The sequence below is a fragment of the Phytophthora infestans genome, genomic scaffold (genome assembly GCF_000142945.1).
Source record: "Phytophthora infestans T30-4 supercont1.11 genomic scaffold, whole genome shotgun sequence".
Taxonomy (NCBI): domain Eukaryota; phylum Oomycota; class Peronosporomycetes; order Peronosporales; family Peronosporaceae; genus Phytophthora; species Phytophthora infestans.
The window spans coordinates 925213-997301 of record NW_003303748.1 but is presented as its reverse complement, the minus strand read 5'-3'; the positions used below and the strand labels follow the sequence as shown (position 1 = coordinate 997301).

The following is a 72089-nucleotide window of genomic DNA, read 5'->3' as shown; positions in this document are numbered from 1 at the left end:
GGAGCGGAATTCTGCTTGGTAACGACGGCTCGCTCAGGTGATGGCCTCGCCTTCGAGTACCACCTGACCAACATATTTGACGATTAATACCCTTGTGGAATTCGCTGAGGCGACGCAACACCTAGCTCAACTCTCGGTTCGACTAGATCCGGTGGGAAGCGTGGCTCGAAGCGGTTGCCGCAAGTGAACCCAAGTAGGCAGTTGTTTTCGCCGCAAATTATGGCCGTATTTGCACTGATGCATCCAGTACATAAGTTCCTACGCTGGATATACTGCACACCTCGCAGTGGCATTTCTCGATGACGTTCTCCTGCGAGACAACTGGGAAGGAGTGCGCCGCTGAAAAGTCGCTTAAGTTTTGGTAGACGATATCCGCCGACCACTCGTGCGAAAGGATAAAGCTATTGCTATTCCCGATTGCTGGAAGCTATTTGCGCATTGTGGCTGATGATGCGGTCGCGTCACTTGGAAAAGCCTAAACCAGGCAAGGTGCACGGCTCTGCTGGTCGTGTCGGAGTCACGCTAGTGGTGATGCATTGGTACTGGAGCGTGGCGCTTCAGCATTAGTTTCGAGGCAAGTGAGTTTAGGCTAAATAATGAGTAACTGTGAGGGAGTGTGAACGCGCGGTGGTTTTCAACCAGTATGCATTTCGTAATGTAGGCTGTGCTTGCCCGCCTCACAGAAGTTGTTACTTTGGACGTCGTATTGCGCTGCGTAAAATGACGGCAGAGCCGTCGCGTAAACTGTACGTGCGGATCTCGAGGAGTATACATTTTTGGAAATTCACAGGCGCTGCAATCCCTGGTAAAATAAGTGCTCGATGAGATGGAGGAAGCCCTCGACGAACAGTGTAATGGTCCACTCCCCAATTACACAAGTAGGTAAATTCTTTTACAAAGGTAGGTAGGTAGAAAAGGACGCAGTTAGCGCGTGCTGCATTGTCGCTCTCTGACTGGATAAAAAATAAAACAAATAAGCCAGTCAGGAGTCGATCTGCATATGAGTGGTTCTCAGAGGTCTAGGTTTCCCGCCCTGTTTAAAAATAAAATCAGAATCTATTATATTAAGAGTTAAGTCTATCTTGCTTGTGAGCTCCCTCATCGCTACGGGTACGCTAGTGGCGGTAGAAACATAGCCCGTTACACCTGGTAGCACTATGTAGTCCTTCCGACGACCAAGACCAAGATGCAGCACGGCTTGACTTCCGGTTCAACCGGAACAACCATGGAGCACGACAACTCCCCCACCTTACCCGCGCTGAGTGAGAGGCTCTCCACCGCGGTGTCCGGACAAGTTATCGTGGTGTCGATGCTCAGCGCAGCGTCCCCAAAACAGCAACGTCAAGCCACTCAATGATTCATGATACAAGAGCTCACTGAAGCCAAGCAGCGAGGACAGAATCCCTCACGCTCCAGGAACGACGCCGTCAAGATGGAAGCCTCGACGCACTCAGACACCAGTCCAGACTGACTGCCGCTGAATCGGTAGTTTGGGGAAATAGACATCGCCATCGCCATCGCCTCGAGATTGATCGAGGCGCCGTCGGAAAAGGTGAATTTGTTCTATCCCCCGGCTGTCCGGGAAGCCAAAGAGTAGGCCCTCGGCAAGTTTGTCGTAGATCCACAGGCGTTTCTCACTCTGGAGGCTCTCTAGAGTGACCTACGTCTGGCTGTCGAGCCCCCACAGGATGAATCCCGTGTTCGAGCCCAAATCTTTGCTCTCAAACAGGGTAAGATGTCTATGCGGGACTATGTTCAGAAGACTCGACACTTCTCCTCGTGTATTACCACGAGCCTCATCGACATAAATTCTAGCTCTGTTAATAGCGCTTGTGAGTCCCGTTTTCTTTGCGATATCAGCCATCAAAATCCGATTTTCATTCTAAGTACGATCAGCTGCTGCACCCACGCCATAATTACAAACAAATTAGTACGAAGGTGCTCAATTCAATTTTACAGGTAGCTTGTTCAAAAATAGGATTTTCTTACGGAAACGCAACTCAAAGATCGCACCCGTACTGTAACGGGGTTGCACGCAAGTGGCTACACATGGCCACTTGGTTACGAAAGAGGTTTTCCACATTGGTGTGAGATACACTAATGGATACATTTGGCAGACTATCGGTCTGCTTGCAAACAAGGCAAAGTCAATAACTTTAACCAATTAGAATAATAGGATTCTGCCAACCATTCGCTGATAATTCCTTTCATTTTGAAAATTTGATTAGGAGGTTAAGAGAACAAACAAACAAATAAACTGTTCTCATGGTTACCAGAAATCGGCTTTGCTTTCCTATTTAAGTGAATCGATACTTTCGGACGAAAGTTTAGTTAATTTAAGTGAAACGCACCTTACGCTTGCGCTAACGTGTAAGCCGAAGTAGTGGGCTTAACCCTTCCGTCACTAAGACTTGATAAGGAAGCATGTGGTTTTTTCCACATGCTTGATAATCAAGCATGTGGGGATCGTCATAGAATGGGCGTTTAGTCCGTTTAGTCCCCGGTGTACAGGGCTTGGGGTCCTAACTGTAAAGAGAAAGTTCCGTGGAGATACGCTGTCGTAAAGACGGTGCTTCAAACGAGAAGACTCTGAGCCATCCATTCATTGAAACGCGGGACCAAGATGCCTCCCCGCCGCGTCACGCGCGCTGAAGCGGAGGCGTTCCTGCGTCGTCTTGACGGGAAGGAAGGCGCAGAACGCGCCCAGCTGCTTGAAGAGCACCGTGCGTATGTCGACGGTACGCGTGACCGCGATGCTGACTTTGGCGACGACGTTGCGGGTGAACCGCTTGTTTCAGCTCCTACGTCAGCAACGACAGGAAGACGGCCTAGGATGACAGTGGCTTCACGCAAGCCTCCTGCTCCAGCTACGTACCAGAAGAAGGGCGCACTAGTGGGGTACTACAATTTGCTGGCAAGAGCGCCGCGATTGAAAGGGAAGGCGCCTGTCGCAGCATTGTATGCAGAAGAGCTTGCTGCCGATGCTGCTTCTGCTGATGAGGATGGGAGTGACAACGGAGATGAAGAATACGTGGAAACGGGAAAAGACCAAGTAAATGACGACGCTGAGTTTGACATGGCGACAGCGGCAGAGATAACAACACCGAAGAAGGCGGCGAAGAAGAAAAGACCGGCAAAGGCGACTGGCACGACCAAAGCAAAAGGTAAGCGTAAGCGCGCAGCATCGAAGAGCTCAAGAGCTGACAAATCTGCGCGGACAACAAGTTTACACGTCGCTGCTGATGACGAAGACGACAGGTGAGGAGATTATGCGTTTTGCGTACGATGTGTTTCTCACAGAACGTTAACATGATATTTAAAGATTAACTCAGAGATTTAGTTTCAAGATGATATTCTATTATTTTTTCCCGCTTAAGTACATTTCTAGGAAACTCTTTTAATTAGGGCGTGGTCGCGGCAGCCTCCATCTGTAGGTGGAGGCTGAATAGTTCCTCCAGTTGAGGTCGCGTCGTTCTCCACCTCCATCTGGAGTATCTTACCTTTCAAATCATCAGCAGTCAATCAGGTTAGACCTATTCTCAACGCCGTCTACGCAATACGCAGTCATTTCCCCACCTGAGCCCCAAAGACACTTTAATAGAAAAGTCATGAGGCGTCGCCCTTCCGGGCTGTATCAGCGGCGATCAGTACAGACAAGTGAATCTGGATCTTCGCGAACTAGTCAACCGCGAGATCCGTCAATGGAAACAGGAGTCTCACAACCTACGCCCGAAGGCGTCAGCGAAGAGGCGTTTGCGTGGACAACACGTGCAGCTGTTGCTCTTCTTAGAGCTCGTTTCGTCAATGGCGTATCGGTTCGGTGGTGCAAAGAGCTCCGCTCAGCTAAGAGCAGCCTGGATCATGGTTGCAGCTGAAGTTTCTCGTCTTGGTGGCATAGGGGTGAGCCCGACACAGTGTAGATCGAAGGTGGAGTGTATTTGTCAAATTATTTATGTGCTTGGCTTGTGCTAACTTGCTGTTGCTTTTTAAATATGCGTAGATTAAACATATGTAGAAACAGTATACAGAATATCGCGTTGATCAACGTGACACCGGCAACAGGACTGAGATTCCCCTTCCCAGCTACGGGACAATGTGTGAGGTGTGGGGAAATATGACAGGCATGCAAAGTGAAGCTTTCTATTCAAGTGATACACGTCTACGACAACAGCCGGTGCCTGATAATACTGCGGAAAATGCTGCAGACAACACTGGCGATACGGAGGGAGGAAGCAGCTCGTCAGGGCAAGATGAAGCGGGTATAGGGCGACAGAGAGCAGGTAGTGCCACATCGTCAAGCGATCGTGGTCAAGGCTGGCAAGCTATTCGCCCATCAAAGCGTCACAAAACTGTGACACTGGCGGAAGGCATGCTAGCCGTACATGACGGCATGCTGGAAATTGCAGAAGCCTTTACAGCTTCAAAAGCACCTGCTCCACCAGCCACTACGAACACTAACAATGAGATTTTGCGGTCGCTGCATACATTGACGGAAAGGGTTCAAGCGCAAACAAACATACTCACTCAATTAGTCCACATGGTCACTGCAGCAAACACCGATACCAGAAACCAGCAACACCCGAGCCTGAACAATAAAACTTCAACGCAGCAAAGTTAAGATTTCATTAACAAATAATGCCAGCAATTCCGTTGCGCTTTTCCTTTCCAATTTTGCGAAGTATGGTGGCGTCTGCAGTGTAGCGCTCGTCCACCACCACCATTTCATTTTCAGAGGTCTCAACAAATGATGTTATCTGTGTGTCATCGTTCAATTCCAGCATCAAATTGTGAAGGTCAATCGTCGCCATAACCACGTGCATCATTTTAATCAGTGTCTTCTCATCCATCACAGTTTGCTATACACGAAAACGGCCCTTCCAGAGTCCAAACGTGCACTCTACTGCCATGCGAGTGCTCGAGTGAAGAAAATTGTACCGACGTTGCTGCGAATTCAACTCCCCACCTTCTTCCCGCTCTGCAAACGGTACCATAAGATATGGCAGCAATGCGTAGCCAGAGTCACCGATGAAATGAGTGCCAGCAGGGATAACTGAACAAGCATTGCGTCCAATTAAACTATGCTTCCAGCATTTACTATCAGACCTGGAACCAGGACGAATCTCCACACTCATGAATTTGTTGCTGGCTGATACTATAGCTTGAATATTTATAGCAGGATAGACTTTTCGACAGTAAAATCCTTAATAGTCCTCCGGCCGATCTATTTGGAGCAACGATCCGTCGCCTGCCCCAACTACACCAGGATACCCACGACGCACCATGAAATCCTTCTGAACTGCATCCCAACCATCTAGATCACGAGAAAATGACACGACCTCTTTCGAAACTAAATACAAAACGCGAGCAACTTCGTCCACGATGTCAATCACGTAGCTTTTGCTCATTCCCATTCCTGTTGCAATTTCGCGGTAGCCACCAGACGACGCGAAAAAGTAGAAAGCTGCTGCAATTTTTATCTCGTACGAGTGCTGCTTGACCACAGCGTTTGCGAACAAAATACCACGTAGCTTTAACAGCTTTGCAATAGCAAGAAACGACACCTTGGAGCACCGAAGATGCTGTGGAAACCACCCCTCACAAGTAGAGTCACAGAGCAACCTCTCGAAATGTAACACAGTCACAGTTCGTCGCTGTAGTACCTCATCCCCGTGCCGACTGCATGCGACCAGAGCGACTACGTTGGCAATGAGTGCTGCGAAAAGGAGAAGCACGTCCTCTCTGTCCATTGTTCTCTATTAACTCGATGTTTATCCAGCCTCCTCCGCCTTTGGAAGGTGGAGGAAAATAATGACATAATCCTCCTGTTGTGGTATCGAGAGGTAATTTCACCAGTCAATTAGAAAACTTTAAATTTCTCCTGTCGAGGCATTCTCCGGATGAAGAACTGACGCGACCACGCCCTTAGGTTCTAAAACAGTAGTAGTGATGGCAGGCCTTAATACTGACGAGTACTTGCTCTAGTATTTCACTGATACAAAGTCCATCGAGATGGAGAACTATAAACGGTTGCAGTTGTTTAAAGTTGATAGAGCGAAATCAATTGTTCTCTGCCGATAGCCTCGTCCTAATCACGCGTTTCACAAACCTGTAGCCTGTGACGCTATATAAATGCGCTCAGCAGTGCCAACACACAACACCAACCTTGCCTCTCACAATTGTCCCGGACTCAATTCCACCTCTTATTAGTAATACTTCAGCTAGTCGAACTTTAACGACATATGATTGGTGGATTTAAACCGATTTCGCAATCTTTAAAATATATAATTTCGTATTAGCTAATATTAACTTGATATTTAATAATATAATTTTGTCTAAGAAGAAAATACTAGATGGTATTATCACTAAATTAACCTCGCTATTTGTGGAGCTACCATTAGCCCCGGTTAAAAAGCATTATTTTGTCCCAGAAGAAAATTTTAGGTAATATTTTTAAATTAACTGATCTACCAGGTGATATTATCACAATATTAACTTCCCGATTTTGGAGTTACCATTAACCCCTGATGGTGGCCTCCCTCGAAGAGCTGACGGTAGCGGGTATCATGGCTGGAATTATCGCTGGCCTAGGGCTTTGAACTGGAGAAGACTCTTCCATCAGTTTGCTCGCTGCTTACAGGGAGACAAGGTCCACGAGCAGTGGGCCTCGAAGCAAAATCCAGCATTAACCCCCCCCCCCCCGAGCGCGAAGGGGCTTGAAGCCCACCGTTTGCCGAAACACTGTACACGATAAGTTTAATCTTCATGATTGACTCCAATAGTATATGCAATACGAAAATTAACATGTATCAGCCAAAGTCAGGCTATACCTTGACCCTTACATATCGTGAAGTCGGTAACGTGTATTAACCTGAAAAGCGTGTATTGTTGATACACGTTTTTAAAGAAAAGTGTATGGGCGGTGCAAAGACGACGCAATATCATCAAACAAGAAAATAGGCTGTCCATGCAAATGTGGAATTTTAGAGACTGGTGTCATATGGTAATCAAGCGCCTAATTACATACCCAAAGCAAGTTAAAAAGAGCGCTGGATGATGTGCAAGTGTGCAACTCTGTCTCTCTGCGTGCCCCTTTGTGATGCTGATCAGCTCCGTCATTACTTCCGGACTCACTCAACTCCTGTGACGCGCCCAGCGCTGTCGACAGCTTGCCGGGCTGATTTTCGTGCGCGTATGCTGTCTCTTTCCTTCGCAGCGGGCCTAGGAATCAAGGTGCCGAGCTTACAGTGCTTGCGCAAAATGTCAAAGCACGTGGCTGCCTTGCCCTGACTTATGTGCTTGATTTTATTGCAGAGAAACACCCGTGCAGCATCAGCGCTCTTTGACGCAGTCCTCAGCTTGCGTTCTGCGCAGTAGAATGAGGTCTCCCCTCCGCGCGCCTCATCAGCACATTTTAGAACTAAGCAAACTTTGCAGGCGCGCTGCCTGAGTTTCCTAGTAGCCTCAGAGTTGCCTTTCCCCCATTCATCCGTCTATACAGGCACATGCTTAATGGCAGTCCGGCGAGTTTTAGTTGGTGTTGGCTGCATGGCACGGTGCAGCAGCGTTTCCTTCCAGTCATCGGGTTTAAGCTGAATTAGCTCCAGGTGAAGCCGCTTCAGAAATTGCACGTGTGACATCTTGGGCTTTCCGTCTGCAGCACGGCGGCAGTTATACAGAATGAATGCGTTGATGATGGCGAGGTCTATCAGCCCCAGAAACAACGTTTTGTAGTATTTCTTGTATCGGCAAGTCATTTGAAGAGAGTTTCTAATATCAACATTGTACGTTACCACTCTGGCCCACTTAAGAATCGACAGTTTGATTTATCCTCATTGTAATGTGGTCCACATTTGACTTTTTAATTGGACAAAATATTGGTATATATCATGTGATTGGCCACAAGTTTCGGGTTTTCCATGTGGCATCGAAATTAGCCCAAAAAACCTCTATACGCGGATCAGTCTAATGCAGCCGCAAAGTACGCTAGACATATATCACGTATATGAACATGTAGGAAACTGTCTCCGAAATAAATGGATACCCTTTTCTATTAATATCGTAAAAAAATGATGGTACTGCGCTAAAAAAACTGATGCTACCCAAAATTGTCGACGCAAATTGAAGCTTTGCATTCACAATTTCAGCTGTTATTGACAGACAATTATATCACGCGAAACAGGAAAATCTCAGGATTATTTTGAGGTATGGCAGCTCCCAAACAAAAAATCTGGAGAATATTATGGCTTGAAACCCAAACTGTCGATTCTTAAGTGGGCCAGAGTGGTACACATTAGCCCATTTGAATAAAGTTGTACATACACAAAAGTAGAACTTACGTCTGCAAACGTAGCTGGTCATATATACATCTACTCCTCCCATTTACGTCTGGTAATCCTTCACCACCCTTGGTGCCATCACCTCTGTTGCTCAGCTGTTTGCGGATCACGTCGAACAATCCGGTCTTGTTGCCCTCTACCTCCAGTCGCAAGAATGTGCACGCCCTGGTTGTCGTACCAGGGTACCGCTTTCATAGCTGGAACATGAAGTGAGTCTGCCACCTGAAATGTTCCTTTCACGATGTCCTTGGGTCGCTTATTCGACACTCGCCGTCCGTTTTTTATTTTTGGAGGCCAAATAGCTTCACACAGGCCTTGACGGTTCATCATGATTGTCCCGATAGTGTAAATGCTCATAGCCAAAAGCTGCATTGCAAGAACGACCGTCGTATAGAATCGGTCTGTAACGACCAGCCGGAATAAAGCAGGTCCCGTAGTTCCAAACACGTGACGAAGATTTCGCACCACAGCTGCAGGTCCAGCTTTTTTCTTTGAGATCTGTTCCTTCGCCTTGCATCTGACGCTTTCCACAGTAGACCGCAAAGCTGTATTGGACAAATTATGAATCGGAAGAATAGTATTAGACACGATAAGACAGCTTTGGAACAGCAACAAAAAGAGCGTGCCCAATGGCACGCTCACACTTACCGGATACAGTAGAACAGCAAAGCATAAACAGCTTTGCTCCCCACTTGTGTGGTTTGTATTTCATAAAGACTCTCATTCGATTGAAAGTTGACCTCAATGAAAGCATCGCTTTATCGAAGGTCATAACTGGAGGAGGTATATAGTTGGCTTGAAATGTCTCCTGCAAGATGTCCACGATAGGACGTAGCTTCCACGCGCGATCGGTCTGCGCCCGTGTGTTATCGCTATCACTAAAGTGAATATTTCGGAAAATGTGTGCAAATCGATCACACTTGCGGTATGCGCTGAAGCAGCCACGAGGGATTGCTCCTTCATCTGTGGTCTTCCAGTGGTGCTCGAAGTTCTCCTTCTTTGGCGCAACAGTACTTGCAATAAGGCAGCCGATGGACACACAAATTTCTCGGCCGGATAGGTTAGGTGTGCGCTCGAGTGCCGCTTTTATTTGCTCGTGGGTTTAAACCTGGAAGTCTATGTGTTTCCGACTGCGACTTTGCTGCTTTACATGCTGTGAAGCCACTCTCTTGTCGAGTTTAGCCTAAAAATAGTCTTCACTAGCATTAGCAATCGTCTCCCACATATCCGGCAGTGCAAGTCGAAAAAATACACCAGCAGGCGTTTCAGCAGCATTGAGTGCACCAGGAGTAGGTCCGTAGCTCCCGTCGTAGATTCCAGGATAGTCCTCAGACATCCAGTTAGTAGGGCGCGCCTCTTACCGTTCGTCCATGTACGAATAGGGGGTCACGTTGCTTGGATCGGTCCAGCTGTTAACCCCCCCCCCCAAAGCGAGCGGATTTCGTTGCGCCTATTTACCGAAACCCCATACACGTTATGGATAGTGGGTTACAATAGTAAGACCCAGCTATATTTTATCGTGTATTTAACAGAGTCGGTACAGCGCCCCACCCCTAGGGTCTTCATTTCTCGATATCGTGTATCAGGTATACTAACATGTCTGCACTGTACGCGATAACGCTGATATCGTGTCCTGAGTGAGCAAAGACAACACAACATTTGTACAAAAACACATCTAGCGGGGAGTGACGGGTCATATTTTTGTCGATATTTAGAGAAGGATTCCACATGGCGATCTGCACAAAAAAAATATATTCAAAATAAGTTATATTTGAAGCCGGAACATGTGCTCTGACGACGATCTCACTAGATGCCGTCATCGTTGGTGTGTGGTTGCCATCCCGAACGACCCTGAGAGGAAACACTTTCGATTTCAGCTCTAGACTGCGACTCCGAGTCGCTGGCATCAGAGCCACCGTCACTTGCAGCGCGTGCGGGCTTCCGGGCTCGAATTTTGCGCTTGCGTCCTGATTGAGGGATCATAGTCCCATTTTTCCAGTGTTTATGCCAGATATCCCAGTAAGAAGTAGGTTCGCCTTTGCTGCAATGCTTCACCTTGTTGCAGAGGAATACGCGTGCGGCTAACTCGTGTCTTGATGTTGTTTTCAGCTTACATTCAGCACAGTAGAATGTCGTTTTACCTCCTCGAGACGTGGCAGCGCCTTTTAGCACCGAACAAACCTTGCACGCACGCTGCCTACGCTTTCTCGTCTTATCGGAGTTTCCTTTGCGCCACTCGTCGGCCTGTACAGGCATGTGCGCCGCTCGAGCTTGTCGTGCCCGCGTTGGCGTCGCGTGATGCCCGCGGTGGCGAAGAAGCTGCACCCAATCTTCCGGTAGCAACAGACAGAGCTGTAGATGAAGCGTCTTCAGAAAAGTCACGTGGGAAACCCTTGGCTTCCCGGTTGCCGCGCGATGGTAATTGTGCACGATGAAAGCATGGATGATAGCCATGTCTATCAGTCCCAGAAAAACAGATTTGTAGTACTTCTTGTAGCGCCGAGCCAATTGCAGTGAATACCTAATAATACGTACAATACATGTTAAAACGATGACTTCAACGTGTATATACAGAATATGAATACTTGCCGTTGTAGACGTAACTGGTCGTGAACGTCGACTCCGCCCATGAAAGTCTGATAGTCTTTAACGATCCGTGGACACATCAACTCTGTCTGATCTCCAGCTACTGGATTCCTACGTACGATACGGTCTGGTACTGCACTTCCTCCAGCAGCAAGCAGATACACCGCTTGATTATCCCACCAACGGACGGCCTTGATCGATGGCACCTTTTGGAGGGTGGCTACGTCATACGTTCCTTTGACGATCTGTGCTGGTCGCTTCTTTGATTCCTTCCTGCCGTTTTTAGTCTTCTTTGGTAGAATTGCTTTGCACAGCCCCTTTCTGTTCGTCATTATTGTGCCCAAACTGTAGAAGTGCATGGTCAGCAGCTGCATAGCCAGCACGACAGAGGTGTAAAACCTGTCGGTGACTATGAGACGTCGCTCAGTTGGTCCGTTGACGCCAAAGACTTGACGTAAGTTCCGTACGACTGCGGCAGGTCCCGATTTTTCATCACTGGGTGTGCTACTGTCTTGCATTTGTTGCTTTCCACAATAGACTTCAAACCTGTAATATACACAATAGTTCAAAAGGTTTTAGCATGCCGAAGACACGATAAGGTAACTTTGAAACAAAAAAACAAAAGAGCGTGCCTTCGGGCACGCTCTTTTCCTTACCTGATGCGGTATGCAGACTTGGAACAGCACAGCATAAAAAGCTTTGTGCCCCAGCGATGGGGCTTGTCCTTCATGAAGATTCTCATCTTGTTGAACGGAGACGTGCACGGAAGCATCGCTTCGTCAAACGCCATTATTGGAGGTGGGATGAAACTGGCCTGAAATGTTTCTTGCAGCACGTCAATCACCGGGCGGAGTTTCCAAGCTCGATCGGTATGCGCTCTTGCGTCAGCATTGCTGCTAAAGTGGAGATTCCGCGAGATATGATAGAAGCGATCTCTAGTCATAAATTCGTTAAAATAGCCACGAGGAATAGCACCTTCATCTGTAGTCTTCCAATGGTTATCAAACCTCTCTTTGTTGGGAGCTATGGTTCTTGCAATAAGTAATCCAAGAAAAATAGCAATTTCTCGTCCTGAAATGTCCTTCGTGTTCAGCAGCTTAGTCTTTATGATATCCGGAGGTGAGACATGGAAATCAGGCCTTTTCAGCTTCCTATCTAGCTGCTTGGCGTGTAGACTCTCCACTCGCGCGTCCAGGTTCTCCATAAAGTAGTCGTTACTAGCACCCGCAATTCTTTCTAGTAAGTACGGCGGGACGAACTGAAAAAATGCACCAATTGGGGTCTCGGCAGCGCTCAACGCTGCAGCAGTTGGTTCATGTTCACCGCGAAATAGATCCGGATAGTCAATATTTGTCCAATCATCGCGACGCATGTCGTAGGGTTCATCCATGTATGGGTAAGGCGTCTGATTGTGTACTGGAGACCACCCGTTCTCCTTCATGTCGGCTAAAACATCAGCCTTGAGGTTGCCACGTGCAATCTCGTGAACACCACCTACTGCTTCAAGTAGAGACGCATCAAATGGAAGCTCAGGTGGGACGACATCTTCATCTTCAATGCTGGGATCAGGCTCAGCGAGCTCCAGCTCTTCATCATCGTCGTACACCGAGAATCCTTCCCCCTCCTCGTCCGAATCAAGACTTGCAAAGACATACTTGTCATCGCCGGGCGTTACAATGTTAGGATCGTCTGTTAAAAATAAACATGATAGTTGTTATTATCATGTATGTGTATCATGTATACAAAGGAATTGTATATCGTGTACATACACGTTTGAACCTACCAGATAAAGACGAACAGGAAAACGCAGCGTTCGATGCCGCGTCCACGCGATCGCCGTCTGCGGACTGTTGCACATTTGTGGGGCTTTGCGGAGAGTCGTTAGAGTCATCTGACTCATCAGAAGACCCAAACAGTTCATACAGATTGCGCCTTGAAGTGGTTGGCACAACTGGAAAAATACAACGTTGAAAAGAGTTAGCTACAACACCTTCGAATTGTATGGATGGTACAGTAAACGTACCGGGTGTGTCTGGACTTGACGAAAATAAAGCATCGATATCGTCGTCAGCTTCATGCGGCGAAGTAGTAATTAGCGGTGCACTGGAGTGAGATTGCATTGGAGAGCTGGGGTGCGTCTGTTGTCGTACTGGGGTGGTTGAGAGTGGCTCTTCACGCACTGTACTAACTGCATAATACACGATAGTGTTAGACAGGTACGGTGTAATGTACAGGCGTTGTAAAATATACCTGTTGGAGGTGTTGTAGCGTCATCAGGTGGAGTGGCTCCATCGTCTTGCCTCGAGGATGCGTGTGTGGCGTCGTCGGTCTGTCGTTCATCTTCCTTTTGCCTCGCAAGCTCATCTATAAACGCGTCAACGGTTAGGCTCAAGTTTTCAATACATCATTAGAATAAACAACTAAACAAGGTCTAGTCGATCCAAATACGACATCAGCTCCTTCTCCCCTACAAAGAAGTCTATTCCGCGGACGTCTGTCTTGCTTTTACCGGGCTTCAGATAGGTGTGGTCATTTGAGAGGCCTGTAGGAGGCTTGGAAGACCAGCCTTCTTGCCGTAGTTCCTTCCACCGCGCCCGAAATCCCGACATCTGACTGGGAGCGGGAGTTTTCTGAAATGAGCGCCAAAATGAGTGGCGTTGAAAATCCCTGCAGTTTCTTATATTGATTTGGCGTGAGCCACATATCGCTGAGTTTCCTCTAAATTTTTATTTTATGAAAAATTGTGCAATGCACCGCCTGCGCACACCGCACCAGGAAGGATGGGGATCAGGCTTCACATACCTATCCCTCTTTGGCTTAGCGTTTGTATGACCGTATACAAAAACAAGGTGAAAAACTAGCAGATCATTTATGCACCATTTATCGTGTATTATACAGGATAAGCCCTCCCTACGAAACGTGTATAATACAGGCCGTCGCTTTGGGGGGGTTAAACTTCATATGACTTAGTAACGTACTGCATACATTGCCCCGCCAAATATCAGCCACCCCGCCAGCTGCATAAAGCAGCTCCGGGTCAAAAAGCAAGTCTGAGTGATTTTAGCACTGTCGGCAGCAGCTACAGATGGTCCCATATCCTCATCATCACTGGGTACCGATGCACCTTCACTTTCATCGTCCGAATCGAGACGCATGTAGTCGTTTTGGTTCTCACTGGCTATTAAAATGTTTGGGTCTGTTATAAAGTGTACAATACACAATAACATCAGTAACGTGTATCTATATCGTGTATGTACATCATATCCTCAGAATATATATCTGGGAGATCCTCCTTGGTTACCGCGTTCGTCACAACGTCAACATGTTCGCACTGCTCGCTACCCTCACTGGCCAAAACCATATCCTCGCTACACGAACTATCAGCAACTTGAAAATTAACGTCGAGGTTTCTGCGCAACTGTGATGTTGTCTAGGGCTCAGAAGCAACTGTTGTACCAGTTTGAGGTAGAGGCGATGCGCTGGAAGACAGGCTCGAGGCAGGAGCTTCATCTTCCACCACGTGTGGTGACGTCGGTATGAGGGGTGTTTGAGTTGCTGAGCTTTCGGATCGAGATAGTATCGTGGGCTCAGGACGAGCTGTATAACACATTATAGCGTTAGGTTCGTAACATGTATAGGTCATCTTAATCGAACAATACCTTCTGACTCTCGCTCGCCTTCGTTAGCTCTTGTCGCCGCCAGGTGCAGGCGTGTTTTTCCGTTGTGCAGATGCATCTGCTACATCTTTCGCATTAGCCTCATCACTAGTCGCTTGGGTTGAGAGCGTCAAGCTCCCTTGAGTACGTCTTGTATTCCTTAGCTTTCCTGCGCTGTATATCCGCTAATTATACTTTGAAGGCGTCAGAAAGATAATAAAAACTACACATTCTCCAATCCTTTGAGCCTACCGAGATCCAGTCTATCCAAATATTGCATCAGTGCTTCTGCACCCACGAAGAAGTCAACGTTCGCCACGTCCGTCTTCGTCTTGCCTGGCTTGAAGTACGTGTGGTCGTTTAGAAGGCCACTGGGCCTCTTTGACTGCCAGCCGAGCTTTTCAGCTCCCGCCAGCGTGCTTGGAACGCCATTTGCTAGGTCTGCATCTTTGCCGGTGGTTTCTGAAATGTTAGAGAAATCAGTGGTATCTAAACGAGCCTCCAATACACGATGATGATGAGTCCTGCATCTATCATTTACCTTTATCTTCTAATTTTCTGGAAATACTGAAAACAACATTATCACAGCTGTGTTCAGATAGGTGGGAAAGATGGGGATAAATGCCTAGCCCTTAGTGACTTCAGGTTTGTATAGCGCCTTACGAAAATGATATCAAATATATTTAACGTGTCTAACACAGCTTAAGCAAAAATGTAGAAACGTGTCTAATACAGGCTCTCGCGCTGGGGGGGGGGTAAATCTCTGCTAAACTGGCACCAAAAATTAACATGCAAGCTTTCCTATGGCATTCACAACCAAATCGACGAATGCAAAGTGGCGAAAAGGTCAATTCACAATTATAAAGTCATACCTAATCGAGAACTCTACCAAACTCAATGTTCCTTATACTTGTATGTATTTATACTAGTACCGTACTAATACGTCCACATACGTGTACCGTGTATTAATAATGATTTTGTCATAACACTGTAGCGAGTGATTCCCGCAGCTTGCCCTTTTTCTATTATTCTAAACTCTTTGACTTGGAGTTTGGAAGAGGGGGGGGGGGGGAGGCTGGCACCCCTTATCCAGACTTTTTTCTTAAACTTGAGAAGTGGGATCCTCAATTTGCTGCGGGGATCGCTCCATTTTTTCAGAGCTGAGGAAAAGTGTATTGTGATTGTCTGATTGAGGGATATTGCTGATTGCAATTATTGATTGGATCAATTTCACAATCTACAATCTTATTGCGAATATTGCCGCTATACACCCACAGACCATTCAGAACCATTAAATATTGATTCCACCAATATAATTGTCTCAAGCGAACCCACAGGGAAAACGCGATGGTTCGCGCGCTCTTCGCACCAAAACCATGGTTCTGGGCGCTTCCTCTGTTTACCAGCCTCCTCACTCTTCAATTTGCCTCCTGCTATTCCACTACCTATCTCCATCCACCTCTCAATCGTCGCTTAAACAAGAAAAACGCCGATATTGTACGCGTGCTGTTCAAGAACACAACTACCACTGATCGGACTTGCTGTATATGCGATCTAGTCGTCAAGCAACCCAAACAAGCTGGCTACAAAAACCTCATCTCGCACTTTTAGGCCCACCACAGTGGGTATGAAGATGCAGTGGCTGAGTGTATTAGGAAAGCATGTGCTCCTATGAGCAGCATGTTCGTTCAAAAGGACGCTGCTGATACGTACGGCTGGGCCAAGCTCGTTGCGCTCAATAACACTTTGTTTGCGCGTATCGACGACCCTGTGATACATGCTGCCGTACGCTACAAAGCAATGGACCGCAAGACCCTACTGAACCGAATGATTTCGGTTGTTGGCAAGCGGGACGTCAAGATAATGCACGAGCTATCAGGTAAAAAGTTTGCTCTTCTCTTTGATGGTTTCACGGATGCTGCTGAGCACGCTATTGCCATTTTCGCCGCCGCGAAAAATGGCATATGATTCCTGGCATTCTCTCCTTTTCTAGATGAGGCGTCGATGACTGCAGCTGAGCACATTGAATTCTTAGACATAGTTCTCGATCACTAATACCTGGACATCGCTAATTTGGTCGCCATCGTAGCGGCTAACATGGAAACCAACAAAGCGATTTCCCGTCGAATTTCTGCTCCATTGGCTGGATGTGCGGCCCACCGCTTCACATTTGCTCTTGGAAATTTGTTAGTGCCGCAGATGCCTCTCATTAAGAATGTTAGCGCTTTCATGAAGAAGATGAAGACAGTGAAGAGGGTGGATAAGCTGAAACTACATGGATGTTATTACAAACCTATTTCCTTGCACGAGCTTCGATGGGGCGGCTGCTACCGCATGTTGAAGCGCTTTGAGGACCTGCAGCCGTACAGCACCTGGTCATGGATGACTGTACGGCCCAAGACGACGCCAGCGACGACTTCACTACCTATTCAAATACCGAAAATCTCCAGCGTATTCCACTTGTTGACCTCATAACCTCACCACGTGACCAGCGAAACATCTTCGCGTTACTCAACGAAAAGACTACTTTAACGTGATAACATACCGGCTTCAACGTCAGGATATGACAGTTACTACCGTTCGCGGCATCTCTGATGTTGTTTTGGGTGACCATGATTACATGGATTACTAGTTGGCAGCTGGTGGAGAAGTGGTTGAGTGTCCAGACTTTGAAGCAGGGTTGGCCAAAATTCAATGCGGAGCCATAAAAACGCTGCTTGTAACGGAGAGACATGCAGCTGCTCGTTTACTGCACTCACCGACCGGGCAATCTAACCAACGGCGAGATACTGTACCAGCGTCACGCTCAAAGCGTAAGAGAACGGCTGAGGCGCTTGGCCAAGCCATCGCTAAGAAGGCACGAAATTGCGGGACAAAAGAGTCCGAGTACACCGAAACTAACTGGATTCCGGCGACATCCGTGGTGGCGGAGCGATTTTTCTCGATGGTCAAAAGCTCCATAGGCTACCTACGAAAAAGTATGAGTGCGTCAACTTTGAAAACGGTAATGTTTCTAAAGTCAAACTGGGACCTGGTTACACTTGGATCCGTATACGCTGCAATTGAAAGCGCCAAGAATACAGAGCGGGGCAACCACGTAGATGACAGTGACGTAATGTAATGGATGCACCAATCTATTGACAATCATCCCACTTGAGATTGTAAATATTGCAATAATTGATAGTGCTGCATTGGGGAGGACAATAAAAAATCATTTATATTTCCGCAGCTCTGCGCCTCGTCCCGGACTTTAGCGCGCAAGGAGGCACTGGAAACCTGCATCAAATATATACTTGTTATCTTTCCGAGCTCAAATGGGTTCAACAGGGTTAAGGAGCACTCGGACGAGATTTCGTTTAATAATGGCCGTATTCTAAATGCTAAGTGCGCGGAGTGCTCCATCGAGGAGAGTTTGCGCTACTTTTTCAACAGCCTATCAATTACAATGGAGGATCTGAAACTCATTGACAAGCCTGCGCAGATGTGGAAGAGCGACGAGAGCAGTATAACCGCACAAGGGTCCTGAATTGAACGTGTACTGTGTTCCAAGGGCATACCAGCGAATGGTCAGCGCTCATCTGATCGCGAGGAAGTATGCTATCAATCCTGATGGAGGGCTCATACCATCTCTGTACATCTTCGCGGGTGCCCACAGGAAAACGAGATAGATGAAGGATGCCCCTATGGGCTCGAAGTGCCAGGTTACTGAGTCCTCCAACATAACCAGGTATGTGTTTCGACAGTGGCTTAAGTGGTTCGTGGATTTACTGCTCACCGCTCGACCTTGACTCCTCGTCCTCGACGGACACTCTGCACATCTAAAACTGGATTTGGTGGAGTATGGTGAGAATCACGGTGTTCATATCTTCGTTCTTCCAGCCCACATCTCACACTTCTTGCAGCCACTCGACATCGGAGTGTTCCAAGCCTGGAACACATTGCACAACAATGGCGTGGCTCAGTACTCGTCACGGCTCAGATCAAGCTGGCAACGTTCGTAGTGATGTACTGGAGATATGGGCCTTTTCACCATCCAAATGCGTAGTTAAGTCATCATTTTTATTGTGGCTTGTGCAAATATGAATATTATATTAGCCCCTTAGGCGATCCACTACATGTCTGATGCAGATATAGTTTGCTTGGGAGCCTCCAAATAGAGAGTATTTCTAGTACTGTACGGGGTGGCAAATATGACCAGGCCCAATTTTTAGGATTATGACCTTGATACTAATCTAGCGAACGACGTTACCGCAACACAACGGCGACAAGACGACAGCTCTTACGGCAACACATCTGCCCCTTTTGACACAAGGAACAACATAAAAAATGTGTCAAAGCAACACAGCTCGGTAAACTATTATCCGGGGTCTGATAGATTACCGTTATTGTCAAAGTTACCACTCCGCTCATTCACAAAATTTACATTATAAGTGCTCATTCATCATTTGAAAAAAAAAGACTCGCAGTGACCAAGCCAACTTGGGCTCCATGAACGATTCAGCTAGCACCGACCGGACGCATTCAACTGGCGACGAGGTCCCCCGACGCAATCCCCGCCACAAGGAGCGGATGTGCAAGGAGCTGCTACGGTCTCGACTGCAGCAATTGAGCTACTGAGGGAGAAGCTCGAGCGACTTTCCAAGTTTTCGCTAAAGCTGATGGATCTCCATGAGGAGATTGCTGTTATACTCGCACGCGAAAAGCAAGATACAATGCGTCTAGCAGCGCAACCGGGGCTTCTGCTCACGACGTCGGATACGTTGTATCGTATGCTATGGCGCTCGAGGAGTGCTGCAGTATTTTGCTGGATCAGGCTTTGTAAACGAATTACAAAAGCGATAAAGGAGGCATAAGGAGGTTTACGTAGCAAAGTTAAGACGACAAACGAATGCATATTATATTTTAAACGCTGAAACCAGCTCCTGACCGGTCGCTTCTACCGCTTTCGCTCGCTTATTTGATTTCGTAGTCACCTCTGGTTGCATCAAAATTATCCACATGATACGCAGTCGCATGATGGCGACATCGTCTTGTGTGACGGTTGCGTTAGCAAAAGCGGTGCTATCCTTGAGTACTGCATATGTTTGGGCGATACACAACACCCCGCATGAAGATACATCTGGCTGTGTTGGCGCATTAAGCCACACGCCATTTTCGACGACAGGAAAATCAGTAGCTTGCATGGTCTCATGATGCCAGTTCCGTAAAAATTTAGTCATTGTGTCCTGGAAATTGTCTTCCATTGTTGCTAGAAATTCCGTCCCACACAAGGGTTCGTAATAGTACGGTGTGATGCTGGGTGTTTCCTGCTGATAGGCCATTCTAACAATGATGACGCCCCAGTGATTTCCGTTTAGGTGAGCTGGCAACACTACGTAATGGAATGACGATATTCGTGTCTTCGGAGGGCTGGGGCATCCCATCGTCGGAGCGAACGAACTCAGTGCATAGCAGCCACCAAGCGCACCGCAGATACAGCGAATAGTAAAGTCAATCACGAGGTCGTTTAACATTCGAGTCCGGGCCAGGCTTCCCACCATATTGTCCACCCTGATAGAGCACGCAGCACTCGTAAGCCTAAATTCCGAGTTAAGGCAAGATCCGCGCAGAATATTTGCCGCTTCGTTCGCCAAATCTGTGTGTTTCTCGCCCGCTTCGGAAGGGAATAATACTTCCGAATCAGTCTCTTCGTCAAACAACAATGACGTATCGAGCATCGTTTCCCACTTAGTTGATAGAAGCCATTCCACATCTGCGTACCATGCAGTGCATTTTGCACAAATGTTGTAGAACTCTTTCATTCGGTACACAGCCCCGCTAGACATACAATCCAAAGGGTGCAACACAAGAAACAACACAAAACGTGAGCAACACAAGAAACAACACAAAACGTGAGCAACACAAGAAACAACACAAAAATGTTAGCAACACAAGAAACAACACAACCTGATGAACAGCATTGCGAAGTACGAACCTGGTGAACTTCGGAGTTCCACCCGAGAAGAAAGCTACGATCTCCTTAGTCGTTCCTTCCGAGTGCTCCGAGTCGGAAATATTGGCGAAATATTTGAGTTTGGATCGCTTGTTCTTCTCTTCTTGTATAACTGCACTCAGCTTTGTCACCAGGTGCTTGGGCACAGCGAAGTTGTAGTCGAACTGTTCTGTTCGCACGTAGGCTCGTTGACTGCGCGCAGCCCGTGCGCCGATGAAGTCGTCCGTCATGGCAGTAGGGTAAGTTGCCAGAATTGATCGGACGTACTCGACGTCATTTGTATTGTTTGCCCACTCGAGTACTCGCGAAAGTACAGGTGCGCTTTCGTCTGGAAGTGTAATAGCTGCTAGTCGTTGCGGCTTCGCCACCGCTTTTATCCGCACCTGTTTCACCTTCTTTCGTTGATTGTGCCGGGGCTTAGCTTTGGGTAGCTGAAGTACTTCAATCTTGTCGTTTTTTCGCGCAGGTGGTTTTGAAACAGCCTTTGCCTTTGTTTGTACAATTTCCTTTGTCAGTAGCATTTTTTGCTTAGGCGGCGTAGACCCCGACTCAGACGAATCCAGTTTTGTCTCCCACGTTTGCGTCAAAGTTAGGAGCTTGGTGTTGCAGCTTGTGCTGGTTGATTTACGGCTTGTGGTGCTTGTTTTGGAATCCGACTTCACGAAATGTTGTCGCTCGTGGTCATGGGGGGGCTGTACATTGCCTCCCGCAACTAGTAGACCGTGTTCAGCTTGCTCCATGTCACGAATCATTGCCATTGTGTCGATGAGATCAGCTGGATCAATGTCAGATCCTGTATCACTCGCGTTAGCATCACCAAGAGCCGCGGTATCGTCCGTGCTATCGTCGGGCATCGTTGTCGCATCTGACGTGTATGTTGGTAGCTTTTGCATGCCATTGCTAACTATCTCTTTCCACGATTGCAGTGCTGGGTAGAATGCAGGACTGATTAATCCGGCAAGGTACTCAATTACTGGCTCGAACGCAGCTTTTGCATAGCAGTACTTCTCTTCCGATGATAACACCACCACATTTGCCTGTTCACGTCGCCTCAGCTTAACATATACAACCCGCAGCTTTTTAGTCCGAGATCGCAGTCCACTTCGCTCAACCCCACGCGGCGGTGGTACTTCCGGGTTCACACCTTGTGTTGCCGAAAAATCGTCTTGTGTTGCTTTCCATACTTCTTGTGTTGTTTGGGTTTCTTGCTCTGTTTCGTAAACTTCACTGACGTCGGATGGCTGCGTAGCGCCGTCGTGGGAGATGCATTGACCCACATCTTTCATCGCTGCCTGCACTGTCTGGAGCATGCATACACCATCTGCAAATTCTTGATCCATATTCGCCATCGCCAGCATATCCCAGCGCTTAGGTATAGTTGATACTGGCAGACTTTCAAATTGATGAACATTTGCAGCGATGTACATCAAATGTTGACATGGTAGATTGTAGCTGCAGTAGAACAGACACGAACATGACCACTGAAAGTCGTTGCATTGATGTGTATGCTCCCCCGTTCGCACTTCCCACTCACCAACATCAGAACCACGCTTAATGCATGTTGTCGCAGCACTGAATACCATAAAGTAGTCCCATTGCGTGCGTACGCTAGCCAGCATTGTGTCGCTCAGGTGCTTTGACACTAGAGAGAGAAATCCGGGAACGCCATCGGGCTGTCGCGACCTTGACGTATGCTTGTGCATAGCGGTAATGAGATGGCTTGTTATGGTAGCCTGGTGAGATAGTAGATCACTCACTGTTAAGTCAAGTCGGGGGCGCTTCCCCAGCAGAAGTTTTAGCTGGTTCCAGTTTGACTCGATCCTGTTCGTCGTCGTGTTACCGGCCGTGAATGATTTGCCCCTGACGTGGTCTGCCCACATTCCAACACAAGATTCCCAATTCGCCTCGAAATATTTCTGCAGCGCTGGGCATTCTAGCTTACAAATTTGTCTGAACGTGGATACTTCTGAGTCGAACGCCGTGTATGGTTTTACTGTTTTCAGCTACACAACCGGCAACATATTGCTAGCAACACAACAAACAACACAAGCTAGCAACACAACAATCAGCACAGCACAAACACGCACCAGTATATGAGTTTCGCGAATACCGATTCCAACGTTTCCCTCTCTGTCACCTTCAAATTATACTCTTTCCGCTTACAAACCTTGCGCCAGTACGTTAGCGCATGAAACTGACAAAGTAAAACATCAGCGCCAGGAAATGCCTGCTTCAGCACTCGCCACTCAATAGAGTCCTTATCGATGACGACGGTCTGGATTGATTGTCAGGACGGATTCTTGCGTTTGAAAAACTCAACAATGAGCTCCATCGTGACAGCTTTTTGGTCGAGGGCTAGAAAATCAATTACAGGCATTCCTCTGCCTGTAGCAGCTGTAACTACAAGACTCCCTGTAGCATATACACGAGTATGATATCAGACCTCACTTCAAGGATAATATAATTATCGACGTTACCCAGATGATATCCCAACTTATTGGTCCCATGTGTCCAGTCCATGACTAGCGTGTCACCCCACTGTGCGAAACATTTTTTCTGAATGCACGTTTGCATCGCAATCACACAAGTGATATCCATTTGGTCCTGAACTAATAGAACGTCATTGCCGGCATTCCCGTCAGCAAAATAATCGAGAATAGTTTTAGTGCGCTCGAGGGTTGTCGTACCCAGTACTTGACGGAGCAGATTTCTCGTTTGTTGTGGTGCTAAAACCATATCTGGATATCATCAACCAAAAAAGGAGAGTGATTATAAATTAAGTTAGCAAAACTGAATAAAAAAATAGATACTGCTACAGCCAAATTCACCAGCGACACCCACCAAGCTGATTCGAAAGATATCGGTTGATATCAGAAGTGCTCGTTTTCATTTCTGTCAGAAGCCCAAGCTCCCTGCGCACCTGGGGTGTGACCGACAACGACTTGGCCCCGCGATAGGAATCGTAGATATTCTTGCTTGTCTTGTGATTGTGGGTGGAGATCTAAGCAAATAATAGTTGTTAAGAAACGTCAAAGAAAATACATCATAATCGTCATACCTCCGAGTCCGGATCCACAGTCACCTTCCATTTAGCAGCTCCTTTTTCGACAACGTTGACAGTTCTCGCCAAGAAACTTGCCATGCATCCCGTGTATCGCAAGTCAAAATCACGCCGTCCATCACCACGAGCCGACTGTGTTGCGCCATTAGTGCACCACATTCAATTAAAACTGTGGGAAAACCGCTCGGGAATGATCGTTGCCCTAGGGCGACTTGATTAAGCAACACAACAAGCAACACACACAAATAAAATAGCAAACAACATAGCAAAAATCAACAATGTTAGCAACAGCGCATGCTGTTCATGTGCCAACAAAATACGGACCTGTTGCACTTGGCACGGGTTTTAGAGCTTCGAACGCGATAGTGCAGATAATTTTCAGCCTCGTAACAGCTCTTGAAAAGTCTCCCAACTGTCAAACGTCCTCACTGGAAGTGGTGGCTTGACGTTTTCGACTGCCTGATGTGCCTTCATCATCTTTTCACGACTGTCGTACGTTTTTGTCCGGCGTCGCACAATTTTGCTCTTCGCCGACGCCGTGAAATGAGCCCCAGTTGATCCCAGGCTCTCTGTGCCAGGTTTTGGTCGCTTTGGTGAGGGATCTTCGCTTTCGTTCATCTCAAAGGCACCATGGCAGGATTTGCGGCGGTGCGGCACGGACAGCTGCTTCCGTTTGCGACTTTCTTCGATGGCATTGGTTTGGGCGGCATCAACAAATGCGCGTGCATAGTCTTTAGTTTTGTAACCATTGAAAGCAACATTCAAAGCAACATAGTAAGCAACACAAGTAATGTATCAGCAACAAAAGAAATCGACCAGGATATATACCTGTATCGGCCAACGCGTTGTTATCACCCGGCTCCGCGGCGGTGGCTTTGGCGTCTGCAGCCACGGCCTTCTCGCGCGCAGCGTCATCCTTCTCGCTCGCCGCAACACTGGTGGCGTCGTCGTTCTCACCGGCAACCACATCCTTCTCGCCCGCCGCAAAACTGGTGGCGTCGTCGTTCTCACCGGCATCCACATCCTTCTCGCCCGTAGCCACGTCCTTCTCGCCCGCCGCAACGCTCTTCTCCCCGGAAGCGCTGTCGTTCTCGCCCGCCACAGCGCCCGTATCCTTCCCACCCGGTAACGTATCGACCTTGCGCGCATCATCGCAGGCTTTGTTCTCCAGGCCCTCCATGTCTGCATCCTCATTTGCGATATCCTCAACCGTAACCAGAGGGTCATCGACGTAGTCTTCGTCGCTACTGGAATCATGTATAAATCCGCGTCCAGCAAGTAAGTAGTCGACATGCGGTCTTGCTCGTAGACAGCGCCCTATACATGATAGAACACAACGTTGTAGATTAGGACAACGTGCTGCAGGCTGCCTGTCACTATGTCCCCCGTGTCTTACCTGTGCTCTGCGCTTCTCGGCGCACTTGCTGCTTCGGCATCTTGCTTTTCCCCCCTTCTCGGAAATGAAAGGTCTGTACAACTCGTTTATTGAATCTCGTACTTAATAGACACTGTAAAATTTACATTTCCGCTTTTGAGATTTTTAGCGTAATATAACTTGCTACCCAGCAACACAAAACGCCATTGTGTTGTTCTAAAAGAGAAATCGTCATGTTGCAGTAATGTTGCGGTACCGACTCCGCTAATCTAGCTCAGGGTTGCTATTTTAAAATAGCCATAGATTGTTCTAGGGGGGGGGTTAACCAGGCCTTTGGTGACAAAAAGGCCGGCATTCCTGTAAATACAGAAATCCCCCTGAATAATCGTAGGAGGTCGTCTGATTATTTTGCATAGAAAATTCACAGCAATCTCGTGATTAGTCAAATGTACCCAGTCCATGTGATCGGATATAAAGGGGTATATGAAGTACAAGCTACGCTTATTCGGGGGACTTCTGTAAATAAATAGAGAGGAAAGCTTAAACCAGGAGTAATCGACTGTTTACGGTTTTCAAGTTTACCAACTACATGTATTCATCGAGCCATCGACCTTACCCCGATGCACTGCGTCCAAGTCTGAGACGCTACTGTCGGCAGTGTTATCGCCTCATCGCGAGGAAAGATGATAATATTCAGTAAACGAAGCCTACAGAGTAATTGACGTGGACAACCCGATGTGCCAGCCTTGCTGCTGTGAAAATTCATCGGCGGAAAGTGACGCAAAGCAATTTAATCTCGTGCGCTTAAGAGTTGAGGTGCAGTTCTCTTCCTAGCATTTCTTAGTATTGCTATTAAGCACACTGTATTTGCACTACACAGAATAACAACAAACTACTGCGCTGTGATGAAAATGAATAGTAATAATCTTCACCAAGCCAACATGCTTTACCTTTTAAAAGCTTGGTTCTGTTTTCTTTTTTGTAGCGACATGCAGATTGCCTCTAAATAGTAATTTCCACTCAAAACTTATAGAATAACGATTTTACTATTACCTTCAGGCACACCTTTATCGCAAGTTACACCGTTTAAAGATAATATCCTCTAATGAATCATCTTATTTTCCATCCGACTGCTCTTTGGACGACAGTTGAATACGTGTAGGTCCAGGCTTACGTTCGACCTTTATGACCTCCTTCTCACGAGCTTACTTTCGAATTGTGCAGCGTAGCGTGGGCACTAAAGCAAAGTTGATCCGCTGAATTTGCCTTCGCCATGATTAAGCGCTACGCCAACCCGTTCCAGCCGCTGGAATTAAATACTACGGCGGCCGATGAGCTCGAACGATAGGCGCGCATGTTCGTACAGGATCACATCAGTCTGTACGAGCAGTTCCTGAATGAGGAGAACAGCCGCGTGGACCCGCAGCACTGGAAGTTCATAAGCGAACAGGACGGTTGTCGTGCGTACAGCGAACGACGAGGAAATGTCGATGACGGCTCCGGTTCCAGTGGGGACGACGTGCCCCTACACGTGGATACGCCGCGATCCGAACTCCCTACGATCCTGGTAACGGGTATTGTACTAGGAGATCAAGAAGACGCCATCTATGGGTACATCTGTTCGACTCTGGACCAGATGCGCATCAAGACGTCGTACGTCAATAACCAGCTTATCGGAGCCCATGTATTGGCGACGATCGTGCCGCCCACACCGGAAGATCCGTTCCGTGCAGTGACCATCAAGTGGATGGAAAAAGGTCAACGATTACATGTCCGCGCAGTAGTTAAGAACAGAGATTTCGTGTACATGGAAGCCACCGGCGTCGATTATCTACGCAACGGCGAACGCGTAGGATACCAGCTCCTCCACTCTGTCCAGTTCCTCGACACTCCGCCATTGGATGGATACATTCGCGGTAATATGTCCATGTGTGCGTGTTATCGTCAGAAAGACCCGTATTCTACAAAAGTGTTCATCAAGGGATATCTTAACCCTGCAGGGGGACTCATGCGCTCTATCGTCCTACACTCGGCCGCTACAGCTTTACTGTCTGTGTCTAAGAATGTATACTGCGCGCAAATGAAGAAACTCGTATGTGCGATCAGAAATCGCCGACTCAAAGTCGACGAGAGATCCGCTGCTGTCATCGCGACGGCTTCCGACAGATGCGTAACATGCAAGGAGCCTCCCAAGCCAACGCTCAACTTATTGGCCGGGAAAAGGCAAAGGCGGACGTGTAAGATCTGCTTCCGGTACGTGTGTAAGTCGTGTCGTGAGACGCGCAAGCTCTGCTTCATCCTGCCAGATCATCGACTGGCGGAGCAAGACGTGCACTTCTGCAAGCCGTGTCTGAGCGATGCGCTGGTAACTAAGGCAAGAGGGATTGCACGGGACGAGGTGATATCACGTAGCGAACTATACGAATGGAGCAATACGTACGGCAGCTCTTCTGGCAATGAAACCGTGCCGCTAGACGAACATTAGGCCACCGAATGCGTGTGTTGTTTAATGATATACCGGTAAACATAAGTGTGTGCATGTACCCATTCTGAAGCTGTTAACACGCAGCTACAAAACAGCGCTGCTAGCCAGGGAACCCGAAAATGCAATACTTAGATTAATACATCGATGTGAGCTGAGAAAATTAATAATTCAATTATTTGCAAAACTTCGCAAGTCACGATTGTAGTTCAGAAACATTATCATCTCGAGCCTGGCTGGAGACATTCGCTTCCGTAGATCAGACAGCACCAGCTTAGCGTGAGAGAAGAAGCGCTCACACTCGTTAGACGTTGGCGGGATGTACGCGACGTCGACGTAGTGCGCAATTGTGTTTCTTGAACGCCGCTCTCACAATAGAACGCTCTTCGGCGGCTCTTGAAGACGACCGTTCGAGATCAGGCGACCTAAATTCAGCGCAGGCTAATTTTTCCGCGACGTTCAGCGCGTCCCCACGCTGTAACTTGACTAGACCTTCCTCAAAATTGGGGTTGTTCCCGTTGTTGACAGGCATAAATTAATAATTAAATTAAAAAATTCGGATTAATTTTTACGCATATTATTTTTTCGGGTTCCCTGCTGCTAGCACTTTTACGGTCCGGTCTGACTGCGTGTCAACACCGGTTCCATCGCCTTTGCTGTTCATCGCGACTTTCAAGCACCGCGGTACACGAACCACTAGTTGTAATACGAGTATGCCCTGATGCGCCAATATAATTCGCTCAGGTCCTACAGACTGTAGTACATGTACAGTAGGTCTACAAGGCACTGGAAACTGCCCAAGAAACCAGGATATTTCCCAGCATCTGCCCTAGATTAATTAATTCGGGAATCGCTGTCGCCTCGCCGAAGAGATGTGATGATCAAGACCGTGGAATCGTCATGGCCAACACGGCGATCCAGCCGGCTTCTCTGCCCTGCATTCACTAGAGGCGTGTCTCCGATTGGTGCCTACGCTCTATTGCAAGTAGGTAAGCCTCTTAACGCAACATTGAATTGCGCTTTCGTAACCATTTAATAAGCCTTTTGTTAAACTGAAAAAGTTACCGTCCATCTTTAATGGGTCCTTTGAAATAAAAGTTTTAACCGACACTTGCATGTGCTTCGCTTTGGCTTCAACCTGATAAACACATCCATGGAAAGCGTAGCCATCTGTCCGGCAAATGGCTTCGGCAGACTGCCGGGTTTGATTTGAAGGGGAAAGCCTCGAATAATCAAGTAAATGAAGCCAAGTGGGAATCGCAACGGTTCCCAAGTAGCTTTCATGCAACCTTTACCTAAAGCGCGACACGACAGCACACGCGTGAAGCTCGACCTCTCGATCCAATGGCGGTGCATGTATGTGTATAAACACATGTACATGTACTGTATGGTCGGGCATTGGAGGTGGCCTCTATCGACCATGGCATTCCATGTTGGCAAAATCCTTTTCCCAGAGCATCGTGATGTTGCTCACCTTTCCCGCGATTGCCCAGTGGCTTCATCAATCTTGATCAAGCCTTGATCACAGTGAAGTTCACCTGCACCGGAAGATCGACCAGCCAAAACGCTGGTACCGGTAGGAGCGGGAATTCTAGGCGGCGATGGGAATGGCGCCATTCGCATATGTCGCTGCACGCGCGCAAAACTCGCACAAATGTTCACGCAGATGTGGCTTTTCCAGTGCACCGGAACCTCGCACTTCAACCGTTCCTGAAGTTGCCTTGGAGGTGAAGAGTTCAGAACAGTGTGGCATTGTTGCGAACGTATTAAAACTGCGAGCTAAGAAACGTGAATTATTAATAGAGAGCTGTCGAAGCTCTTCGTGGCGTTATTTCTGCTTAAAAATAGGTATGGCGTTTCTTGATTAATGGACGTTCTCCACGTAAGGGCAAGGGTGCTGTTTTTAGAAACGGCTATTTAGATCTGGGCAACGCACTGGAACGATCAAGGGTTCGCCGTAAACGCCAAGGCAACGCTGGGCGCGGAGAGCGTCGCGTGCGTCATGCCCAGTGTCTCATGTACACACGACGCGGCGAAAGCCTTTGCCTCGTCTCGTTAGTTGAGCGCTGTCGACCAGTGCATACCGGTACAGGTCTTTCAGCACTACATGTATCCCATGCAAAACCCCCGATCCAGATGATCTGGGTTTTCCTCTAATCAACGGCCAAGTTCAAGTTAAGCCCCCTGCAGTTTTAACTTTCGAAACTTCAAGCACCGGAAGCGTTGGCTCCGGGATCTCCAACGGCACGCGCTTGGTCCAAGTCATTCTGCAATTTCCTTTGTCGTGCAACAACTACAGAACCACAGTATCACAATGGTATTCAACCGATTGTCGGCTTTCGCTGACAAAATGTGGAATTCGATCGCCACTGTGCCGTCCGATGGCGATTACAACGCCGTCAGCACACCCACTGGGCGCAGCACCCCACCACCAACGGAGACCGGTTTCGCTCTGTCGGTAATCCTCTTCGAGGTGGTGTGTTTGATCTTCTTCGCCCTAAAATTCGAAATGCCCAGCCCCAAACACAACGACGCCGACACGGTCAGCACGATGAATTACTACCCCATGTACATGGACGTTCACGTCATGATCTACATTGGTTTCGGCTTCCTCATGACCTTCCTTCGCAAGTACAGTATGAGTGCTGTGTCTCTCAACTTTGTTGTCGCCGTCTTGTCCCTCCAATGGGGTGTCATCGTCGTGACGATGGCCCACCAGATCGGTGGCGACCACTACACGACCAAGCTACTGGACATCCCCACGATGATTAACGGCGACTTTGCCGCTGCTGCCGTGTTGATCAGCTTTGGAGCCGTTCTCGGTAAGACCACGCCCACCCAGCTGGTTTGGATGACGTTCCTTGAAATTATCTTCTACGGCTTAAACGAGTACCTCTTACTTGAGGAGCTAAAGATCACGGATGCCGGTGGTTCTATGGTTATCCACACGTTCGGGGCCTTCTTCGGTCTTGCCGTCACCATCATGCTTGGCGTCCCGTCCGAGCACGAACAGGTGCACAACAAGTCTCGCTACCACTCGGACGTGTTTGCGATGATCGGAACGCTCTTCCTGTGGATGTACTGGCCTTCTTTCAACTCGGCTCTTGTAGGAAGCGATGGTTTTCAACAGGAGCGTGCGGTTATGAACACGGTGCTTAGTATCGCGGCGTCTTGCGCCTCTGCGTTCGTAGCAACAAAGATGATGAGCCACACGAAGAAGTTCGACATGGTCCACATCCAGAACGCCACGCTGGCTGGTGGTGTCGCTATGGGCACGAGTTGCAACCTCGCTATTAGCCCTGCGGCCTCTATTACCGTAGGTCTCGTAGTTGGTCTGGCGTCTACCATGGGCTACTGCTACGTGACGCCCCGTCTGGAGAATATCGTCCGTATGTCCGACACGTGCGGTATCCTTAACTTGCACGGTATGCCCGGCGTTGTCGGCGGCTTCGCTGGCGCTATCGTCACGTTCTCTGCTTCTGATGACTTCTACGGCGACAGTCTGACCAGCGTGTACGCGGCACGTGAGTACCGCTCTGCCAATGAGCAGGGTTGGTACCAACTTCTTGCTATCGTGTGTTCAGCCGGCATCGCCGCCGTCTCCGGCGTGTTTGTCGGCTACTTCCTCAAGTCGAAGCTGTTCCGCCAGCAAAAACTCAAATACGACGATGAGGAGTACTTCTACGTGCCCGAGGAATGCCACGCATAAGTGGATAGTTGAGGCACGATTCTAGTTACAATATCCATGTTCTTCACCCATCGAAAGTCTTATCAAATTGCATCGATTGACCTTAGTCAGTATACATGTATTTCTGTTCATGTACTACTACAGTACTGTTCCAGTGTACAGCTGGGTCCGTACTAGTACATGTACCTATAATATGGTATTATTGGGGCAAACCCCCCCTATAATGAAACGAATTAGTAAGACAACTACTCTTTTTACAGGAGTATTTACGAAGTATTAGTAAAGGGTTAGGGTAGACATTTATAATCAAACCGCCTAGGGACCATTTTTGGCGAAAAATACTTGTGTATAAGAACCCTTGAAAGGGAGTGACGGGGAAGAAAAATAGAAAAGCGCGGTAGTGACCTCTTTTGTAGTATTAACAGTCACTAAAAAGAGGAGTCATTTTTATGCTCTGTATGAAGAGTCGCTTTGTATCAGGCGCCAAAGGATTGCGCTAAGTTTTAGGAATGTTTTATGCTCACGGCCTTACGGCGCGTACCCATGCGAACCGTTACGCTGGTAACGATTAACGTCGAGGGGCAGTCCTATTTAGTCATAAAGGGCATCAAAACTGATATATTGGAAGGGATACAGAGCCGTAAGAACTCTGTAAAAAGTCATGGCTACACGTTCAGAATGCACTGTGTTTCTGTACTGAAATAGGATAGAGGCGTGGGAGCGTGGTTCTAAGCAGCGATTCGTGTTCGCTCTGCGCTATCGAAGCCGCTAAGGTTGCTCTGGAGGTCGCCCGCGAGTCTCAAAACGATCGCCTTCGCACGGACATGGGTCGAGAAGCGAGGATGGGAGAATGGAGGCGGTGCTGAGCGGCCAGAGATCGTTAGCGCGTGGACTTGACCCCCGTATTTTCCAGCTGCTGTTGGAAGATGAAGTCGATCTGGACGCTACACGTACAAGCAATGGCGGTTCTGCTCTCCATGTTGCGCTTCGGCGACGCAATCAAACTGCAGCGGTTCTTTTCGTTCGTGCTGGCCTAAGTTTAACAGCAGTCAATCTGCTCGGTCAACGTGCGATCGACTGCGCACGTTCGCCAGCACTACGCTTTGCTGCGAAGAAGGAGGCAGGTCAGCGCGACTTTATGATCAGCTACAGTCATGCTCACGCACCGTTAGCACGGAAGATTCGAGACTCGTTAGAGCGCCACCGAGTGACAACTTGGATCGACACTATGGGACCTACTGGGATCACTGATGGCTCCGTCTGGCGTCAAGAGATTGCTCGCGGGATCCATAGCAGTGCTCTTGTATTAGCTGTACTCACGAAAGACTACCCACAGTCACAATGGTGCATGAAAGAGCTCGATTTTGCCAAAATGCAGACATTTTTGTCGTGGCTATACAATGCGAGGATATGGAGATATCTGAAGAGCTACAAGTTTACCTGTGGACCCGCCAAGTGATTGACTTTCGATCGGCAGTTAAGCACAATAACGGTGTAAGTTCTACAGGAGATGATGCTGATCTACAGCGGATGGCGAGGAATAGCTCATATACAGCTGACACTGACTCACATGAGGGGGAAGTGTACAGTGAAGATGATACTACGAACGTGGTGGTCAATATGGTGGGCAAGCGCGTCTTAAGCAACCTCGAGTTAGTTCCGAACTACAATGACGAGGCCTTTTGCCACTGCTTAAGGATGCTACTGGACGGTATTCAAGATCAAATCGAGGAGCATCGTGCACGACTAGCTCGGCGCCAGTTGCAGCAGCAGCAACAAGCACAACTTCCTGGTCATGAGACTGATGCTACTGTTAGCGGAGACGCGTCACGCCATGGAAGCCGTCGCAACGAGAGTGAGTGTTATCCGGAGGAAGAAGACAGAGCATTGTGTGGAATGTCTACGGAGCATGATAAGCAAAGCGAGTGTGAAGAAATCGACACGTCGAATGCAGCGATCAGCTTCCCAGAGGGCCACTGAACGTGCCACTTATTCGGCCATTACGACGGATTGACTCATTGGCTTCGTCTCTCGCGTTCACATCCGGTACAGACTCTTTCGTCTTTATTGCGCATGGTGATATCCACCGCTCATTGTGTCTACGCCTCCAGAAATCGTTGCTCAAGCAGGGAATACGCTGTGTTGTGGATCAAACAGTTCCTGCGGTACAATATGCGCATCGGCCGCAAGATACTGTGAACAGCGATGTTCAAAGCGGCGGCTTCGGCGCAGATTTGAGCTGCATTGAGCAACCAGTGGCTTCTTTACCTGTTCAAACGCGACAATTGGCTGCAAAAGATGCCATTCTCGCCTGCTCTGTCGTCTTAGTGGTGTTGTCTCCGCTGTCTGCAAATTGCGACCTTCTTGCTGATCAATTGGCTTTCGCAGAGGACCGTGGGAAGTTGCTGGTGCCTATTCTCCTATCGCTACACAAAGTGGATCTGGCCAAGCGCTACGCCTTTTCACGCAGTATGGTGCACCACTTTAATATCTCTCTGGGCTTCGAGCAGAGCCTGGAACAACTTACCCAACTATTTAAGAGTACTCCCTCAATTACCCACCGTTTGCTGGGCTCTCTAGTCGATATGAATAAAATATGACATGCAAAAGTAATACTGCTGTGAACAGTTTCCTTACTGGGGTTGAAGTTGGCTTATTTAACTTTCGGATTTGCGTCTGTCACTTTTGATTTTGCTGTATCAAGTCACAATGGATTTCTTGGATTCCATTCGCGGGGCCGTTTTGAAACAAATGGAAGAGGAAGCTGTCAACATGTTTTCAAGCGTAAGAGACTTTCGTGAATTCATCACAATGACACACCCTGCAGTTGATATCTGCGTGACACTGAGAATGTGTTGCCTTCACGTGGAGCGTCTTGAAGGTACTAACGCTACTCGTGTAGTCTTGGTCGACGGAAGGAGATGTGTGGAGGTCAACACAGCCTTGAAGGCAGTTGATGATTGTATAGGCTATCAAGACAAACGCGATGTGGTGCAGGTGACTGTTTGGGATTCAAAGATGTCGAACGCTTTCGCTGGCGATTCAAACATTGTGTTTCACGTTGGAGCTATGTACGTTCTTAATCAAGTCGAGTATGTGGGATTGTACGATGGCATCGCGAAGGGCAGTATTCAGTACGAGTATGGCAACTTGGATAAGATCAGAGAGATTGCGCCTCCCCTCAAAAAGCGCACGTCTTGGTGAGGGGCATACAGCAGCTACAAGAATCAACTTGACCGACAGCAACAGCGTGATGGCGTTAATGATGAAGACTCGGGGAAACGATCAGACCATGTTGCTGGTGCATCAGCAATTACTATATGGTATTCTTCTTTTCAGTTAAAGGATAATATAACAGAGTTGTTGCAACGAAATACTATGAATTTAATTAATACTAATTGGAGCTACTGTAGACATGAGTGTGGGAGGAAGTAAGCACAGTTGTAGCATGAAATTCTAGATATGGAATTTATGAAGTAGATCAAAATTAAAAAAAAATATAACTATATAATCGTGCAGGATTTGGAGGCTAATGACTTCTTCGGGATACGTTCGTTGGTAAATCAGCTAATGGATATGTTGAAGTTGCAGTAGCGGAATCAATGGCTAAATGAAGTCGTATCGCATCTCTTGGATACGTTGATGGTTCAATAACTAGAATGCGCGCAGGGTTTGAAGGCTAATGAGTAGGAATTAAACTCAATTTTACTATAACAATGTAGGAAGGCATCGTACTAACAAACTAGATAGATTAGGGGCGTCAAAATAAATGTAAACGGTGTAAAATTGGCAAATAGACACAATGTACCAGGTTTGGAGCTGGAAACCATTACGTGGATCAAGTGAAGGTGACTGTATATCTAGAAACGTTGGTGAGGATGCGTGCGGTGTGGCACGACGGTGCTGTCGGTTGAAGTTTGGCTGGTAGATCTAGAAGGAGTCGCAAAATGTAATATGGACTCATAATTAATGCCCCAACTTCAAATTCATTAATAATGCAGTGATCTCGTATGTATGGTATCTGTGCTAGGCAATGACGATGGACATCAAGTACTGGGCAGTGTCATGCAAGTGGGCTACACAAATAAAGTCTAAGATAATGGAAGAAGCGGTTGTGATAGTGATGGCGTTTTGAATAGCATTCTTCGGATACGTTCGCTAATGAATCAGCTAATAGATTTGTTGAAGATGCAATGGCTAAACGAAGTTGTATCACATCTCTTGGATACGTTGACGTTTCGCTTCGAACGATCGAGCCAAAATTCCAGTAATATTTGGTGCGGGAATGCTTTAAAAATTACGAGAATTTGTCAGAATTTGTGAAGTTGCTCGAAGACTTCAAGCCAGAGTGGTTTACAGAACTAAATGAATTGGCGAGGAGGAAATGTGTGTAATATCACAATGAAAGAGTTTGTTTGCAAATTAATTATAGTCACCCTTTTGGTTTGTTCGAATATAGCATTATTTTACCTTATCCGCCGCGTACAATGGCAGTAGGACGTGGGTATCTTGAATGGGACGGATGATTCGTGCCGGCAGTGCTCACTTTTAGTTTTGCTAGCGACGAAGCAACGCCATCGCACAATTTCACCACATACAACTATGAATCTGCTAGAAGCTATCAAGAACGACGTCCTAAAGCAGAAGGAAGAAGAAACGTTGAACCAATTCTCAACTGTGGCGGAGTTTAGAGAATTCATTTTGGCGTCGCACCCAACTGCTGATGTAAGCGTTACGCTCAGCATGTGCTGCCTTCAATCGGAACGACTTCGCGGTGACCATGGAACTCGTGTTACGCTGGTCGACGCCGCGCAACGGGAAGTGTTCGAGCCGACAGCAAATGCCCTAGCCGACTTGACACCTCTGAAGCGCAAACCGTATCTGGTTCAAGTGACGGTGTGGGATGCCAAACCGACGAAGTGTGTCAATGGCAAGCGCAATATTAAGTTTGAACCTGGTGCCGTGTACAAATTTTCCCATGCCGATGGCGTTGGTTTCTATGCTGATATTGCAAAGGGGAGCGTTCAGTACGAGCTCGGTAACAAGTACAAGATTTTCGAGGTCGATCCACCACTGAAAAAACGCAAGGTGGCCTGTGAGATCTCACCACAACACTTAAAAACCAAGGCTAACGAAGCGGAAGACAACACGACTGCGATGAGTGCCATCCCGACTGACAATGATGTGGTGATGGCATCGGAGAGCAAGAGCGAGGAAAATCATCCAACAGTGGCGAAGCGCAGCAAGCGCCACACCTGAACAACAGCCAGGTGCGAAACGTGCAGTAGCAACTGCCCAATATTATATTTCGTGAAAATTAGCAAAGTTGTTGTATTGAGAGCTGCGGTTAGCATTTACAAACTAATTTGCCTTCATAGGTTCGTAGTGTAATGAATAATAGCACAATAACCACCAAATAGAAGGCAACTTTTAACCACAAAACGAGTGTAATGAATACAAAAAAATAGTTTACTTTGGTATTCGCTGTGATGATATGCGATGTTCGAATTGGATATTGAAGTAGTAGTTTTAGGTGTGATAAAGCGCCAATAGATTTAAAATTTGCTCACAAAGATCCTGGTAGCAGCTCCAAAGGGGTGGCACCAGATCTAGAATGTGAGGGATTAAAAGAGCAGTTATACTGGAATGAGAGCCGTCATATAAGATTTGGATTACGTCAGGGCAGATCCACGGGTCCTGCAATGAAACAGCTCAAGCTGGACGAGTTCTTTCTTCGAGGCGGGGGTGAAAACCAACATACGCGCGTGAGGCAAGGTCCAAATCAAGTAGGTGGTGAATGTTTGTAGCCCAATTGACCAGAATTTCTGACAATAAATACTAGGTGTACCGAGAACGTTCCGTGTTGCAAGCATTGGCGGAGTATGAAGACGTGACGCAAAATGTATACGTGTGTAGACCTCGTAACAGACCCACGGTAATGTGAAAGATGACACTTTACATTTAACTTAGAGTACTAATTCCTATACGTTTTGATATTTGCCTAGCTGGACATATCATACTGTAAGTGTCAGCCTCGTGCTGACTGGACTTTGACATGTGTTTCAGGTTGTGAAAATCAAGCTGTGCGTGAAATTGGCAATTTCTGACTTGTTAGCCTGGACAAGTACGCGACTAATGAACTTTATAGACACAAACAGAGTGTGTGGAAGGCCACTGCGCATCAAACTACAAATGTGGGAACCAACGAATGCAACGTGGCAGACATGCAGAACTATCGCTGGCGTCCCTACCTGGCAAAGGAATCTCTTTGATGGCGGACATGCCAATCGAGCGTGATACGTTGATAGCTCAGTACGTAGGCGAGGTGATAAGTCGAGCGATGTATCGGGAACGTGAAGAAAAGGTAAGATACCGTTTAGGTGGTTGTAGTTTGTGATTTTACTGAATCTGGTACTATGCTTTGTAGGAAAGTCGGCGCTCCCCCCATACGTATGGTTTAGCTGTGATACAAATGAGGTGATTGATGCACGCTTCATTGGATGAATCGCCCGATTTGCGAACCATAGTTGCTCGCCAAATTGTGTTGTGGAGCGCTGGGAGGTCGGTGGTGAGACCTGTTGTGGAATATTTTCCGTCACCGCTATTAACAAGGGAGAAGAAATTACCATCAAGTACGGAAGGGCGTTTGTACGAGATCAGGTAAGCTAAGTGCCTGCTTTTAATGGTCCCTACTCGAAAGTCTAACTGTTTTTTTTCTAGAATCAAAAGCAATGCTTTTGCGGATCTACAAATTGCACAGGATTCATGTGAGTTGACCCAGTTCAGGAAATAACGTTAGTATTGTTTTAGTTAATGTACAACTGCTGCTTTTGCATTTGATTTTTAACTTCCGCCGTAGCTGCTACATATCGACGTATTTGCTGAGGTAAATTTAACTGTAGGTCGAATTTACACGGGCTTATAATATAATATAACGTGCATGTTACTACGGCTTACGAGCACTTTGAAGGGCAGTTGGAGGTTGGGAGTAAATGTAGTTTTTTTCATTGCTGATATTTTATGTTATTGTTGCTGTAGAGTAGTTTAAATATGTACAATAAGGAAGAAAACAAGGAAGAAGATGCGCCCTTGAAAAATGAAATCTTTTACGACTACAAGATCAATATGGAACCATGGGCGTACCGTGGTACCCTACGCACTTTTCGATCTGGAGCATCAACGTACATTTACTTCAACGAACACAGGCGAAGTAGCCTGTCCTAATTTCGAGTCGAAAGATTTGACTCCAAGTCATTAAACGATTTGAGTCGCAATGGTTCGTGCTACCAAGAAGACGCGAGCTATGAAAGCGGCCAAGCAAGCCAAAGCAGCACTACGCGTTATACCGAATAGCGACTCGTATAGGGACCACCCAACAACACACACCTAATCAACACGCCGAAAGACTCAACGAGGTAGAAACTGAGCAAATGAATGCTCGATTAACACGGCACGAAGAAACAAAGCGGAGGAATTTAGACTCTCAAAGTCTCCCCCAGAGCAAGCGTCGGAAGCGTAAAGACCGTCTCCTTGATGCTAATGAGGCTGCCAATCATGTGAACGACAACAAAGGTATGCAACAAGACTGGTATAAACTGTTACGGACAGTGACTAACTCTTGTCATTTCACTATTGCAGATTTCTTCGACGCCATTGACGCACCCTTGACTCGAGTGTGCGGAAGTTGCGGAGAGGCTGCGAATGCGTATAATTCAAAGTTAAAACTATTCGACCCCAAATCAATATTCTTTTCACCTCTGTGCAACGCTGAAGGAGAATGTGAAATAGTTCCCGAAGGGCTTGTAGGCGATGCTTCTAATGAATGCGTTCGTGACAGGTTACTAGCTGGTGGCTGTAGCAACAATAAAACAATGATATGGCTGTGTGATAGATGTAATAGATCGCTGACGACACGAAAAACACCAAAATTTTGCCGGAGTAGTGGCTTTAGGATCGGAACAGTTCCGACTGAACTGGCTGAATTGAATCGAATAGAGTCAAGGCTGGTTGGACTAGGTATTTCCTTCACTACGTGCGTAAATCAATACAGAGATGGCCAAGAATTTACTCGCGGAAATGCAGTCAACTACTGGAACGAGCCGGCTAAAATGGTAAAAGAACTTCCTCGACCACTGAAAGAATGTGGAGTTGTGTTACTTAAATCACAATCGGATAATACAACGAACTATTTTCGTGTGCGGCCAGATTTAGTGAGGCGCGCCTTGTGCTGGCTGATAGCGAATAACCCGCTTTATGAGCACATTCAAATTTCAGAAGATAATCTTAGGGAACTCGATCAAAACATCAACCAGGAAATACCAAGTATACCCATCACGGATGATGATGTCAGCGAATTACGAGGATCGGTAAGCCAACTAAACAGGGAAAAGCAAAATTGTGGGCCTAGTAGCAACGGTGTTGAGGGGCCGAGTGAAGACGACGTTTGTCAAAAACTTAATCCAGATACTCACTGTATGACTGGCCAAACTTGTTCCGGTGTCCGAAATGAGAGTGCATCTGAGGGAAAACAGAGTCATTTAGCTACTACTACTACGAGTTCGAATGGCAGTGAAAATGAAACGGATATTCTTGAAAATGTGACTGAGTCATTTGAATTAGAAGTGAACCAAGACGATCAAACTGAAATGGATCATATTCTTAATTCGATAGGAGCCGATTCCTTAGAAACTAAAATCCCGATTGGAAATATGCACCGTAGAACTCATACTATTGATGAGTACAAAACGAAACAACTAATGCAATGTTGCTTTCCTACTTTATTTCCAGACGGTTTGGGTGGTTATCACCCTCTGGAATTCGAAACTAGACATCACGAGTACAATCTAGCCGAATATTGTGCTCACTTGATGAAGTGGCACGACCGGCGCTATGTTATCCACGGCAATTTTAAATTCTTCTGCATGAATCTAATTCAACGCCGTCAAATTGACGGTTTAGTTCGACGAATTCGCTATTCTGAAACACGTGCCGAGGCAATGGAATTAGCCGGTTGTGGAAGAACACAAGGAGAAAGCCGCTCCAGTAGCGAAAAGGAAGAACTTAGTGTCGCTATGAACGTTTTGAAATCCTTAAAACCTTACTTTAAAGTTGTGAGAGGTAGTGGACTATACTGGTCGAACGTACGAGAAGACCTAATGTCAATGATAGGAAATCGAGTATTGGCAACGAAATGGCCTACTTTCTTTTTAACACTGAGCGCAGCGGATACGATTTGGCCAGATTTCGCTCGAGCATGCAATCCTGCATTGACACTGGAAGAGTGCAGACAGCTTTCGTTTAATGAACGAAGGAGGTATCTAAATGAGAACCCAGACATTAGTGCCCGTCATTTTAACAGAAGATTTCAAGCATTCTTCGATAACATTTTATGCGGGAGGTCTAAACCTTTAGGCGAAATTGTAGATCACTTCTGGCGTGTAGAATTTCAGCAACGAGGCTCTCCTCACATACATTGCTTGCTGTGGGTGAAAGATGCACCTGACGTTTTAAAACTATCAGAGACGGATGATGGACGGGCCGAACTAGCTGATTTTGTAGATAAACACATATCAGTCCTAACGAAGACGCTCTCGGAGCTTAGTTCGTGCCCATGCTCTGCTTGTACTGCCAGTGAAAGTGACATTCTGGCCTTAAGACCACCACATTATGGTAACAAAGAGTAGAATTGTGATTTGGCCAGACTTGTTCAGCGTGTGCAGCAGCATGAATGCCACGCAGGTTCTACTTGTAGGAAGAAAGGCAACGAATGTCGTTTTGGATTCCCCAAGAGTTTACAACCTAGAACTGTAATTGAGTCGAAAACGAGTTCAGATGGCACACCTTCCTTGAAAATCCACTTACAACGTGAGGGTCCACTATTAACAATTATTCACCGCATCTCCTTTCGTGTTGGCGTGCTAATATGGACCTGCAACTAATTGAAAACTCCTACCGAGCTGCTGAATACGCAGGAGCGTATGTAAGCAAAGCAGAGCCAGATACACTTCGATTCAGGCGAGTGATTGCAAAAGCTATACAACGGAGTGACTCAAATCTTCCCTATCATTCGATTCTGAAGCGAGTAGCAAATGCGACTCTCGCGGTTCGCGAGGTTGGTGCACCGGAAGCTATATACATTCTCCTTCGCAATCCACCAATGCATAGTAAATCCCGCTCAATCACCAAAGTCAAGGTGATGCGTCACAGTACCCGTTACTATCGCGTTGAGCCGCAAAACCTAGACGACCTTGTTGCCTTAGCAAGTACACCAGAGATCGAGACTATTCGAATTGAGCCTATCGAGAAAGCGTACATGAATCGCCCGGACAATGATCATTTTAACGCTATGACTTTAGCAACATTTGTAGAGACTTTCGAAACGATTGAGTCGATACGTAAAGTAGCATCCTCCGATGATCTGTACGAGTGTATGAACGGTGAAGGGTGGATCAAGAAACGCAAGAAAGCCACGGTTGTGCAAAAGACACCCTGGATACGACCCGATTCGTCGAACCCCACTTTCTGTTTCTCCGAAGTATTTTTGTATGTTCCATGGCGGACGTTAGAGGAGCTTCCCACAACCGATGATAAAGCAATAGCACGCTTTTTTCAAGCTCTAAATTCGCTGCTGGATGCAGAGTTGAAACACGAATCAAATGCCAAGTTAGCTCGGCAGTATCAATTAGATTTAATAAAATCCGCTCGTAGCGAATCAAGTATAACTGCCCTGCCTCCGTCTGAGTATGTGTTTGTATCGAATAATGATGGAGAAATGCTAGAACCAGAGCCGATGGGTGCGGTAGAAACCTCAGTAAACCAAAATAAACCGATGGAGTGGAAAGCCAAACACACCTACACGTCTGCCATCATTGATAAAGCTCGTGACTTTTTGAATGGATCACTAAAGCCATGGGTGAAGGAGAAAAAAGAATCTCGATCACTAGGAACCAGTTTTTGTCAAACTGGAAATTTGAAATCGCACTATCAATACCCTACTTCGGATAACAAAAATCTAGTTAATACCGAAAAAATGGCTGAATCGCAGTGGATTCCGTTTGCAATTGCAATGGAACAATCGAGAAGACGGTTTACATGTATGCTGGATAAATCTAAGTGTAAGCCTCTCCAAATGATTATAAACGGTGAAGGTGCTCTGGGAAAAGCTGGCTAATTCGCCATATAGTGAAGGACATGCACAACGTATTTGGTGAACATAAAGCTACGAGACGGAAATCAAAACGGGTACTACTCCTAGCTCATCAAGGAACTGCTGCATTTAACATAAAAGGAATGACACTGTGCTCAGCTTTCTCATTTTCATCGTTTTCAAAGTCCTCATTCTCAATTCCCTACAAATCTCTAACGGACTCGAAAACGGGCCCAACAAAGCTGAAACGATTGCAGGAAGAATATAATGACGTACATCTAGTTATTATTGATGAGTTTAGCATGATATCATGCGGCATGTTATATTGGAATGATAAAAGAATGAGAGAAATATGGCCAAGCAACTCAAACGAGCTTTTTGGTGGAAGAGATGTGTACTTTACTGGAGATTCTGCTCAATTAGACCCCGTTGTCCCAACTTCGCTATCAACACCCCTTCAAAAGATTTCAAACCAGGTTCAGCGACGTGGGAAAGAAATATGGGATAGTATTGAAACGGTGTGTATGCTAACTAGTCAAAATAGAGGAGCTTTAGATCCTGACTGGTTTAGCGCTCTTCGTCGTCTACGTAAAAAATCGCCAACCCAGGATGACATTGATCTCTTCAACTCCCGTTCAGTGCAATTTGTTGGAAAACCTAAGTGGATGGCTAATGCCAAACATATTGCATACAAAAATATAGATGTTAATGACGCCAACGATCACAGTATAGTATCAGCTCATGTACCGATTGTGCATTTAACTTCGCAGCATTTCGTTCAACAAAAACGTTTAACGACAAAACGAGACATACCTGCTGGAACCGTTCGCGCACTTCGAACAGACGCTCAAACAGCTAACGCTGATCATGACAGAGTGGTGCCTAACAGGTTAAAACTGTGTGTTGGTGCACCTATAACACTTACCTACAACATTGCCCAAGCTGCAGGTCTGTGCAATGGTACAAATGCTATCGTATATGACTTTATTTTTGTGTCGGGAAGCGATCTACCCATCGTGCTCGTTCAAGTCACGGACCCGTATATCGGTCCTTCCCTACTAGATGAAGTACCAAATATCGTTCCAATACCACCAAAAGACGTTTCTTGGGGAAAGGCATCCAGTGATCTTCGCGTTGTTCGAAGGGGAATTCCGCTTCGATTGGCTTATGCTATGACAGTGCATAAGGTACAAGGGCTTACATGCTCGTGTGTGGTTTTTCACTCTAATGCAATTCCAAACATTTCGTTTGCATACGTAGCCCTTTCACGTATAACACATTGAAATTTAATAGTTATTACACAGCCACTGACACTAGAACGACTCACAGCTACTCCCGAGCAATTAGCAATTTTCCGAAGTGAGGAGCAGCGTGTTTTAAAAGCTGTCGCCCAAACGACGCTAGCTGCTTCGTCGGTGGTAGACAGAATGAAAGCGGTGGCGCAAGCCCACAACAGCACCATCACACCAAGATGATAGGAAGGTCAAAACTACGAAAAATGGCTTTCGAGGCGCCAAAACAGCTCGTAGCGCAACGCAATAGAAAAAGACAACTTTGTCGCCCCGAGAACTACAAGAGGTGAGAAAGCTTGTGATTCTGGACAGCAACGAGGCTTTTTAATATGCTTTGTTTTAGGGACTCCGATAAAGCAATGTAATATTGCTGCAGTAATGATGGCTGCGCATACCTGGGTGGAAGCAAGATTCTAGTGCTGTACTTCGAAGGACTTAAGTAAAACTAAGCTCTTCGGGTTGATCGTGACTGCTGGCAAACAAGGGCTACGACACGAACAGAACATGGAAATTGAGTGAAGATTCAAATAAAACTATGAAGTCGTTAGTCTAACTAAGTGGCGTCAATGTAACGTCACCAAACAAAAAAATTTTAAACAATGTAACCAGTGCATCCACAAGCGTTCATTCGCACTGTATCAACTACTGGAGTCTGCGTATTAACGGGGCTATGACTCGTTGTATTTGCAGTATCGGCAAGAATACATAATATCGCTGGGCAATTAATGAAAATGTGATTTTCAACTCGAAATAGAGTTTTACTACATGTATGTAAGAGCTCGGCTTGGTTTGCTCTTTCCTGCAAAAAAAAATGTGCAAGTTTGCCTGTATGAAGTGCAAGTTTACGTCAATTTTAGATAAACCGTCTGTAGAATAATATTCACCTTGAATCAAAATAATTTTAATTCCTATGAATTATTGTGTTCGTAGTACTTTAAAAATCGTAAGAGCATATCACAGCACGCGAAGAACACGCAGTAAGCTCCCATGCCTCAAATACTGACCGTATTGCCAGCGTCAGTTTCACCACCCTGCTCTAATGCAACAAAGCCATTCCACAGTTAGTTGACGTAGCCGCTTACATGATGATCTTCAAAGAATAAGCGGCGAGTACGTACTTGTTGGAGCTGGTGGCGCAGACACAACATAGGCGCGCTGGGATGAGGTGACGTTATTCTGGACTTGAGATACCGGTAGCATTACATGCTGAACTTGAGAGACTGTAGTAGCACCACCTAAACTTCCTGGTGCAACCACCACAGAGGCCGGCATCATAGACTGTTGCTGAGCCGTGCATAACGGCAATGATGCCCCATTCTGTAGCGGAACTAGCATGTAGATCATTTGGGAAGACTGCACCAAAGGGGAATTGTGGCACAGGCAAGGCGAATGTTCACGATGCGTCGAAACCTCCCCGCCTAGGGCAGAACTTGCATTCTCGTCTTCACGGATTGATTGCCCTGATGATTTTTCCTTAACACCTTCGACAGCACGTGGTCGCTGAGCGTTGCTCACCGCAGGTACATCCAGCTCGACATGCTCCACAACTACGTTATCACGGCTTGTGCTTGAACAGGAATCTTCAATCGAAGCCGTAGATGCAGGAGTTGATCCCTTATTTTTGGTGCTCAAAGACGTAGAACTCTGGATCTTCCGTTTTTTTATTGCCGTAGTTTTCTTCTTCGTTTTCTTCTTGCCATCCTTCTTAGTAGTTTTCCGGTAGCGATCACGCTGCATAGTATTCTGATGATCGCGATGTTCAGCGCAGAGCCAGTGGCGTTCTCCATTCCTCTTGAATGCCCTCTTGTTGCGACAATAACCAGGATACTTGCATTGGTCTGAACTGAGGCTTCTTTCTGGTTGTGAGCCCCTAGCGTGGACCTTCTTCGGCGTTTGGCACAGCTAAGATCTTGACAGCATAACATAGCGTGAGTGCTGTCGTATCAGGACGTTCACCGCACCAGCAGTACACACTTACCTCCTCTGTAGCGACGCAACTGGCAGCAACAAGGTCCTGTCAACTGTAGCTTTTCAAAATGAAAAAAATTGTTGTTGTGCTTCAACCTATGTATTTGCATATGATGCTTGGGGGGCGGTGCCCAAAAGTTTTTTTATAATAAATTTTTCGGTATTGGCCCCTTAGCAACCGTGGCGACCAATCGCCGTGAGGCTGCCATACTAGTAAATAGTAATCGTGATGTTCGATCGAAATTCGTTTCACCCCCGCGTGACGGCGTAAATATTACTTCGAAGTAATTTTTATATTCAGTGTCCACCTTGACTTTTCCCACACAGCAAAACAATTAGTATTATTAAAACCGAGAGTGACATGCGCGCTTCGCTTCTTTCAGCGGCGCTGCTGTCGCTTTCCCTAGCTGACGACGTCACCGCCGAGACATAATTTATGTCAGCATGCTCCGCTGCACTTTCGGACAGCAACCCGCCTGTTCTTGAGCCTCTGCGCGCTGTCATCGGTGACGACTACGCCAATCTGCTCGTGGGCGTTTTGGGCAACTCAGCGACCAGCAAATTCCTCATCTCAAATGCTGGCAGTTCGTGTCTTGCCAACATGAATGGAACATCGCTGGGCCAGGTCATGGTCTCCAGTACATCCGTCGACACGTGTATCAATGCATTGGAGCTGCTTAACGTGCCTCTGGTGCAGTACGCGCTTGGCAATTTCTCGGTCAGCTTAAGCAGCAGCGACAACGAAGCGAAGGACTCGTTCATTGATGGCCTAGGACTCGTTGAAGAGGGCGAAATCGAGCAAATATGCTCTTTGTACGTGAACGGCTTCGTGCCGTGTCTGCGCGCGCAGTTGTTGCCATCGCTGGCCACCCTGCGCTCTACAGCGGTGAACGGATGCTGCGCCGCCTGGGAGAGCGAAAGTGTCTCGCTCTTTGACTACTCGATCACGGGCCAGTACACCAAGATGGCACAGCTCATAGGAGACGTGTTCTGTGCCACACAAACGCCGGCGCTCAACGGCACCAGCTCGCAGCGATGCGGCTACACGTTTCTTCAGAGCTCAGGCGAGGTGGCTAACACCACATCTGCTAACCGTGCTGCGGCACTTCTGAAGGACTTGCAGGTGCCCACTGACCAGGCCTCCCTCCAGGATGAGGGCGAAGCTTACACGAATACGAACGGCGATATCATTGAAGCCGTGGCGAGTGGCCAGTACACGACGAGCGGCTGCGTGGTAGCGCTGGATCGCTTCGCTACGTGGGTCGACGGTCTTTCACTCGCTGACAACAGCTCCAAGTCGTACGGCATCGACTTGCAGTCTCTGTTTGCCTTTGGCAAATGCGTCAATGGTGCCGCAGTGTTTTCGTTGATTCAAGACTTTTTGCCCGGTTCTATCGTGAACGTAGTGAGCGCCTACTTCTCCAACGCGTGTCTCCACGTGCCCTTAAAATACGCCGACGGCTGCAGCTTCTCACGCCCAGCCTCTTTGGTGGATTGGAACTACGAGCCAGCACATGCAAGTCAAGCAGGATCGGAAGAGCAAGCGGATGGCACCTCTGCCATTAACTCGATCAACACTGTGCCGCCGAACGTGACAGCTGACTCAAATGCTGTCGTGTCGACGACCGTACATGGCACTCCCTTCGCCGTATTATTTAGTGTCGTTTGCTTGATGTGGTGAGTAAAGATATTGTTAAACTTGTTCCGAAACCGAGAACTCGAGATCATTTGATATTCCACCGTTAGACTTGCCACAGTTGATCCTGTTGCGTATGTACATGCCCTGCCGTTGGACTGCCCTACAACCGCCTCGTCCAACGTCCTTGTGATCTCAAACTCGCAGCTTTCACACGTAAAAGCAAAGTTAAAATTTTAGAGAACCGCGCGACAACCGAAAGACGAAACAGCCTTCTTCTGCGTTTTTGGACGATAGAGTCGTGGCTCTGTATGAAGAGCAACGCACGTCGGCCATGATAGTGTAACGAAACCTCGTTCAAAGCAGCTACACGAATAGCCCCGTAGATGAGGAGCCCTTGGTGGAGTCCACGACAGCTGCCGAATGGGACGACTCGTAGTCCGACGCTCGCGAGTCTTCCCGAGACCTCCGGCCACGTTGTTCTGCCTCGTGCATGGCCGACGCTGATTGACGCACGTCGTGTGTTGACATGTACGACTCGGCCAGAGAAGTCTGCGGGTCGTAGCTGAAGGCGAATCCACTGCCAGATCCTCGAGTCTTGCCGGCGAACTGAGCCTGTGCCTGCTGTAATTGGGATAGAGAATTACGTCAGACAATGCTTTCAAAAGACCTATATTCAGGCAGACGTCACTTACATTGTAGCCGCGACCAGGAGACGACGAGTTGATGTACGCAGTCTCGTCGTCCTGCAACATTCCGTTGACCACTGGGATGCCAGCTTCCATGTCGATGCGAGACATTGCGCGGTTCTGCCTTGCGTCCTTGCCATTGTGTAGCACATACCTCTCCTGCACAATTTGCCATGGATCAGGGTAGAAGCGACGACAGATGGCTGTCCACGTGAAGTGACGAAGGAGAGAAACCACCAGACAGATGGGGATGACCATCCAATACGTTTCTTGGCCCAGTGTGTTCTGAAAACTGCCGTATTCCGTCGAGAACATGGAGATCCAGTAGCTTGAAATGAGTGGAGTAAGCGGCAGGTACGCGATAACGCCCACGAAGAACAACACAGTGCCGTAAGCAGTCCACGACATCTGCAGCATGCACAACTTAATGTTGGCCACCAGAACAACCATCGTGAACGCGAGTAATCCGTACTGCACCATCGGTGCACTGCCAGCATTGGAGAGGTTCTCGTTGAACGCGTACACAACGAACACGAAGATGACAGCTGCCTCGTAGATGGCACTGCAGATCCACTTGAAGAACGTATAGTTGTTGAACAGCTCCATACGCGGACCCACCAGGTACAGCTCTGGAAAGTGTCTACCCACTTCAAACGGCACATCGTAGTCGAACACGCCCAGCATAATAATGGGTAATGAAGTGTAGGCAATATTGTACAGCTGGAAGCCCAACTCACCGTAGAACTTCTGACCAGACGAGCCCGTGCAAAACATGTAAAAGTACTGCGCCAGCACCATCACGATATTCTTGTAGAACATGTAGCCAGCCAGAATGGACATGCGCTTGTAGTTCAGACGACCGTGGTGCAGCAAGAGCTTCTCCAAGAAGTAGAACTGGCCGATAGCGTAGTCACTCGAGTTCACAGCCTGCATTCCTTCTTGGCCAGAGATGCCCACGCCCAACATGGGCGCGTTGAATCATCGCCACATCGTTGGCTCCATCCCCGATCGCCAGCGTCCGCACCTTTCTTGTTCGTCGTGGGGTACCAGTGTCACAACTTCAGCCTTCTGACTGTGGAGACACACCGATACACACCACGGCATCCTAGGCCTTACCGAGCGGCCAAGAACTCCTGGCTGGGCATCCCTCGTCTGCCAGTGTCAATTCCAAGCACTCGCCGTCAATAACTACAGCGTGGCGACCACTGCCGCGTTGGACCTGTGCATTCGCGTCAGATAAATGCGACAGAATGGCGTCCTTGGTCGGGTACAAGTCGCAGTTGAAGATAAACTGCTGCATGTCGTTGTCCATGAGCTGGCAAGCATACGAAATGTTGATGGCCGTCTCCTGTTTGTCTCCAGTCAGCATCCACACGCGCATACCAGCACGCATGAGGTTGGCGATGCAGCTGGGCACATTGTTCTGCAGCTTGTCCTCAATAGCTGTGGCACCCAAGAGCTCCAAGTCACGCTCGATCTCCGTCATGAGCTTGTCAATCTCGTTCGGCTGGCCGTTCTTGCGCTTGTCAATTTCCTCCAAAGACGAGTTGGCTTCCTTAAAGCGAGCGCTCCAGTTTAGATATTCCTTCTCGTCCACACGACGCTGAGCGATCGTAAGTGTACGGAGCCCATCATCTCCGAAAGTCTCCAAGTGGCGCATCGTCTCCTTCATCATTTCTGGGTCACTCTTGCCCTTAGCCAGCATGGGATAAATCACATTGTCAGCGCCCTTCGTGAGCACCCAGTACTCTCCGTTGGGATACTGCACCACCACTGACATACGCTTGCGGTCACTCGTAAACTCCAGAACGTCCAAGATCTTGAACTCCAACAACGTGTTCGGCTCGGTAGCGCCGTTCGCATAGCGACGGATCAATTCTGGACGCTTCACGCGCACACGCGCAACACCCAGGCCACGGGATTCAAAGCTAAAGCCGAAGAACTTTGCACCTGACACCAACGCCTGCTCATCTGGCGACGATGCCGAGAAACGCATTTCCGAGCTGCCTTCCACCGTCTCAGGGATGACAGTCTGGCACAGACTCAGATGCAGAAAGAACTCTGCCTCCCGGTTCGGTGTGTCGTCCGTAATTGGCCTCTCCAACGCGTTGAACAAACGTACGTCCTCGAAATTGACGTACGGGATCTTGGCTCGACGTGTGGCTGGGTCTGGCTCTGTCTCTGCTGGCACCACGACTCCCTTTCGACGAAGAGCAGCGCGACCAATCTCCGTCATTCCGGTACCGTACGAGACGCCGTTGATGGAGCACTTACGGAACTCCATGACGTTACAGGTCAGAGTGCCGGTCTTGTCGCTAAACACGTACGAGATCTGGCCCAGTTCCTCATTGAGTCCCATAGATCGGACGATCATGCGCACATCAGCTTCTTCGTAGTACATATCCAAGTCCCAGGTCATGAAGATCGCCTGGATAAACATGACCATTGAGATCGTCACATACAGAGACACAGGGATCATCTGATACATGAGTAAAAAGTAGTAGCCAAAGCCAATGAACCACTGGCTTGTCATGCTGGGCGACCAGCTCAAGTACCAGCTCTCTTCGATGTTGCTGTTGAGCCAGATCACCTGCACGGTTGTGGCGATAATGCACAGGAAACAGAGCAGCAGGAAGAGCCAGATGATCATCTTGTTGACTGTCTCGTTGATCGAGCTCCACTTGGGGCGTGTGGCCGTCGCGCTCTGCATGATCTTGGTGTCTGATCCAGTGTTCACCACGAGGCCGTAGATCCAGTCGGTATTACGCAGTTGACAGCCACGAAGCAGCACGTTCTTGATAGCGATAGGCTGCGGGTGCGTCTCTGTCGCTTTCGTTCCTTCCGTGATGGATAACGTACCGTCGAAGCGCCCGATGGCCTTGTTAGGGTTCTCGCAGCGCAGTTGACCGCCCAAAGCAGCCACTTGAGCTGCAGTTCGGACGTGCAGCGTGGCGTCGCAGGCGTGACGCAGCTTGAGGTTCGTCTCTCCATCCAGACTCTTGGTCTCCACGTAGCAAATGCCTGCGGGTTCACTAGGATTAGGCTCGGCAACCGCTAGAATCAATAAGTCAGCGGGGGCTGTCTCTCGGTTGTGGAGCTTCACTACCGAGCCAACTGTCAGAGCGGCCCAGTGCATAAGTGCGATGTCTGGGTCATCCACGCCTCCCGCACGGTTGAGCGCATCTGATGTGCCTGTAAACGTCTCCTTGAGGACGTGACATTGGGCCGAGTTGGCCTCTTTGTCTGCGAGGTGTCGTCTGCGGTCCTCAATGACAGCGAGCACGCCGTCCACGGCCAGGATGAAGACGAGAACAGGCAGATTAGAGGGCAGACCGTTGGTGTTACTGATACTTCGGATACACTGGAGGATGGACACAAGTAGGAAGTAGGCGTTGGCCAGTTTGCGGAAGCTCTCGAGCATGAAGAGCGGCAGGAAGTTCCACGTCGTGTACTTGGACGTGATGACCACATTGGAGCAGAACTCGGGCGGCGCGTTATCGGGCAAATTGCGCTGTCGCTGCGTGGCTGGAAGAGATACGACACGGAAATCGGCGGATTCGTCGCGCTTACTTGCGATGGTGGGGTCGGGGCCTCCTCGGAGCGCCATGTTACGCGCGCCTGTCTCGACGTGAGCCGACGCGCTGGAGCTGGACGGAGTTTGCTGCGCGCGCGATGTCTGCAGTTGGTGGTACGCGTCCTGGTGCTGGGGACTGCCCACGTCCATTCGATAGGTGAGCTGCCACGGCCGGCCGAGTGCAAGGAGTGCTAGGCGGAGGCGGCTACGCTCGATAAAGCGGGTTCCTCTCCCTAACTGTAATGGCGTTCGTGGGCGACCCACAGCGAAAAACGCGTAAAGGAAAATGTCTGTACCCGTGTAAGAAAAAATTCAATGCTGAACCATCTGTTGACTCGATCTGTGTTTTCGAAACAAGAATTGACGACTAGAAACACCCACGACAACTTACAGCTACTGCAAACGTAATGCCTCACGCCCCTCAATTACTATTCGTTGACTGCTATTCTGGAGCGCACAGCTCCCATGTTGCATCTTACCACTACTTGTAGGCGCGTCACCATTTCCATTAAATTAAGAGGTGTTATAAGCAATGATTAAAGTACTACCGTTTTTTAATCATTGCTTATAACACCTCAGTGTAAAATACCTAAGTGGGTTCGAGGTTATCTATAACATGTTTGCGCGCGTTCAACCAAAGAACTGCACCTTTTGAATTTTGTGTTTTTAATTTCGGTGGAAGCCTGCTCTGTACACGAAATACTCACTACAAGTTTTTCTTATCGCATTTTGATGATCTATAATAGCGAAAAATACATCCACGTTTCTCTTGTGCTTACAACTGTACTGTAAAACGGAATGGAGAGCAAAAGAAGCAGTTGACACTGATTCGAGGCATAACCTTTGTGGTACTCATTTTTATTGCTGGGAGAGTAGATTTGTTTTCTAAAAACCTAATTCTAAATATGTAGAATGAAAATCGACCTCTATTCTCACACACAGATTCAGCATTATAATCACACTGATTCGGACATTTTCCTGTGCTGATAGACAGCTGTCAAAATCCAGCCCCAACCGCTGCAGAGAAAGGCAACAAAAGCGCAACGTTTGGTGTGATCATAATATAAAGTTTCCTTGGCTCAAAATAAAGCTCAATGACGATCGAAAGAATTGTTTTCGCAAGGTATATGGTACCAAGTCGGCTTTTGAATGTGCCAAAACCGCTGGATTGTCCCACGATGCTCCGTGCGAATCGTAACCAATTCGTTTAAAGGAGGGAGGTTCAGCTACAAAAATCGTTAGATATCACATATTCTATGTTATATAGTATCATTTTCTACAGGTAATGTATTAATGAGGCTCTACTTGCCAAAGAATTGACGTACAATCACCTCGATGTGGGTCAACCTTCGAGTTGACAAGTTTGTTGATCGACCTCAGTAAATGGAGACGTGGTTGCCGCCGGGATGATCCACCAGAGATTCTCTGGCAGAGAACATATAACGGCGGGATGACCTGTCGCCTCATCAATTCCGATTCGGCATCATGCCACTGAGACAAAACTACCGCCGTACCGTGACTTTTGCCCGAAGATCCAGCCGCCGCCGATTGCAACCATGAGCACGCCCGTCAACAAAGATCCAACAAGCATCTCGTAATCGCATGGACATCTCTATCTGCCAGCCAGAGATGTAAGGGGTCCGCAGGCTGCGGCGCAGCCACTGGCTCATTACAGTGTACCAGTCAGTCTGCGTTGCTGTCAACGTTGAGATCACTCCCAGTACCGCAGCCGCGCAAGATGTCCGTGATCGTCTCGGTCGTTGGCCTGAATACCAAATCACTGTACAGTATTGCATGTGTCACGAACTCGTCGCGTTCAGCCGAGCTAGGTGCACCCACCTCATTGGATTTTGTCCATCGCGACTTGCAGGACCTGAGCAACTTGCGGATAAATGGAAGAGTTCTCACGACGACTTCTGTGTGCTGCAGTGTATGCAGCGTCAGCGTCGATGAAAGTTCATGCAGGATCGTGTTTTGTTTTCGAGAATCTGAGAATGGGCGATAGTTTGTTGTATTGATTGAACTGACAGCGTTTCTCGTAAGTGTAGTCTGCAGCCATCACACTTTGATTGATGGAGAGATGTCGACTGACTAATGGCTTCGTGCTAGAACCGCAGCCAACAAAAGTTCCTGTCATTTCAGAACGAGAAAGCTCTCCACCACCAACACAACAAGTGACGGCTTAAGACCATCGGACGATGGAGACCCATCGACCAGTGGGTAGAGTATTCAACCTCCCTGATGGAAGTTTCTACGTGCAGGCTTGTCCCCCGGGCGTCAACTTCTGCCTGGCTACAGCTGGCGGTGACACGTCGTCGACTGCGTTGATGGACATTGTGGACGTTGACTCGCAATACAAGAATGAGGAGGAGATTGCTAAACATTGTAGCAGCGTCTTGTTGCTTAATGCAGTGGATGCGATCGACTCGGACGACGACGATGAGCTCATTGAGACTCAAAGCCAAGCACGTCTGCAGGTTGCGGAGGCTGCCATGGACTCGGACGACGAAGAGCTGTCCAATGAGCAGACCAGCTGCTTTCAGGATGCCATCTCGGGGGCTGCGCTCGATTTGCTACCCGTAGAGCTCGAACATTTTTCCGACACGAACTCTTCCTCGTCTTCCGAGGATTTGGATTCGGAAGAGACTGAGAGTGAAGATGAAGCGAGTGCCCGACGCAGTGCTAGAGTTCACTGTGTGCCGTCATGGGAATGTGACTATCTACAGGTAGACGAGGTGGATAACATCATTCGCGCTAACATGGTACAGATCGAAGCCAAGAAGCCTTGGCGCTTTGTGTTCCGCTGCCTCGATGTTCCCTTTAACTTCGCGCGGAGCCATGATCCGTTTGATGTCTTCTTCATGCGCTGGGACGAGTTCTGGCTCGTTCATGGTCATGCCGTGTGGGAACGTAACTTCTGGCAGCCCTTCGTGCCTCGCTCAACCGAGTATTACCGCCGAAAGTGGCGACAAACTCGAGCTCAACGCGCTTTCCGTGAACTGGCGACGGATCTGGTGAAGCGACTTGGTGAGGGTTATCCTCAGGATCTCGGCAAGTTGCTGCAGGAAGGCTGGTGGTATCGCACAGAGCCTTTTCCACTTCGGAGGCTGTTCTTGAAGAGCCGTACCCTCTACGTGGAGTATTTGGAGACTCGAGTGAAGGATCGTTGGCCACGGGGTAGAAAATTCCTGATGCAGCCAGGGCTGAAGCCACTGTGGTGGCTCCCCCATCAACCGAAGGATATCGAGAAAATGATTGCCGAGATGCGTTGCGAGACGTACACGTCATCTGATGACAACGTTCGAGTGTCCGAGCTATTGCAGGACTTTGGAGAGGGACCGGGGAACGCAGTAAGAATTTTTCGGGATCCTACAACAACTCTCACAAGCTGTATCACCTTCCAGACAGCGCACATGAGGAGGATGGCCAGGAAGTTTCCAGAGGCTCTATGTATTGACGCCACCCATGGAACTAACATTAACAGGTGCGAGATCGATGGCGAGTATTGACTGGTAGCGCCAAGAGATTAGGTCGGTCCGGGTAGGACAAAGTCTCGCTACGCGCGAAAGAAAGTCCCGCATACTCAGCGGGCCGGTACGTCGGATAGCCCGGGTGCCGTAACACTTCTAGCTGAGCAGCCTCTGCGCTCGGTGACCTGTAAAAGCGCTCGCGCGCCGTCGTCCATCCTTTGGTGGAGGGCACAGGGTTGTGAACGAGCTCAGCCGAACCAAACTCGGCGGAGTCTCGGAAGTGATCTGACTTGGTTAGTCGGAACCGAGTGGAAACGAGCCACTCGTCTGTCCCGGAAGGGCCGGACCGCGAGGGGACCACCCTCTGCGCAGGCCATACAAACCGCCGACCTAACTCGGCGATTCGTTGTGGTTTGTGTAAGGAATCCACATCTGACGATATTTGTGTGTTCTACTACACCACACTGCTACGAAAGTGTCGTCCGGGGTGACACCGCGCGTGCGGTCATTGAAACTGCACGTGAGCAATTACGTGGGAAAAGAGGGCGAGCCTCTTCTCCGATGGCTTGTCGAGTTCGACACTGCCATAGTGGCTCGTCTTACTGTACCACTGACGAACCGTCGAAGGTTGCGTTCGCCATGTCATGCCTTGCGGACGAGCGCGAAGCTGGGCGTATGGCCGCCGGCTCACAGATCATATGTGATTTAGCACGTATGCGATAATTAAGGAGAGGCTCAGACAAGCGTTAGAGCCCCCTCAGAATGAGTTCCGCTCAAGAGAAGAGTTTCTCGACCTGCAGCAAGGTAAGCATGACGTTCATGCTTACGCCAAACGTACGCGGTACTTGGTCTCGAACCATGCGATCAACCCGATCGACGAGGCGATAAAAGTCGTCACGCTCATGAAGGGCTTAAACGATGGGTCAATTAAGAACTATCTCTTCCGAGGGTATCCAAGTACTCTATTGGCTGCGATTGCTCTTGCGATACAAGAGGAATTTATTCTGAAGCAGACTAAGCTGCATGCGAACGTGCCGAGGATGGCACGTCCGATGATGAGAGTGGGAGGTCCAGAGCCTATGGGTCTCTCCAACGCTTCCGCTGCTGGACGCCAACAACATATTGGGGGACAAGTTCGGTGCTACCGGTGTGGGTACACCGGACACTTTGCGCGTGAGTGCACAGCGCCTGTGCACTCGGCCAGCGGCCATATGGCGATGACGGGCATCGCCGAGTGCAATAAAACACGTGCAGAACCGGTAGGCGCAAGGCGCCCTACTTGTATTGCAGTCGCGCGTGTCTACAACGGACACGCGACACTGGGAGCTGCAGCCCCCAGCAAGAGGGATTTTCGCTACAAGAAGCAAGATGACAAGCCAAATTTTGTCATCCTGAAAGTGACATCGAATAGAGCAGGTTCTCTTCGTGCTTTGGCTGACTCAGGTACGTCGAGCAACTTTGTTCGACTGAAAAGTCTCCGACGTTAAGCTTCGAGATTTTTAAGCACCTCGAAGTGCTTTAGAAGTACGGTTGGTAGAAGGTGCCACCGTAAGTACGGAGAAGCGCGTATTACGCATTCGCTGCTCGTACAGCCACCAGGTGTTTGTGGAAGGTACCATCGTCTTGGAGCTGTACGATAAGTTTTACTTGGTATTGGGCATGCCGTGGCATGCACGGCATGGTCCAGTGATCAGCTGGTACACTATGTGACAGCGAGCGATGGCCCTGTCAGTGTCGCGCATGCACCACCAGGTGCATCCGATCCCACACCACCGTCACAGCTATTGCCTGTGACTTGAAGTTCCTTCAAACTTGATCGATCAACTCCCCGGGTTAATGCTGTAATTGAAGTAGGAGTGTGTCTCAAATCTGATTTCCGAGTTGCGACAGACCCAACAACTGCCTCAGTCGTTGCGACTTGTGAATGGGCACCGGATGATGCATCGTAAGGTGCTGCCTCGTTGGTGCATCGGTCCCGGGGACGGACGAATCAGATATACAAGGGACACCGACGACTACAGGCAGTAGCTGCGATGTCGGCGTGTCATCTCCGGGAGTTGACACGGTCGTGGTTGGATTAAAAATCACGAAGGACCTCGCCGATAGGCGTCGAGGTAACAAGGATGTGTCGACTCCGGAAGTCGACACAAACTCGATATCAACATCGAGAGAGGACTCCGCCGAAAGGCGTCGAGGTTATGATAGCGCGTCAGCTCCGGATGCTGACGACGCGGCAAGCAGTGTTGGCGGTTGCAAACGTCCAACACAGAAAGTGCTTGCGTGCTTGCGGGCAGCCGGGCTGACGACGAAGCGGAAAGCAATCAAGCCGGACTTAATCATTCGCGTCCGCGGAAAGAATCCGCCGACGGTTACAACAGAAATCCGTCCAAGGCCGGGTATGGACGATAAACATGTGAAGCTGGACTTCACAAGAACATAAAGCGGTGCAAACGATGAAAGCTGCCCAATCTCGGTCTGGGACGAAACAGTACGAGTAAAGTCTGCCGGGCAGACATCGGAGACGATGTCGTGCGTCGAGACGCTGCACGTCTTGACGCGGACTAGTGCTGGCCTTCAGCACCGGTCAATGCAGCCGGTGAATCCTCCGACGAGTGCGTCGAAATTGACATCGCTTCCAGTCATGGGCTGGATGCGCTTCTCAAAGGACCTGTACGGTGGAAGCATCGGGCAGGTATGCATCCTTTCGGATATGGAAAGGGTGGAAAGCGAAACGGAGGAGTTGGGGCAACTCAACGTTGCGAATACCGCCGAGAGTAAGGACACTATCAGTGCGAAAACGAAAAAGCAGCGCTTCGACGAGCCGAGCAGGGACACATTAAAGTCGAGTCCCTTCTACGATGTTCTGCGGGAGCGCAAGAATGTGTTCCCGGAAGCGATTACTGTGGAGCTTCCGCCGGACAAGAGCATACAGCACCCGACCGACCTCGTGCCGGGCAAGAACTACTGTGTGATGCGGCAGTGGCCGCCGTCGCGCGATCAAGTAAAGACAATCGACGACATCTTTAAAAGTCGTCGTAATTCGGGTCAAATGCGGGTATTAAAGTCCTCGCACAGCGCATGAACGCTCTGTGTTAAGAAGCCATAGAGCAGATGGCGCATCGTTCATGCTTACAACAAACGAGCCTTTTGCCCAACGACAAGAAACTGCTGCCGAGACTTTGGAAGAGCGCCTTGCCGTCGAAAGGGCGCATTTCGAGTTTACGTTGACGTGTGTCAGGCACTCGAGGGAAGCTGGTCACAGGTGCATTCATTCCATGCTGCATGACTGGTGGTTGCACAGGTAGCTGGGGCTGCCAAAGTGGCATGTATTGCTGAGGTAGCGCTGGATGCGGTGCTTGTGCCATCTCTACGTTCGCGGCTGCGTTCTCGTATACGTACACACGCTGCTTTACGCTGAAGCTCGTGGCCGGGGATACTGGCGGGTTCCGCTGTGGTGGCGTCTGGTCCAACGCCTGCCGATCCATCGCTCATCCAAGCCCGATGGCAGAGCCGAAGACGCTTGACTCACGATCCAAGAATCGTTATTTGGCTTCTTGCCGCTGTTGCGAGACTTCCAGCCGCTCCATGTGCCCTGCTAGGTCCGTGAGCAGGTCCGGGTTTTTCGGCTTGAACGGCGTTTTGACTTATCAACGTCTCCGTACTGGCCATCATCCCTCTTTTGGGCGACCTCCTTCGCTTCTGGAGCTCGTAGAGCTTCGCTCCTGGCAACGGTGTGAGCCGTTGGTCTCATAACCTGTTGGTTTTATCTGTGAAAAAACACTGTATATTGAGAAGTAAGGCTCTTTAGCTAACCTTCTTACCTGCGTTCTCGCGCATCCAGCAGTGTCCTCACCGTCCGCGGGAGTGGCGGCCGACTCCGGTTACGGAGCCGCGGTTACACGAGTGTAACCTCATGTACATTTCTGACAAGCGGAAGATAAGCATCACCGCGGGCATAGGGGCAACAGGAGCTGTTGTCAACACGGTACGCAGATTCAGCCGTTTCTCTGTTCACAAGTTTGGTTTTGGTCTAAAGGATGAGTTTGTTTAACCGTTTTGTCTAAAATAGAAGTGAAGTATTCTGACATTTACCAACCTCTAATCATGCAAATACCGAATTTTTCGGACGGAGACCAAGCAAACTCATACAGCAATTTGAGCGGCCCAGCCTTGGTGCGGAAATCGACCAATAAGCAATATCTCTATAAATACACATACAGTAGAATATTAGTCAAAAATCAGATAAGGTATTGTGCCAGTTACGTGCCATATTAAAAAGTTCTAAAGCTGAGTCCACAAAACATTTCATCGAGATGTCCTATTATATCGATAAAGACACTCATAAAATGCGCTCTTTTCAGGAAAATTAATTCAGAGAGCTGTAATTTGCTGCCTGCTTTGGGTCACAAATGACTCGGTATTGAAAGTGTCTCATTTTAGCGGTGAATTCAGTTTCCTGTCGCTTTTCGATTAGAGGTTTGTTTGAGTGCAAATTAGTTGAGCCTTACCCAGATCAAATCGCTTCGATAAAAAACATTAAGCCAATAGAAAATAAAAGCAAACCCAAATAGTGATCTCTAATTAGCTTTAATTATTGACTCGAAGCAGGTCGAGTGCACGTAATGGCACAGTACTGTACCTTACTCTACTATGTCCAGAAACAAGGGTAATTGTGTTTTTATACCCCATTTCAACATTATAAAGTTTGGGTATTGCTAAATTTTACAAAAAGCCAATCCACTTCCATGAATCTTTGAAGAAAACGCATTACCTACTGACACGTAACAGTACAGCCACATCACAGTGATTCCTCGTCAGCGTCACCAAAGTGTGTCAGCACTGCAGAGTGTTGTACCGGCACAAAATGAGGTGTCTCTTCTGCACAGCTGTCGGAAGCACACACACGAGGTGTGAGAGGTATAATCTGACCAACCAGTGAGCGGAATTGGCTCATCTGGACGCCCCCCCCCCCCGCCGCCCCCCACCTCGATCCTGATACTACATCTCGACGCGCGTTGGTAAAGAAGAACCAATGCGATTACCGTGTATTAGTGGTAAAATTTTGTAACAGATCTCGCAGATTCCACCTAGCTGCTCTTTTTGTTAGTTCTCAAGAAAAGCACCATTTTTTCAAGCGGCTCTACTGGCACGATGCAGGCTGTACGTCCGGGTGACCCAGTGTCATTTGACGGTGAATTACGCTATGACCGACAGCGACAAAGCGCAATGCATTACTCTGTATTCGGTGTGTTGAGCGAGTCCAGCGTACATTTTCTTGATGTGCTACTTTCACGATATGAGCAAAGTGCAAGAGAACATCAAGCCACTTTTGCAATGGGCCTAGTTGTAGCCCAGTACCTAGGCTTACACGCTAGCACACGTGTATGAGAAGGTGTAAGTTGCGGTTCACTTAGATTAACGTTACATTAGGAAGACTTATATAGGAAAGCAAAAGCCGATTCCGGTAAAATGAGAGCTGTTTATTTGTTTGTTTGAGTTTTCCTCCTAATCTAACTTTCTAAATGAAAGGTATTTATCAAGGAATAATTGACAATATCCTAATATTCTAATTGCTTTAAAATATTGGCTTTCAACCAATGAATGCCTTGAATGCATGCAGACCAACAGTGTGCCAAATGTATCCATGGGTGTATCTCACACCAATGTGGAAACCCTCTTTCGTGGACAAGTGGCTACACATAGCCACTTGCGTGTAGCCGTGATACCCCCCCCCCTTGTGCAAAGACTTCTCTAGTCTTGCCACATCATTCGAAGTATTGGCGAGGCCGTCAAAACGTTTGAGAAACCTGAGATCTTTTCGCAATGAGCTCGTTGAGAACCCGCGCAAGCGTCTACCGGAGCAGTGAGGCAGGCACCACTTTAGTGTCCGCGCAAACGAACACGCAATACCACGCTATGCTTAGGCAAAAGCATGCACAAACTACTACTGACAAACCGTCAGTCGTAATGAAGGGCTCATCTTTTATGTCTACGGATAGAGACATGCCCATTGACTATGGGTCTGACATCGAAGACGTCCCCATGAAAGACAAAGACACCTCGTCTTCAGCAGTCGACTCTAAGTCGACCGAACCAACGCCCGATCCCCCCGAAGGGTCGCGTCGTGGCCGTGACGATGATCCGGACGATCATGAATCGGCGCCCTTTGACAACCTATTACGGTTCTTTCTTTTGCGAAAACACTTTAAGGGCGCACCGGACGCCCTTATGCCACGAAAGGGCCATCGTCTTTACCGACAGCCACCCAAGTCAATGTGGGGCTCTTGTATTCCGTGTTTAGCTCACATGGTTATTAAGTGTTTTTCCCATAGAATCCAGAGCTTCCCCGTGTAATACACGGCATTAGTATTTAATAGTTTACATGAATTGTGCTTTGCAGATAGAATGTCCATCCGCTTTATAGCCTAGATCATCATCAAACTACGCGTAAAATTGAGATGGAAGAGGCATGCATCGATTTGTGTTATCTGTGATCGAATTACCATATCAAAATGGCAAAAAGGGTCGTTTTACAGGATATCAATGGATTTGGTTATTAAACCATACCGCGCGATCGATTTGACTGCGGTAGCTCGACTTATCAGCCAGGCTACACCATTTCGCGTCCGGTCTCCCCACTGGGGACCCCAGAGGACGGATTCAATACAACCACCTCCTGGCCGACCTGTGCGTAGAGTTGGACAGGCCTCAGCTCAAATTAACCACCAGCAGTATAAAAAAACAGTATGCCTTTTTTTCTTGAGCCACTTGGGTACGAATCAGCTTTTGTCCTTTTTTAGCCTCCTAATACTTCGAGAACGTTCGAGAGCGCAATGTCGCCCTTTCACCGCTCTCCACACTTTCCATTTTGTAAAGATGGGTAAAACGTACCTTGAAGACGTTCGTGCACGTGTCCTGGCGGCAGCGCAAGCAGGCGATAACTGGCGACTGGTTGCGGCTCATAACGGTGTCGTAGTAGAGACCGCGCGGGGTTGGGTGCGTCGTGCAAGGAACGCTGGAAATTTTACTCCCTCTCCGGACAAGAGAGGTGGTGCCCACAACCGGAAGCTCAGGGCAGCTCATATGGAATTTCAGGAGGAAAGCTTAGAAGAGAACTGATTTCTAACGCTGGAGCAGATGAAGGAGATGCTGTTCGATTGCTTTAGCGTCAGTGGCTCGGCCGAGACTGAGCGAGCTAACTTGGATGCACTTTGTTACACAGTGAAAAAGGTGCATCGCGGCAACAGCTACCGCAACACCCCCACCAATAAGCTTAAAAGACAGCTGTTTGCTGTTAAATTGCTGCAGTATGTGGCGGCGGACAAAAGATATTGTACCTGGACGAGACTAACTTCAACCTGTAAATTAGCCGGAGCAATGGGTGGAGCGTTCCAGGGACACGTGCGGTGGACGTGAACACGTGCAGCAAAGGCAGCAACATCCATGTAATTGCCTGCATTTCTCGCAATGGAGTTGAGTATACGGAAGGGCGGTTCGAATCGTTTAAGTGGGAGGCCGCAGACGAGTGTATTCGTTGCATGCTGTGTGCGCAAGCGGCCCATGGGGATCTCAGTAACATTGTCGTTGTGCTGGACAACGCACCATACCACATCCGCGCCGAAGTAGTGTTCGAAGTACGTCTTGAACGTGTTCTGGTTATTTCGAAAGTGTGTTCAAATGAATTCTTGGAAGTTGCACCATTTTAAATCACAGCTGCATGCAGAAGATACAGCTTGTAGTTATTCTAGGTACTGTAGAGGCTGTAACCTTTGCAGTGCACGTAAACTACATGAACTTGAAATGTATCTTATACAACATATTGGCAGAGTAATTTCCGTTTTAATTTGCCCTGCTAAATTTCATGAGCTGAAGCCTACAGACCGCTTTATTTCCTACGCTTCTTGCTCAACTCGTAGGACTCGCGAGCGCGAAACGAAGGATTCCGTCGCCTTCCCGACCAACAGACATCGACAACTTTTTGTTTACCCGTACGTGGCCTACCTTGATGAATGATCGGATTGTCTTTCTGCAATGATCTTGGTAGAACGGATGGTACCGCTCATGAGTCCTGCAATGTTGATTTCGTCATCTTCAATTTCTGCGATTTCAGGCAGCTTTGGTGCATTGTTTCTCCGCGATCTTCGGATAGTATGCCTTTTAGCTGTCGGTGTCACAAATCGCTGTTGCGAATCCGGCATTCCTGGACAGGGCAGCTCAGCAAATTGCGTGGACTTAATCACATGAAAGCAGATTCCTGATTTCTTCCATATTAGGCACATACATGACCTGTGAATAGCATCGACGATCCAGCCTCCTCGAGGCATACCGACCCACGTTAGTCTAGCGTAATTGGCCGCCTCATAAGAGCGGCAGACTTCATTTAGAACTTCAGATGGGGTAGTTGATGGACGTCCTTCTAATGTATCGTTGATACTGAACTGGGTTGTACTTGGCATTTCTTCTGACGGTGCAATCTGTACAAAGACGGGGTTCAGATTTCCCAAACTATGTACAATTGATGCCACCATTATTTTCGACTTCTCCGCCTTTTTAAAGTACGCCTTCAGTCGCTTCGTAGCTTTAGGCTCGTCATTAAACGGAGCCATTGATGCAACATATGCAATTCGAGACAAGTCCAGGCATGTGACTAGTTCCGTAGGATTTGCTCCTTTGTTGTCATTTACGAGTTGCAGCGTGTAGTGGTCGGTTGCTAAGGAATTGTTCGTTGCTGCGTACCCGGTTGGAGTATGAAAAGGTTGCCAACAAGAAAAATGGCCTCCAAGAATCCAAAATGAAATGATATGATTGACCACCCTGCGAAACTTTGGGCAATCTCACCGCCACCCCTCCAAGAACAAGCTACAATTCCACGTTTTCTTATAACGTGCTCATCAGTAACAGCGAAATGCAAATCGTAAAGATTCCGAAAAATCAACTGTTTGGATGCGATATCCAACTTTTCGTCATAAAGGTGCTTTGCCACATTTTGTGTGACATGGAACCAACACATTAATATTTTGCTATGTGGAAGCTCCGATACACATGCGCTCTATTGGGCTTTGTCCGCGTCCATCATGACATAGTCAGGACTACATTGCACTCCAAACGCTAGGTAGACAACACGTTTTAGGAACGTAATAAACCAAGATGTATCCACTTCGCGACGATGTAATGTGCAGAAGTAAACTACGGGTAGAAAAGCTCCACTACGATCTGATATCACAGCCACAAGGACGGATACTTCTGCTACACGATGCTGTGAGTACTGTCCAAGTGCATCATAATAGATAAGAGTGCATTTTGCTGTACAGCTACAAAGCGCGCTATAAGCTACATGCATGCTAATTTAAAACGAAAGGGCCTTGCCTCAGAACCAGAGCCAAGCGCAGGTTCAACTATCCCATTCACGTCTTTTACATCGCAGAAACCAGGCAGGTCCCCGCGGCCCCTGTCCTCACGATTTTCCCGATCATACATGCATTGTCAGCAAATCTCTATTACAAGGAGCCATACTGGCGGGCTTGTTGTTTTCTTCTCTAGCCTTTCACAAAGTTATGCACGTGCTTTAACTCCGGTGTCGGGCTAAGCATCCGATTCTGCTGAACTTCTCGGCACAGAAATGCGAACAAAAGCTGCGGCACCATTGATGGTGAGTCATTCAGCTTAGCCAGAATATAAGTTTCCATGTCGTCCGTAAGCTTAGGATTTACAGGAGAGTCGAGAGCATCATCAGTCATACATGTAATTCTTGCTCCAGTATAGATTTAAGGTCAGCTTCTTCACATGCTAGAATCTTGTATCGCCATTTGCAGGACTCACCAGATGCAGCACATCGCTGGAAGGCGGACTTCGTGACGATGCAGCACATCTCGTGATAATTGGCAGCTAGGAAGTCCTCTTGATCCACGTGATTCATTGTGCACCGAAGTAGATCAATTTTAATACGACGTAAGCTGGTAGACGCTCAAGAAATTTATCATAGGATGCTTCGTCTCCTGTCCTCCATAATTCTTGCCACGACCTGCGTACACGGCACCGCACGTCATCCTGCTCCATGAACCGAGTTCGGTTGGCAAAGTGCTCACAATCATAGTTGTATTATATTAAGCTAAAAGAGCTCAGAAGTTTCAAATTCGCATGAGATAGTTGCCATTCTCCTACTTTTAGTGGGCGTGGCCCTGCAAAAAGTGGATTTCTTTTTATTTGAGTTAGTGAGACTTGTTTGATTTCAAGGTGCCAATTAAGATTTTATTTTGCTGTATTCCAATCATTTAGTGGTGCATCCCAGAACTTTAGTAGACAGGACGGCCCTCCTCACACACTTGAAAGCCAGAAGATTCGCTGGTGCAAAACCGACATCTCGTCTTGGCCAAACAGGAAATCGTAACTGCGGTAGTTTTGCCAATAGAATACGTCGGAACCTTCGTCGACATACGCATTCACTAGCACACGAAGTTTACCCTAAACGACGCGAAAACAGTTACATCGAGAGGCTGAAAAGGGTGGGCTGGGTTTGTGGGGAGGCAAACCATCATAAAAAGTTTAGATTGACTGTTTCTCGACAATTGAGCGCTAGTAATGGGAGCTACAGCCATCCATTACCAGCAAGAGAGGACGCTTTACGGTGGCTGGGACAGACGCCCCACAAAAACACTAGCCATGACTCAAATAGGTCCGAACTTATTAAGCCAGACGGGGTCGTCGTAATACCAGCACCAGGTGCGTCACAGCTACTAAGTATATCCAGCGGCACGGTCTATCCAGGGCCAATGAAAACAGGTGGCACAACGAAGCCCTAGGCGCTTTCACAGGCGATAATTGTCATGTGAAAGCTCGAACTTAGCGCAGATGTTCACACGTTTTTAGACCGTTGAACAGAAACAACACGATTTCTCTTTGACGCTTTGGCGAAAGCAGTTTCATCGACGTTAAAGACGCGGTCGGCTGTAACACCATTTTTGATAATGACCTTCTCCATTAAGCTAAATAGCTGGTGAGCGTCAATATAACCGACCGTATTGCGAGCTTTGGACAGCATTTGAGCGGAACAATCCGTGCGTTCGGAGTGGCGCTCTCGGAATCGCGTGTACCAGCCTCCTGTGACAGCCCTACCAGCGACCAGCTCAGATATTTCGATTGCTTTCTTCGTGATCTCGGCACGTCCTACAGGTCGGCGTACACTTTGGCGAGGCAGCGACCCATTCTTGGATTGCATCCTCAGCATCTGGCGACAGCCGAGGTTTTGAGCCTCGCCGCTGCCGGGTCACGCCATTCTTGGCGCTACGGACCCATTTCCTCAGCGTGCTCCCTGGTACGTTAAGGTCCACAGCAACGGCGAAGACTGGCTTACCGCCTTGGCCACGCTGAACTGCACAATCGAGGGTATTTGGCTATAATATTGCGTCATTTATAGAAATGATGCAAAAAGGAGCGGTCTCGAGTCAAATCACAATAAATTTGCTATTGTGAATGACACGTTCAAAAGCAGTTAGTGATTTTACCAATAACGCTACTTGTTCTTAAATAACTTGCTCTGATTGGGCATGCTCCTGACGCTACAAAACTTCTTTTTTTTCGCTAAGAAACTGGTCGCAGACCTTATACTATTTCCGGTAGTGAAATGGACGCCATTTTGTATGGACGATAGTGATCGGATTCAGCAGAAATTGAGCACGAAAATCCAAGCTGCCTTCCTCTAAATACGTTTAGTATAGCAAACCCAATAGTTATAATATTATAATACCTTACCGTACAATTATTTTGCTCGGGCTGATATTTTGTTTTTATGCAGACGCAATTTAGTGATATCTCAAAATTGGGCGATTTGACAAATCTGAGATAAAAAACCAGTTTTGCAAACTGACGCGTTTCTTAAATTTTATAGCTTCTTAGGGCTTCATTTATTAAGAATCGGAAGGAGGTGGTGTAGTAATAGTAGCTCCAATGAAAAGTACAATAGCTCGTTTATTGATAGATTTCTCAACCTCTGCTAACGGGACCGCTTTACGAAAGATGAACCTACAGCTCGTAAATCGAATACGAGCGAACCCAAACATGAGATTCAGCGTCGCCCATTACGTTGAGGTTTCCTTGAATGTGTGTCGTGTTTTTCTTATTTTAAAGCCTAGATATGGGATTACGGGAACCATAACCAATGGCCATGCAAATGTATTCCTCCAGCTACAGATTGGCTTCTAGCGTGGTTGCAAGCTCCCGAAGCGTCTTAAATTGCTGGGTGCATTTATCGATCGAGCAAAACGTCCGTGATGCTCCTGCGGTATATATCCTTTTCCCATCCCAAGACAAAAAAGTCACTTTCAACATTGGCTGTGTTCGAAATGTCGATGCTAGATTTTTGCAGAGCTGGTTCAGTAAGTTAAATCGCTCATCAACATCCTACCAGCCGGCCTCAAAGGTGACGCGCTCATCTTCGAGTGAGTCGAGTGTCTCTCGTAACCCCCCCCCCCCTCTTTGGCGTATGCTCGTCTGAGTTGAGAGAGTTGTTGTCCAATATTATGCTTATCGACGCTGGATAGTCGAATCAAAAGGCGAGGGATAGGAGCTTTGATTAATCGGTGAAACGAAGAAATACCATGGTTACCAATTGGTACGGCAAAACAGGGGGTAATTAAATACCGTCTCGGATGTCTGATGAGCGCTTAGCTACGATTTTGTCAATGCCATCCTCAGCTCGAGCAAACATGGTGGCAACCGCAGAACAACTTCTTACCATCATCTACATCCAGATTGTCCGTTGTTTCTTATAGTTATGGGTCCAGTTCGGTAAAAAAAAACTTGCAAGCGAGATTGAGAACGTAAGACCCACAAACCGGATTTGTTTTGTAATCAAGTCATTCGAGCTCCCTTTTGGACAATGGAGAAATATGTCGCCTTCACGCAGCTACTGCAATTCTGCATCACGAGTTTCGTCGACTTGGAATACTTACTCGCGCCGGTGGCAAGGGCTCTCCGACTATACGAATGGACCCATCGTTGCTTTACGCAAGGCTTCCCCGTAATTACTGTGGATTCCTGCATCCCCATCATTCGTGAATACGTCGAAGTAGATTTTTAGCACAGCACGTTGGTGAGAAAGCAAAGGAGTGCTACTTTGTAGCTCTACAAACACGAAATAGAATTCTGATGTGAATGCATGCACTGCAAATTCAAAAACCCACCAGCTGATTGAAGGGATATAGTGCGGGCGTGGCTGTTTATTCGAATAGTATTTTGGCAGTGCAACAGTATTATCAACAATCTACGAGCAGCACATTCCCATCGAAGCCCGTTTCAGCAAACGATAAGCATGTTGAGCGCATCGTTTTCACCAGTGATGATTGACATCTTAAGTGTCCAATCATGGAGGTTAACGTTGGCCGAAACCCTTCGGCGAGCGAGCGCTTGTGCACGCGCTGCACTACCAGATCCAGTTGATGTAGTCAGCACCACGCACGAATAAGTAGGGCGGCACGATCAACTCGTGTGACGCAGCCTTGTACACGTCCTGTCGTCAGCGATTCCCCGTCTGTGTGAAACTTCGACGAAAATTTATTTCCACTGTGGCACTAGGGTATCAAGAAATGTGGTCATTGTTTTAAACATTAGTCCAACAATATATTTCTTGTGTAGAGAGACAACCATGAGATGAAAGTTGTGCAGCTAGGGACTAACAGTAAATTGAGATCTTTTATCTAGATACGATTTTCCGTGTTTCGGCGATGTGTTCAGAGCAATGCAGAATCATGTCACAAGTTGTTGAACATCGCTTAAAAACTGCAGTGAAGCCGAGCAAACGACCCTAGCACAATCAGACGTCATTGAATATTTTCATCCTGTGTTGGTAGACTGACCAGTATCATCTCGTACATGCTGACCAAACCTGAGGACATACGAAGCGAAGCTCCTCTCGCGAAGAACCCCATCAAAAGATCAAATTGCTTTGTTTTGTATGGTGATCTTGTACTCAGAGGTCACACCCTCAGGGCGACCGTCGGTATAAACAAACGCAATGCTCGCTGTCGCGTCGTACCTTCTCTTTCTTCAGGGTGAAACAAAAGATCGGCGATAATGGTATCCACAGTTGCTGATTTGACACGAACAGTAATGTCCGATGAACTGTCAAAGTGTGAATGAAAAGAAATCACTAGTGGTACAGACGTTTACGATAAAAAAAATCTTATTTTCCTCATACGAGCGCAAGTTGTCGTATTTGGTCTATTTGGAAGAATTATTAAGGTTTACATATGGTTTGTAGCAGGATGTCCTAAATGTCTTGAAGTACATCACACTGTCAGATGGATTTCTGAGTTTGCCATTCGTCGTTGTAAATTGGCGTTCTTCTAGCTTAAAGACATCGCAAAAGCGGCACTTTGCCGATGTTACGGCACCGTTCGAATCTTAAGAGGTTGGTTGGAGGCTGTACCGCATTCCATGCGTGGATTTGAAGACACTAAGGTTGTGCTCAAACTAAGCTAACACTAGCTGTAACTATTATTAAAGGGCTGGAAGGATAGCTCCAAACGACAGGTTTAAAAATTCAGGTCTGGGCTGAATTTTTATTCGTCTTCCGTTGCGCCCTATAACACTGACAGCGGCCCTAAAACCAACGGATGAAGCAGCAGACGAAGAAGCAAAGGGAAACCTGGATACCTTGCAGTGTGCAGTGATGCTTCCTTAAAAGCGACAGATGTGTCAATATAGGGTCCTTGAATGCTATTTGCTCTTGACTTGCCGCCTCCAGCTTTTTTGGAAGCGCTTGAAGGATCCACAGGTCGTCGTCGTCGTCGCTGTCGCTGCTTACCATTTTTCCCTGATGATTGGTCTTTTTTTCTTTGCCTACCTGGGTATAATGGTTGGCGGTCGGAGACGTTTTCAAATCCAGCTCTCTTCTGATGAAACACGATCACTTCTTTTTCTCTTTATTTTACTTACAGTGGTCGACAGCATCGAGGACGCTTTTTTTACCCTTGCATAAAATTACATGCATCTCTTCACCGTCTTCACGCGATTCGAAGGGTGGATATCTCGCTGATTTCTGTCGAGCCGTTGTTTCAGAAACTTGCTTTTAACCCCTTAGTTCCCGTATGTTTAGCCGCTAAACATAAGAGGTGTATAGCTTCTTTCAGTTTTTTTCGGCATCTATGTTATGTTTAGCGGCTAAACATAAGAGAAAAACTGACTTGGGGTTTGTATTGAACAGATCTCAAGAGAGCGCAGGAAAGCTCAATACTGAAGTCAAGACAAAAGTGGGAGCCTAAAACGGCCGGATGCACAGGCTTAGGGTAGCTGGACCGGATTCCTGATTGAACGAGATAAAGAGAGGCGGTGTCACCCACCACCAACGGGTGGCCGACAGCCACAAAACTCTCTCATTCTTCAAAACGACCGCGGGGGCAGCAGACCAGAATGGTGGCGACGTCTGGCAAGATGCCACGACGGACGCTGACAGCGGAAGAGACCCGGTTGTGCAAGGCAGCCCTCAGTGACCGCCACAAGCGTCGCCTTCGTCGAGACGACATGAGGCAGTCAGCAGCAGAGCCAAAGCATGGCGCTGAGGGGCGTGCGTTGAAGAAGCAGTCTAGGAAGAGGGCGATGAAACTTACGACGACAGCCATGGAGATAGCAGAGTCTAGAGGTCCACATATTGAGCCGGCAGCACCCAAAGAGACAGAAGCAACAGCGAGTACGGACGAAGCTAAAGAGGTAATACCTGTTGCAGAAAATGAGGAAGATTCTGTGGAACCAGAGGTGGAGGAAGTTGTAGCAGACGTGGTGATGGCTGTGGCTTCAGCTGTGGCTTCAAGTGCGCTTCTAACGCCTGTATGAGATGCTCAAGGCGCTGTGGAGACCTTGCGCCCCCCTCGGACGAACAAGCAGGCGCCGGTTACGCAAAGATCCCCGAAACGACGCCGCCGCGTCCTACAAGACAGTCCAGAACGCGAAGCTCAAGCTGAAGGCACCATAAGTGACACCACAGACACCGGTGCTGCGTCAGCTGCCCCGCATCTCCCTGTCGCCTGCGTAGTCGACGGTGATCCTAACATCATGACGGCTGTGCACGTGAGTGCACTGGCCCTCGGATCAGAAGAAGAATCTGGGCCTGATTCAGACGATGACGACGCGGACAGTGAGTGGGAAGGAGATTGGGAGCTTGGAGAACTCTCTGATGAGGAGTTAGCCGATTGCGTTGGAACTGAGCTACCGGACACGTTCTGCAAGTCGGTGGCGATGAATGCGGCGCGTTTGGCGGAGATGAAACATTCTGGCTGGGAGTATGGTAAGTTATGTTGAACGCTATCCAACATACGCAACTATTATTCCGTCGTTGTCCAACATAATGTTAACATTATCTAACTCACTTTGATGTGCTATTTGTAGACCAGTCCAAATTTGGAGACAATCCTACGTATGAAGACCCTACGACGGGCCTTATGGACCATCTGAGAGCGTCCTTGGAGTGGCTGAAGACCCACTGGCGCTGTTCTTCTACTACCTACCGCCAAAATTGTGGAGACAGATTGCCGTCGAGAGCAATCGCTACCACACGCAGTCGATACCGGGTCGTGCGCAGGCGATTCAAGCGAAGCAGCGTCGTGGTGGTGGAGAAGTAGAGAACCTCGCAGATATTCGTCGGCGACTAGCACGTGTGAAGCCGATAGAACCGTGGGAGGTTTTGCGCGTCATCGCGCTTCTCATTGCAAGGATGCTGTCTCCAGTGCGAAAGGGGATTGCTGCTCACTGGGAGTTGACACCGGCTGGTGCGTTGCCAACGCCACGCTTCGGCAAGTACATGTCCCGCAACCGGTTCTTCCACATAATGGGATACTTGCACTTCTCCAACAACAAGTCGCCTCAAGCTAGCACGGATCGTGTATGGAAGATTCGGCCGGTTATCGAGGTCTTACAGCGTACATTTGCGCGCGGCTACAAGATTCCTCCTGTCATTAGCTTTGACGAAGCTACGCTGCTTTCAAGATCCCGCTACAATCCTACCAGACAGTTCAACAAGGACAAACCGCACAAGTGGGGGACCAAGGTGTTCGTGGCAGCGTGTGCAGATACAGCTTATTGCATGAGGTGCGTTCAAGGTGGCAAGCTAATGCTTGCCACTTTTTTTTTTGGTCTAAGTGCTTATGTTG

The 72089-nt window shown here is 48.0% G+C and overlaps 6 protein-coding genes across 6 annotated transcripts; 5 read left to right on the top strand and 1 right to left on the bottom strand.

Moving 5' to 3' along the window:
- Positions 1–7053: 7053 nt before the first annotated feature.
- Positions 7054–7287, top strand: PITG_22817 (uncharacterized protein; the record flags this gene model as incomplete). The annotated part of the gene is made up of 1 exon (XM_002904433.1): positions 7054–7287. The coding sequence occupies one exon, from the start codon at positions 7054–7056 to the stop codon at positions 7285–7287; it is 234 nt and encodes a 77-aa protein (XP_002904479.1).
- A 19073-nt stretch (positions 7288–26360) lies between these two features.
- On the top strand, positions 26361–27491 carry PITG_07459 (uncharacterized protein; the record flags this gene model as incomplete). The annotated part of the gene is made up of 2 exons (XM_002904432.1): positions 26361–27098; positions 27189–27491. 2 exons carry the CDS (start codon positions 26361–26363, stop codon positions 27489–27491), a joined length of 1041 nt encoding a protein of 346 aa, XP_002904478.1.
- Positions 27492–29802: 2311 nt separating this feature from the next.
- On the top strand, positions 29803–31197 carry PITG_07458 (Ammonium Transporter (Amt) Family; the record flags this gene model as incomplete). Its single annotated transcript, XM_002904431.1, has 1 exon — positions 29803–31197. One exon carries the CDS (start codon positions 29803–29805, stop codon positions 31195–31197), a length of 1395 nt encoding a protein of 464 aa, XP_002904477.1.
- Positions 31198–45943: 14746 nt separating this feature from the next.
- On the top strand, positions 45944–47263 carry PITG_07456 (uncharacterized protein; the record flags this gene model as incomplete). Its single annotated transcript, XM_002904430.1, has 2 exons — positions 45944–45975; positions 46051–47263. 2 exons carry the CDS (start codon positions 45944–45946, stop codon positions 47261–47263), a joined length of 1245 nt encoding a protein of 414 aa, XP_002904476.1.
- Positions 47264–47584: 321 nt separating this feature from the next.
- On the bottom strand, positions 47585–51631 carry PITG_07455 (P-type ATPase (P-ATPase) Superfamily; the record flags this gene model as incomplete). The annotated part of the gene is made up of 3 exons (XM_002904429.1): positions 47585–47842; positions 47914–48845; positions 49024–51631. 3 exons carry the CDS (start codon positions 51629–51631, stop codon positions 47585–47587), a joined length of 3798 nt encoding a protein of 1265 aa, XP_002904475.1.
- A 2609-nt stretch (positions 51632–54240) lies between these two features.
- PITG_07454 (uncharacterized protein) lies at positions 54241–54640 on the top strand (the record flags this gene model as incomplete). Its single annotated transcript, XM_002904428.1, has 2 exons — positions 54241–54557; positions 54622–54640. The coding sequence occupies 2 exons, from the start codon at positions 54241–54243 to the stop codon at positions 54638–54640; spliced, it is 336 nt and encodes a 111-aa protein (XP_002904474.1).
- Positions 54641–72089: the final 17449 nt, after the last annotated feature.